This window comes from Quercus robur, chromosome 1 (genome assembly GCF_932294415.1).
Source record: "Quercus robur chromosome 1, dhQueRobu3.1, whole genome shotgun sequence".
Taxonomy (NCBI): Eukaryota; Viridiplantae; Streptophyta; class Magnoliopsida; order Fagales; family Fagaceae; genus Quercus; species Quercus robur.
The window spans coordinates 29,559,310-29,631,398 of NC_065534.1; the positions used below are offsets into that span (position 1 = coordinate 29,559,310).

The 72,089-nt window shown below is 37.0% G+C and overlaps 3 protein-coding genes and 1 pseudogene across 5 annotated transcripts; 2 read left to right on the top strand and 2 right to left on the bottom strand.

Moving 5' to 3' along the window:
* Positions 1 to 1,809: 1,809 nt before the first annotated feature.
* On the bottom strand, positions 1,810 to 5,840 carry LOC126728759 (tropinone reductase homolog At5g06060-like). 3 transcript variants are annotated; one of them, XM_050434550.1, is made up of 6 exons: positions 5,532 to 5,840; positions 4,772 to 4,860; positions 4,476 to 4,683; positions 2,986 to 3,202; positions 2,710 to 2,816; positions 1,810 to 2,233 (listed from the first exon to the last, which is right to left on the bottom strand). In XM_050434550.1, exons 2-6 carry the CDS (start codon positions 4,843 to 4,845, stop codon positions 2,045 to 2,047), a joined length of 795 nt encoding a protein of 264 aa, XP_050290507.1. In that variant the 5' UTR covers positions 4,846 to 4,860; positions 5,532 to 5,840; the 3' UTR covers positions 1,810 to 2,044. The 3 variants fall into 3 exon arrangements, with proteins under 3 accessions (XP_050290507.1, XP_050290501.1, XP_050290512.1); XM_050434544.1 differs by having other exon boundaries at positions 4,772 to 4,898; positions 5,532 to 5,697; XM_050434555.1 differs by having other exon boundaries at positions 4,772 to 4,867; positions 5,532 to 5,680.
* Positions 5,841 to 24,426: 18,586 nt separating this feature from the next.
* Positions 24,427 to 24,969, top strand: LOC126697573 (uncharacterized). The gene has a single exon (XM_050394669.1). It carries the CDS (start codon positions 24,427 to 24,429, stop codon positions 24,967 to 24,969), a length of 543 nt encoding a protein of 180 aa, XP_050250626.1.
* Positions 24,970 to 25,170: 201 nt separating this feature from the next.
* LOC126697657 (uncharacterized) lies at positions 25,171 to 25,659 on the top strand. The gene has a single exon (XM_050394769.1). The coding sequence runs from the start codon at positions 25,171 to 25,173 to the stop codon at positions 25,657 to 25,659; it is 489 nt and encodes a 162-aa protein (XP_050250726.1).
* Positions 25,660 to 56,340: 30,681 nt separating this feature from the next.
* LOC126728777 (tropinone reductase homolog At5g06060-like) lies at positions 56,341 to 58,255 on the bottom strand (annotated as a pseudogene).
* Between the last annotated feature and the right edge of the window lie 13,834 nt (positions 58,256 to 72,089).

Genomic DNA, 72,089 nt, shown 5'->3' on the forward strand with positions numbered 1-72,089 from the left:
CTGCAAACTGAGAAAAAGCTTGTATGGCCTAAAACAAGCTCCAAGACAATGGTATAAGAAATTTGACAATTTCATACATAGAATTGGGTTTAAGAGATGTGAAACTGATCACTGTTGCTATGTTAAGTTCTTTGACAATTCTTATATCATTTTACTGTTGTATGTGGATGATATACTCATTGCAGGATTTAGCATTAAGGAGATTAATAATCTAAAGAAGTAATTGTCAAAACAGTTTGCAATGAAGGATTTGGGAGCTGCAAAGCAAATCCTTGGTATGAAAATCTTTAGAGACAAGACTAATGGTACATTGAAGTTTCATAGTCAGAGTATGTGAAGAAAGTTCTCAGCAGGTTCAACATAAATGAAGCTAAACCAGTGAGTACACCCTTGGGAAGTCATTTCAAACTAAACAAAGAATAATCATCAAAGACAGAAGAAGAAATTGACCATATGAGCAAGGTGCTCTATGCCTTAGCTATTGGCAGCTTGATGTATGCTATGGTGTGTACAAGGTCAGACATTGCACAAACAGTGGGAGTTGTGAGCAAATTCATGAGTAGACCAGGAAATCAACATTGGGAGGCAGTCAAGTGGATTCTGAGATATCTGAATATTTCATCAAATACATGTTTTTGCTTCATAGGTGCAAGTTTGAAACTGTAGAGTTATGTAGATACTGATTTTGCTGGTGATATTGATAGTAGAAAGATTACTACTGAGTTTGTATTTACTTTGGGTGGTACAGCTATATCATGGGCCTCAAATCTACAAAAAATTGTTGCTTTGTCTATTACAGAAGCTGAGTATGTTGCAGTAACTGAAACTGGAAAGAAGATGATTTGGCTACATAGCTTCTTAGATGAATTGGATAAGAAGCAGGAGATGGGCATTTTATACAGTGACAGTTAGAGTGCAATCTTTCTTGTCAAAAATTCGATTTTTCATTCAAATTCGAAGCATATACAAACAAAATACCTCTTTATCTGTTACCTTGTTGAAAATAAGCTGGTAATACTTGAGAAAATTTGTGGATCTAAGAATCCAGCGGACATGTTGACTAAGGGTGTTGCTATTGAGAAGCTGAAACTGTGTGCAACTTCAGTTGGTCTTCTAGCTTGAGGACAAGAGGATGAGTTGTAGGGATGGGGGATTGTTTTTTAGAGGATTGCGGTTGATGTTGGTGATTGAACTTGTCTCCAAGTGAGAGATTTGTTGGGTTTTGTGGAGTCTAACTATGTTTGATTTGGTTGACGACTCAACCTAACCTAAATAATGTTGCGTGGTTTTTAATGGGAGATTTTTTGAAATTTAATCCATGGAGTACTCATGGACAAGCCTTTTGGGGGTTCGAGAGCAACGCCCCCAAGAAAAAAATTTGCACCATTTTGTAGCCCATTGTAAATCTTATATGTAGGATGTAAAAAACGCAGTTTTGGTGATTATGGTTTGTTGTTGTAGTTTTTGAGAGAGAAAAAAATTGTACTGCTGCACTTGTATTTTTCCCTGATAATAGTGAAATCTCTACAACTCCATGGACGTAGGCAATTTGCCGAACCACATAAATATTGTCTTGTGTGTGTGATTATTTTTCTTCAGCGTGTGTTTTCTCTATTTTTGTTTCTCACAGGCTTGGGAATTTTGGGTTAATTCCCTTCAGAACACACTAAAAACTAAGACTCAAATACATGTCAGATGTGTTTTGAACTCAAATATTTTAATACATAAAAATATGACCCTTACAAATTTCAACGTGACACCTAACATGGACTTTGAGAAACTCGCTCAATTGGTGTGAGTTCAACTATGTTATATTAACTACTCATTTCTCTCATCATTATTGATTAATGTAAAATTTCACTTACATATGTAAGTCCAACAACTTCATTGTGTTTTCAACATCAATTATTGCACTCAACATCAAGTATGAGCTCATATACGTTGTCCCATACATTCCCCCATTTGTGCTAAACAAAACACATTTGCAGAATATATATATATATATATATATATGTGTGTGTGTGTGGCATAAAATTGTTGCCCTTTAGTCACGACTTGGGTTAAAGCCGTTGACAGTCATTCCACCATCAACGCAAATAATCTGGCCAGTAATATAAGATGATGCTGGCATGCACAGGAATGCTACCAAAGATGAGACCTCCTCTGCTTCTCCTATGCGCTTCAATGGAGTGCGAGAAATGACCTCTTCCTTATATTCTGTATCCTCGAGCACCTGAGAAGAAAGAAGACATAAGTTGCCTAAAGGAGAATGTGGATCATATATAAGTGTGTTCCATAGGTGGAATCTCATAAGTTCCACAGATCACAGATGCAAAACTACCAATCTTAGGGGAAATTATTCCGTATACTATGTATTACACCGTCATCTCAAGTAAAGTGTGCGGTGTGCCGACACTCATATGAAAGGAGGGTACAATAAATTGGATGCACCGCATAATTTCATAACTGTAGTTGGAAATCACATCACATAATTGAGAGGAGCCACTTATATAATTTTATCTCAAAAAAATACAAGTTAGTGTATCGATCATGGAATAATTGAAGCAGAAAAAGTTAAAACTGCAACATGACAATTTGTGACCAGTGGACTAATCAGTTAACACCAGACAAATTGCTTGTTCTGGACCTGTTGATTAGAGACGTTAGTGCCAACTACAAAGCAAAGTGATTGAGGCAAAAGAAATTTACATTGTCCACTAGAGGTGTTTTGATGTACCATGGCGCCACAGAATTGGACCTGATATTGTCTTTTGCCCATTCACATGCCAAATTCTTTGTGAGCTGATTCATTGCTCCTGAAAAATATGAAGTGAGAAAACCGATCATAATTAGGAACACAGTACTCTCATCCCTACCCCATATATAGCTAGGGGACTAGCCAGTAATGAATGAATGAATATCAGATATCTGTAAGATGATTTTTCACTTTTTTTTTTTTTTTCTTTTTTGCTTTCTTAAACATACCTTTAGTTGCTGAATAAACAGACAAATTTTTTAACGAAACCACCCCAGCAACAGAGGAGATAAACACAATGCTTCCTGCTCCAGACGCCTTCAAAAGGGGGTGTGAAAGTTGGGAAAGGTGGTAAGCAGATTCAAAGTTGGTTCCGAAAATAGTAGAGAATTCTTCAGCTGTGTACTCAATTGCTGGTTTCAATATACCGGTCCCAACATTATTCACCTAAATCCAGAAATTGAAGCACAGTATTTCAATTACAAATTCAGTAGAGAATTGGAATATCTTATAACACTCAATAATATAGAAGAAATGCAATGGAGTACTCGAGTGCTTGTTCGGAAGCATTTATTTTCATTAATTTATTGTGCTTAGAAAAAAAGTTAGGCAATAGTATAATTGTACTTCAAAAAATAAAAAATAAAAATAATTTATACAATCCAAATAAAATAAAATAAATTTATATATATGACAAACGATCTTTCATGATAAGAATCATTGTGAAAATCAGATGAACAAAAATAATGGGTAAAGTGCAAAAATCAAATGATAAATTACTCTTTAAACCTTAGAGTTTTTGGTATATTTCATTTAAACCTTAAAATTTCTAAAAACATTTCATGTAAACCTACTATCACATTTTCTTTGTAAACGCTATTAAACATCACATGACTAGCTAGTTTAAATATAATTTATTTCAAACTTGAAGTTGAAATGAAACATTTAAAATTTTAAGGTATAAATAAGAGATACCCAAAACTTAAAGTTTAGAAAGTAATTTACCCAAAAAGGATTATCTGGTATAAGGAGTGTAGAGTTTAGAGAATGTATAGAAAATAAATCATATCATTATCACCTTGTTGTTTTAAGCAAAAAACCAACATGATCAAGTTAATCAAATTCACTATTATGTTGGGTGAAACTTAGATACACTTTCTTAGGTGTTGCAACTTAAGTTTCTCAATTAAATTCAACAATGGCATTCCAAAAAAAAAAAACAATAATATGAATGCATTGACCAATTAGTGCAGTAAAAATAATATTACACTTTCTTACGACAATTAAATTTGGCTATATGGTTCATTGTTTAATGCATCTAGATAGTCAAATTTAATTACAAAAATAAATTATATTACTTAAGGAATTCTACCTAAGTTTTGTCCTTATGTTATTACATTATTCAATAGACCATCTTGGGTATCACTAATTCAAGCAAAATATTCAAATCATAGTTTTAAAAACTGAACCAACTTGTTCAACTAAGAAGATTGAATTCCAGATCTCTCTTATTCGATGACAAGCAATATTTTACCAATTGAACTAACATGGTATAGTACTTAATAATGATAATAACAACAATAATAAGTTTATTGCACACAGGATGTGTGTGTTTTAAACCTATACCTTCAGTGATTCTCACAAAATAAAAATACAAAAGCTGAAAAACACTAATGAAGAAAATAGGTCTCCAAAGCTACATGGATGAAGGACAACTCACTAGGATGTTAAGCATTCCATTAAATACAGAGGAGACAGACTCCATTAGCTTCTCTCTTTGGGCTTTAGACGATACATCACAGACTGAACCAGAAACCAGAAACCCTTTATCTTCCCAAGCCTTTATGCATCCATTAAGCTCAGCTTCATTTCGAGAACAAGTATGTACTCTTGCGCCTAGTATGGCCAGCTCCTCCACAATAGCATACCTGAACAAAATCAAAAAGATTTTGATACTTGACTATTTAATTCAGACCCTTTGAAGTGGAACATGGAGAGAGAGAGAGAGAGAAGAACCCGATTCCTTTGGTTCCACCAGTTACAAGAGCGCTCAGTCCCTTAAGTGACCATCTGTTATCTGCCAAACCCATTGCTTTCCGAACACTCTTCCCTCTCCAACAGAAATAATAAGCAAAGAAACCAACTGATTCAATGATGACATTTAGAGAAGAATAAAAATAAAAAAATAAATCATGAAAGAAGGAAGCCAAAGCAAGTTTTGAGTGTGCGTATATATATATATATATATATATATATTCTTCCATCCAGTATATATGGTATTAATAGTAGATACTCTATTTTTGTCTATAATTTAAGAAGTTTTATCTTCATCTCTGAAAATTTTAAAACGACATCTCAATATTTCATCCTTTCATCCACTTTCATCAAATTTTTTGTCAATAGAATATATATTTTGACAAGAATAACAAAGAATAGAACATTTTAAATTTTCATGATGAAAATAAAATATTTTGATTCAAAGACGAAATAGAACATGTGCTATATTTTAAAGGTAAAAATAAAATTTTAGCCTACAAAATAAGAAGCTTCCTTATCAAAAAAATAAAGCTTCAAACATTTAAAATCTCAAAGAAATTGAGCTTCAAGCTTTAAGTATGTATTTAAATTGCCTTGTCAAATATAACCATAAATTTTGCACACAAGAAGGAGATTGTCTATCTCAAATATGCTTTAATTGATCTTACTTACTGCATCGAAATAAAGAAACCAAAAGAGTTTTCCATAAATTTTAAAAAAATAAATAAATAATTGATACCTGGAAAACTTCACTAGGCACTTCTCTAAATTAACTTACAGTTTCCACACTGATATGCTGTGGGGTGACCGATTTATATAGGCGAAAGAAAAACAAGCCTACTTCTATCACCTACATGCACCAAGGCCTCTCTCTCTCTCTGTAAAATAGAAAAAGCTCCACATTTTACCCAACCAATTAACCTCAAAATTTTCCTACATCAACCAATGTAAATTTGTGCAAAAATCAATTTTTGCTACAATAATTATGTATACACATGGTTACTATAGCTTTATAGTTCATTATTTTAATTCTCTCTCCGCAGATAATAGTTTAAAAAAATAAAAATAATTATTTAAATAAAATAGAATATAAAATAAATAACCTGTTGTTGATTTTTTTGAAAAGTGATTGATAAAGTTATATCCCTCCACATTTTTACCGTGAAATGGTTTGATTCATAGGTTTTCCTAAGTTATATATTATATGTATTTATGTTTTTGTTGTGCATAATATTGATAATTGCTAGATTAACCAAAGACTTACATAATTAATATATTAACAGTCTTAAAATTGTTTTTACTAGGGGTCTAAACCTAACAGATTGTTTTTTAGGCTTCCCCACATAGAGAGGTCAACCATCATCTATGATGATTTTCCTTCTTGTCTGGAGTTCCTTTGTTGCTAGGCTATCGTGCAAACTAAAAGCACCCACATCAACTTGTGGATAACTTTACAAAATAGAAAAAGTAACAAATTTTACACAATCTGAGCAAAAAAACACCCACATCAGTGGGTGTAAACTTGTGAAAAATCCAAAAATCTTCCAAAGAACAATATTTCTTTGATAGTAATAGGATTTTGACTTGAAGTTTATATGAGCTAAGTAGCTAACCCATGATTGGGGCTAGGTGAGTTTGGTCCTCATTGCATTTGCGTGGGTGTTTCTCCTTCCTTGACTGGTCCTTAATTGAAACCTTGAATAGTATATCCAACAACCTTGATTATACCTTCTAAAAATAAATAAAAAATAAAAAACCTTGATTATATAATTTTTGACATTCTTATTCAATTCAATCTTCTTTGCTTTTGACCAATCACACCTTGCCCCAAACTTGGGTTAGCTATTATAAACTTCAAGCAAAAATTAACAATTCTTTCTTCTTTTCCACTTATTTTAAACCACTGTTCAATTTCAATAGGAAAAAACCAACTTATTCCACACATAATTGCCAATAACCACAAAAACGCAAGAACTGATGGCCGTATTGACTAGAGTCAATCTATGCAAAGGGACCCATGTAATGGAAAATTTGCTTGCTTTGATCGGGTGATGATGACACAATGAAAAATCCAAAAATCTTCCAAAAAGCAATATTTCTTTGATAGTAATAGGATTTTGACTTGAAGTTTATATGAGCCAAGTAGCTAACCCATGATTGGGGCTAGGTGAGTTTGGTCCTCATTGCATTTGCATGGGTGTTTCCCCTTCCTTGACTGGTCCTTAATTGAATCGCCGCCCAGGCATATAGTAAATGGGCTTGTACAATTCCACAAATAAGGTTATTGCAGCTCGGTGTCACTATCTAGAAGCGAAGGCTAATGTTTCTTACCTAGTCATTGTAAGTGGGTTGGTATATTACATGCAATGATCGAGGAAGCGTCATTCCTTTGTTTCTCGTTGTTTTCGGGTTGAATGGGCTTGATCAGTGGTTTTCGGGTTGAATGGGCTTGATCAGTGGGTTTCGGGTTGAATGTCTCTCGCCATTGCCATTGCCACCGCTTGCCTTTGGAGGCGTCGATCTTGCTTGTCATTCTCGCCATCACCACCGGAGGCGTCAATGTGTAAAATAGAAAAAATAGGTTTTAGATGTGTAAAATGGAAAAATTTATGCACGAGCTGATGGGAATGCTCTAAACCATATAAAGGTAAAAGTCTGTGGGATTGTGGGGGAGAGAACAAATATATATATGATAGCAACTTTGTTTTCCGACTAGAGAGTCAGTGGATCATATGATTATCGGCTAAACTATTTATGTTTATTACTAATGGGGATTCCAATATATATATATATATATATATATAAACTGAAGCGTAGTATTAATTGTTGTTACGCTCTAGTTAAACCACATCAATGTCCAAGTCATTATCTTTTTTCTTTTCAATTTTCCTATAATTGTTTTTAATATTTACACTTCTCCAAATTTTCTCTCTTTCTTACCTTTTCATCTCCCCACTACTTTTCCAACTTTTCTCCTTCCTTTACTTTTTCATCTTCCTACTACCCTCTACATTAATATCATTTTTCCCCTTTCCCTTCATTTTCCTTTATTTTTGTCTCTTCTTATTCATATCATCTTACTATAAATTTGTTACTATCTCTTCCATTCTATACATAGTTTTTCCTTACAAAAAAAAAAAAGTTATCTCTCTCTCTCTCTCTCTCTCTCTCTCTCTCTCTCTCTCTCTCTCTTTTGGTGGATTTTTTTTTTGTTCTTGCATCTTTGCTTTAGGTTGATAATTTTTTATATTCTTTAAAACTCTACTTTGAGTTAATGCGATTTAGGTTTTTTTTTTTTTTTGTTCTCTTTGATTGTTAAATGTTATCCTATTACATTATAAAGAATCAAATATAGCATATAAAAATATAATATTATTTTATTACATAGCATGATTTGGATAATTTGGTATTTATTGTTGTGGGGTCCAGGAATTTAAATAAGGTATTTGTGCCACGTGTCATACCCATGGCTGAGGAGGCCATTACTACACCGAGAAGGTCACACGCTCGGACAATAAGGCCACGTCAGTGGCACGTTACCAAAGGAAGTCATATTGTAGAGAAAGAGTTTCAGGGAGGGGATTAGCCCTAACATGATTGAAGGGATGGTGGCTACTACCACATTTAATACATCCCACTAAACCTCCTAGCTGCATTTATGTGAAGAAGACCCCTGAATAGTACTACCTTGGCTGTCCCAACTCATAAGAGGTTGGAGAAGGTGTCTGATGGAACAAGTACTCAAGTAGTGGCCTGGACGATCAACAAATGGAGGGCCAAGATTATCTAAAGGGAACTATATAATGTAAGAAACCTTCCAGGGAGAGGAGATCAGAAATTTTATAGAGAAAACATTGTAGTAAGAAGAACTGAAATTGTATCCAAGTTTAAAGGAAAAATATATAAGGACAACTCTCCTCGGATTTGGCCAAGGAAGGATTTCTTTGTACAGAGCTTGTTTTATTATCTTTGGTTCACTATACGTGTTGTCTGATCCATTGAAGCCTAGTTTTTAAATTTACTCTCTACAAATTCATTGTGTTGAGCTCTTTGGGCCTAAATCCATTCATCTTTTGGGCTCAGGATCCAAAACCTACCCTTACAATTGTAATTTGATATTTATTCTATTACATAACATAATTTTTATAGTACTCAATTTATATATTAAACTATGAGACTTTACTAATTTTTGTTTACCTTTTTATCCTTTGTGGTGGACAAAGTACTCTTAATAGTTATATTATAAATACTCTATATTTTTTATTTTTTTTAAGTAAAGGTTAGCCAAACGAAAATAATCGAATGGGTGACAAATTTTAGCTTTTGCAATTTTATTTTTATTTTTATTTTTATTATTATTTTATAATAATACATATATAGAAATTTAATTCGTCTTAGATTTTGCTAATAATTGTTTATTTGATAATATGTTTTGGGTGAACAAAAATTACAATTTCTGCAAAGAAAATAACCTTAATAGATTATCAACAACAAATTGTTTTCCTAATTGGTCCAATTAATTATTGTTAAGTTTTATTAATTTTTTTAGTTATGTTTTTCAATGTATTGAATTGTAGGCCAAAAAAAAAAAAAAAAAAGGTTTGAAAAAGTTTGTTTAAAACTAAAAGAATAATTTCCAAATTTTATATTATTTTTAATGATTCACAAAATGTTATAAATAACTTTTAATAAAATGAATATTTTTGTTAACTTGCCTTTTGAATTTCTAAGAAAAATTATATTATTTTCATTTTGGTACGACAAAATTTATATTTATAATTTATGATTGTTCCTATAATAAATAAAAGTATGATTACAAAATACATTATTCATTATTATTTTAATTTAAATTATAAAAAAATTAATAAAATTACAATAAAAATAACTATTATGCACAAACACACGGATATATCTTCTCCCTTGGATTGGCCCTGAGAGAAAGAAATATTTATATCCTCTTATTCAAAAAGTATTGAATAATTATTAGTCACCTTTAACAAATATGTCGACTTGCTTTTATATTTTTTTTTTCTATGTGGGTTCAGGATGAAGACTTATTTAATGGCAAAGATATGACCCTTCTTCTGACTCTTCATCTTATTAATCTTTGAAATGAAATATATTAGGTGGTTCAAACGAAAGTAAAAGGAATTCTCTGTTTTACTAATTACTGATAGGGTTGTTAGAAAAGAGTATTGTGCGTAAATGCGACAGAGTCAAGAGTAATATATCCTAGGGATCTCATGCAGTCTTTGTGTGTGTGTATATATATATGTGCTGGATTAATTACAGTAATCTTTAACCATTACGGCCTGTGGAGTACACGGTCGGCTCCACAACTTTGAAGGCCTTTAAGGGTGTGTGTATATGTGCTGGATTACAGTAATCTTTAACAATTATTGCCTGTAGGGTACACGGTCGGCTCAATAACTCTGAGGGTTTTTAAAGACCTGGTAAAAGGTGTCAGATGAAGCTTTGGAGGAGGAAATTAAAGAGATTGATAAAGGAATAAAGAAATATGATAGAAACTTTATAGTGCCACCCGGATTGAAGTTAGCATAGAAAAGCAAAATGCTTTTGGTCAACCTTGCATTTATGAGCAACAGGTGCCGTGCCCAATAACACATGCAGCTAATGTGCTAGGCCCTGCAGTCTAGGCGGCTCAAATGTCTCCATCAACACGCATGCCACTTGCTGAGATTCCAAGCTCCCTTGTAAGTCACATGCATGCTGAAGGTACTTGGAAAAGGTTCAATAGAATAGGTGCAGCAACTGATGTGAATATGGCCGAAATATTGGGTGGAAAGAGAAGTGCAGAAAACACAACAAACCTATCTGAGTTACCAAAAAAAAAAAAAAGGGTTTCTCAGGGAGGTGCAACAAAAAATAAGATATTGATAGAGGCTGGTTACCAATCCTGCCAGAAGTAATGAGTCTCTTACTATGGAATTGTCGTGGGCTTGGGAACCCACGTACAGAGAATGAGCTTCTTAGATTGATACAGACAAAAGATCTCTCTGTCGTGTTTATAACCGAAATATGGACAGACGAAACAAGGCTAGATCGAATTTTGAGCAAGATTAATTTTGATCAGAAGTGGGTGGTTCCAAGATTGAATCATGGCGGTGGACTAGTATTATTTTGGAAAAATTCTATTAATATTGAGGTTGTTGATTCACATAGGTATTTTATTGATACGATCATCAATGGGAACACTGAGGATGCATGGCGTTTTACTGGTTTTTATGGAGAGCCCGAAACACACCGGAGGAGTGAAGCATGGAGTAAATTGAGTAGCTTAAATTCTAGATTAAGCATTCCATGGATTTGTGGTGGAGATTTTAATGAAATCGTTCGACAAGAGAAAAAGTGGGGTGGAGCTCCTAGAGATCATAATCAAATGCAATTATTTCGAGATGTGATCGATGAATGTAGTTTTATGGATTTGGGTTATGTGGGTCCGAAGTTCACGTGGACAAAACATTTTGTTGATGGGCATTCCATAAGAATAAGATTGGATCGATGCATGGCTACAAATTCTTGGTTCCAAAAATTTCCAGGAACTAGGATTCATCACCTTAGTTGTATGTCATCGGATCATTCTCCTCTATTGATTAATTTGTCGGGATTGCCTGATCCTAGGAGAAAGAGGTGCTTCAGATTTGAAGAAATGTGGTTATCGGACCCATCTTGTGGAGAAATGGTAGAGGAAGTGTGGAATAGTACGAGGATGTCAAATCCTAGTCTAGCCATTATGGAAAAAGTGGCTAAATGTGAGAAAGAATTAACTTGGTGGAACAGGCACAAATTTGGGCACATGAGGAGGGAGTTAGAGATTAAGAAGGGCCAATTAGCCTTGGCCGAGAGAGTGGCTATGATGAGCGGGGACAATACTCAGATTAGGAGATTAAGATCGGAGATTAATTTGTTACAAGACCGGGAGGCAAGGATGTGGTGTCAAAGATCTAGGGCGCTGTGGCTAAGCAAAGGTGACAATAATACAGCTTTCTTCCACAGTAAGGCTACAAAGAGACTTAGGAAGAATTTGATCCGAGGCATAAGAGATGGGAATGGAGCTTGGTTGACTGACCAAGATGACATTGGACACGTGATGGAGAGGTACTACAAAGAACTCTTCTCCTCCTCCAATCTGGATTTAGAAGTGGGTTCTCTTGAGAAAATCCCTTATATGGTGACCGATGAGATGAACGGTGATTTGATGAAGGATTTTATCGTGCTGGAAGTAAAGGATGCCTTGAACCAAATGGCACCTCTGAAAGCGCCGGGTCCAGATGACATGCCTCCATTGTTCTACCAACACTTCTGGGCGACGATGCAGCATGATGTTACTTCAGCCATCCTCTCATGGTTGAACTCAGGTATCCTACCCGAACCCATCAACCATACACTTATTACTCTTGTTCCTAAAATTGATAATCCTCAACATGTGTCTGATTTTCGACCCATTAGTCTTTGCAATGTTCTATATAAGATCTACTCTAAGGTTTTAGCTAATAGGTTGAAGAAACTTTTGCCTTCCTTAATCACGGAACATCAATCTGCCTTTGTGAAGGAAAGACTTATTTCTGATAATATTATGGTTGCTTTTGAGACCCTTCATCATATGAAGCAACACAATTCAGGAAAACATGGTTTTATGGCTAACAAATTAGACATGAATAAAGCTAATGATCGTGTGGAATGGGTGTATTTGGAGAAGCTCATGGAGAGAATGGGCTTTTGTGCTAGATGGGTTGCTTTTATGATGAGTTGTGTGAAATCGGTGTCATACTCCATCATGGTGAATGGGGAGCCCATTGGACTGATCCATCCTAAAAGAGGAATTAGACAAGGAGATCCCCTATCTCCTTTCCTTTTCCTTTTGTGTACGGAAGGTCTTCATGCTCTCATCAAGCATTCGGCGAGGAATGGAGATATTAAGGGCTTTTCCTTGTGTAAACGAGGCCCTAAACTAACCCATTTGTTTTTTGCAGATGATAGCTTACTTTTTTGCAGGTCAATCACTGATGACTGCAATAATGTTTTGAAGTTGTTAGGTGAATATGAATCTTGGTCGGGGCAAAAGATCAACAAAGATAAGACCGCAATATTCTTTAGCAAGTCCACATCGGATGAGGCAAAATCAAGCATAAAGAATCTTTTCCAAGTCCAAGAAGTGAAGTCTTATGAGAAATATTTGGAGCTTCCCTCTCTTGTGGGTAGGGGGAAAAAGGCTAGCTTCAACTATATAAAAGAGAGGGTTTGGCGAAAACTTCAAGGGTGGGAGGGGAAATTGCTTTCACAAGCCGGGAGAGAGGTCCTAATTAAATCTGTGATTCAAGCTATCCCTACCTATGCTATGGGGTGCTTTAAACTACCATTAGGGCTTTGTGATGACATCGAGGCAATGATAAAGAAGTTTTGGTGGGAACAAAGGGGAAATAAAAGGAAAATTCATTGGATCCAATGGAGTGAATTGACTAAGTCCAAAATGGTAGGTGGTATGGGTTTTCGCAACTTGGCTCATTTTAATGATGCTCTTTTAGCGAAACAAGCTTGGCGGCTCTTACATAATAAGGAAACTCTCTTTTATAAAGTCTTTAAGGCAAAAATTTTCCCAAACCATTCTTTCCTAGAAGCTAAGGATTCAAGTTCTGGGTCCTACTCGTGGAAGAGTCTTTTACAAGGCCGTGGTGTCATCTTAGATGGGGCGTGTTGGAGGGTGGGGGATGGAAAATCAATAAAAATTTGGCAACACCATTGGCTGCCCCGAAAACACCCAACTAAGGTTCTCTCCCCAATGGTGGAAACAATGAATGAAGCCACAGTGGATTGCTTAATTGACAAAGACACTAGAACGTGGAATGCGACAATGGTGGATGGTATTTTTGCTCCACAAGAAGCGGAGGTAATAAAAAATATTCTGTTGGCCAAAAAAGAAACAGAGGACAAGCTATATTGGCCATGGGAGCAAGATGGGAGATATAGTTGCAAAACAGGCTATCGGTTCTTGAAGGAAGAGGAAGTGGGTTTTCAAGTAGCAGAGCGTCAAGACCATGAGAAAGAGTTGTGGAAGAAAATTTGGGCTCTTGAATGTCCTAATAAGGTTAGAAATCTAATTTGGAGGACTTGCCGAAATTCACTCCCTTCAAAGTGCAATCTCATGCGTCGAACAATTATTACCGACCAAAAGTGTGATCGGTGTAAGGAAGAAAATGAAGACATCATCCATGCGATGTGGGGCTGTAAGGGGCTGGACGAAGTGTGGGGAGCAGAGACTATTTGGAGCTTTAGGAACCAAAGAAGATTTTCTAGCTTCAGTGAACTATTGAGCTGGGTTTTTGAGCTCCATAAGAATCCGGTTCTGTTTGCCTTCACTGTGTGGGCCGTTTGGCAGCAAAGGAACCAGATACGAACCTAGATTTCTCACCGTCCTTTAACTTTTCTCTCCCAGTGGGCTCATGACTACTATTTGGAATATAAAGCTCTGAAAATAGCTCCGGCTCCATGCAGGACAGTGAGGAGAACACGTTGGAAACCACCTGATCCGGGTACTTTCAAAGTTAACTTCGATGGAGCCACATTTGCTGATGAAAACTGCTCCGGCCTGGGTGTTGTAGTCCGTGATGAGGCAGGTTTGGTGATCGCAGCCATGGCTACTCGTGTTCCCCAACTTCTCCAGGCGATTGAAATTGAAGCTTTGGCTGCCAACAAAACTCTAAAGTTTGCACAAGAATTGGGCTTAACAGAGGTTGTCCTGGAAGGTGACTCCCTACTGGTGATGGCAGCTTTGAATTCCAAGATTCCTGTTTTGGCTCCTTATGGGTTAATGATTCAAGACTCTCTGTCTCTTTCTTCAGCTTTTTCAAAATTGTCTTACTCTCACACTAAGAGAGAGGGCAACACAGTTGCACACAATTTGGCGCAATTAGCAGTTAATTTATCAAATTGTGTAATTTGGATGGAAGATGTTCCTCCTGTTGTATTGTCTTGTTACCAAGCTGATTTAGCTGGTATTTCCTAATTAAATGCATCGCAATGTTGATTCTCAAAAAAAAAATAGTAATTAAATAATATTAATTATTTTTTATTTAAAATTTATTTTTATTTTTAATTTTTATTACATAATTTAATAAATTAATATTGTAGGGTCACGATTTATTTAACGGCCCAAGAATGACGTTGGGCTCGTATGCAAAGGGCCCCAACAATATGATTTGTAGAGAGTGGGCTTGAAAGGCATGACCTTGGGCACAGGTGGACGGTTTAATCGTGGCGTCTATGGAAGTTCTTATATGGGCGAGCTTGGCTTGACTAGCTAAGCCCTCCATTAGTACGGGTTGTAGGACTTAAGTCCTCGGACGCTGTCCAAGGAGCCTTATATCCTTCCCTTCCTCCCTTTTACCGGGGGAGCGAGTCCCCTTTTCTTCTGGGGGGTTTTTCCTTTTATACTAGTGTTTGTTTCCTTCTTTAGAGTCCACGTGTAAGTTTCACTTTTCTGGGGTGTAGACCTGTCCTGTCCTGTCAACCCATACCTAGAGTGGTTTGGGGTCGTTGGGAAAGTTAAAGGGTATGGTTTAGAGTATGAACTTGTCAGATACAGGGTTTTGTATTATGATGTTGGCAGTTTTTTCCCTTACCCTGCCTCTACACTCAGTTTGTCCATTTCTTCAGGCATTTCGTGAGGTGCCGAGTAAGAGGTCGTCCTCGACAATGGCTCTTCTCGGCTTGGACCCTGGACCCTAATGTAGAGTGGGTCTGGACCACGAGTTCTCTAGCCCCACAAATATCATTATAATATAAATGAGTTAATATAATATATATCAAATTATTAATTGATATAATAACAAATAATAATTGATGAAGTAAAATCTTGCATAAACAAATATATATATATATATATATATATAAATTTGAGTGGGTATACAGTATACAATGTGTGTGGCCCGTGTGGGTGGGCTAGGGAGTTTGTAGCTGTATGAGTGGGGCCTGAAATTGTTTTCCACTCTTTTAGATTATAAAATTTTATATACTCAACAACTGCATTGTGCCTGTGCAGTGCTAAGATCAAGCTTTGTGCAGTGTGCATCGTAACTGTGCAGTGGCAGCAGTGGTGTGGAGTGTGAGCAGATTGTGCAGGTGTACGAGCAAAACCAGTGTGCTGACCTTGTCCTTTCGATCAAGTAGATTAAAAAATATAACTTAAAATGAACGATTAAGCTTATTGAAAAAAATCAAAAACCAAGACGAAGAAAAGAAAGATAAAAATATAGATAAGAGGGGCAGAGTGATAGAAAGATGCAAAATTTTGAGTCAGGGATATGTATTTAAACACATATTTTTAGTTTTTAAATAATATTATATTTATTTTTATATATTTTTTATTTATATATATTTTTAAAAAAATTGAAAACTGTTATTTAAACACACTTACCCATTAGATCCTTTTTCTTTTGATTTAGAAATTTATTAACTCTGTTTTAGTATATTTTAAAATAATTACGTTGCATTATTAATGAATTTGTTTTATATTAATTTTGATTTTAGCATATTTTAAGAATAAGTTAATGAATTTGTCTCATAAAATTTAATTTTGTTAGCTGAATAATCTATTTGGGATCCACTTATTTTGTTGAAATTAAAAATTTTTTGTTGAAAGTATTGTAGATAAAAGTAAAAATTAATTGAAATAGTATAGTGGAACCCATAAATAGTACCAAAAAGTGCAGTAGAATCCATGAATAGTAACAAAAATAAGCTGAATAGTAAAATAAATTGGCAAAATTAATCATGCTAAACAGGCATGAAGTTTGGCTTTTTTTTGCTTTTTCCCTTTTTTAATCTTCTGTATTTTAGGATACAATGAGGTCTTTTTAATTCATTTTATTGACCAACAGAAGAATTAAAATATTTTTTTTTGTAATTAAAATATATAGATAAATATTATATATATATATATATATGTATATATATATATATATATATATTTTTTTTTCAAGTGGGGACCTTCTTTTATTTGGAGGCTTTAGGTGATTGCATCTATTGTTCAGCCAGCCCAAATAGGATACGTGATTTTAAGAATAAGTTAATGAATTTGTCTCATAAAATTTAATTTTGTTAGCTGAATAATCTATTTGGGATTCACTTATTTTGTTGAAATTAAAAATTTGTTGTTGAAAGTATTGTAGATAAAAGTAAAAATTAATTGAAATAGTATAGTGGAACCCATAAATAGTACCAAAAAGTGCAGTAGAATCCATGAATAGTAACAAAAATAAGCTGAATAGTAAAATAAATTGGCAAAATTAATCATGCTAAACAGGCATGAAGTTTGGCGTTTTTTTGCTTTTTCCCTTTTTTAATCTTCTGTATTTTAGGATACAATGAGGTCTTTTTAATTCATTTTATTGACCAACAGAAGAATTAAAATATTTTTTTTTGTAATTAAAATATATAGATAAATATTATTTATATATATATATATATGTATATATATATATATATATATTTTTTTTTTTTTCAAGTGGGGACCTTCTTTTATTTGGAGGCTTTAGGTGATTGCATCTATTGTTCAGCCAGCCCAAATAGGATACGTGATTCTAAACAACAGTTTTTAGTGTTTAATTATTGAAAATTGTGATTTTAAAAAAAATAAGAGAGCTTTTTTAAGAATGTTTGAGTGACGTTACTCATTTTAGGGTGTTTAAGTATTGAATTTGAAAAACTTCTCTTACTAGTTTTCAGATTTCAAATAATATTACTCAATGGCACTTTTGTCAATGGCCCACTTGTTAGTTTTTTTAAAAAACAAACACATACCCAACACATAATTATGCTTTTTCATACATTGAAACATCTTACTTGAAGCACACCACCAAACTCATTTTTTGTTTCATGAATACTATAAACAAGTATTTTCATAATATTTTTTAAACCATAATTTTCACATTATTTTAAATAATGATATTAGAAATCTCCATGTTGTTAAAAAATATTTTCACATCATTTTAAACCACTTGTTGTTCAAAAATGTTTCCTATTTAGTCCTACAGCACTACTGCAATATTGACAAATGTTACCTATAAGGAGAACGCATCTCGAAAAAGGTGTGTATATTATTACAAAATGAGATTTCATGGTTATCTACTTACAGTTTTCGCATCCGAAAACTTACTATTATTATATTTTACTGTTTTAAAATTTACTTTATTATTTATATCATATTATTTTACAATACATTTAATATCTTAATTTTTATTATACAATACAATATATTAAAATAATGTAAATTAATCTAAGAGGCTCTTTTATTTTTTTGGATAAAAATTAATAATTTATATTTATTATAATTTAAAATTTCTATTTTTTTTGCATCTGAAAATTTCTATTTTTTTCTATCAAAAAAAATTGTGAGATAAATTTTGTAGATTGAAAGAGTTTTAAAACTAATAAAATAGTAATCCTATTTTGTAAGGAATTAAAATTAGTAAATATGAAATAGGAATTTTTTTTTTTTTTTTGAGAAACTTATGAAATAAAAATTTAAACCAACGTAATAAAGACATTTCAACATAGAAGAAGTAAAAATTTATTATTTTTGTTAATTTATTATTTTAACTCTATTTTTAAGTTTTAAGTGGAGATATTTTTTTACAGTAAAACAATAACTAACTTTTTTCTTCTTTTTTTTTTACCTATTTATTATTTTAACCCATAATTAAGTGGTTGATTAATTAATTTAGAGATACTTTTTAACTGGAAAAAAACAATACCTATATTTCTGATTCCTCTTAGAGCATTAGCATTGGGAAATGCTAATGTTATCCTATTTTATCATTCTAAAATACCACTTTATCATTATACCATACCATTTTATCATTTCTCCTACATCCCAAAACTTTATTTTTATTAAAATATTATTTTTTAACCATTTTTTATTATTTATTTCCAACCGCTATATAATTTCAGATTGCTGGAAGCTTCTTCAATTTTTTCAACTTTTTTTCACTCTCTCTCCCATGCTCTCTGTCTCTTTCTCGCTATATTTTTTTCAGATTGCTGGAACTTCTTCCCTTTTTTCATCTTTTTTTCACTCTCTCTCCCATGCTCTCTGTCACTTGCTCGCTATATTTTTTCAGATTGCTGGAGTTCTTCATTTTTTTCATCTTTTTTTCACTTTCTCTCCCATGCTCTCTATCACTTTCTCTCTGTCCCTCCATTTCCCTTTCTCTATGCCTGACTGCCTCTCGAGTTTGTGGGTCTCTTTGGTGCTGGGTGTGGCTGGGCGGTGGACCGTGGATCGTGGGTCTCTGCGGTGGATCGTGGATCGTTTTTTGGTGAGTTTTAATTTTGTTGGGTTTTGATTGATTTTGGTGGGATTTGATTTTTGTGGTTGGGTTTGTGGGTTGATCGGAGTGGCTTTGGGTGCTGGTTGTGGGTTGATCGGATTGATTATAGGTTGGGGTTTGATTTTTGTGGTTGGGTTCGTGGATTGATCGGAGTGATTTTGGGTTGGGGCTGTGGATGGGTATGGGTTACGGTGTTGGTGGCGGATTGATTTTGGGTTGGGGTTTGATTTTTGTGGTTGGGTTCGTGGGTTGATCGGAGTGATTTTGGGTTGGGGTTGTTGATGGGTATGGGTTACGGTGTTGGTGGCGGATTGATTTTGGGTTGGGGTTCACGATGATGGAAGGTAGGTGGGTAAGTGGGTTTTGGTTGATGGTGGGTATGGTTTGTGGTGGTGGTGGCTAGTGGTGGGTTGAGGTTTACAGTGGTGGCAGGTGGGTGGGCGAGTGGGTTTTGGTTTATGGTGGTTGGGGTTGAGGTTGTGGGTGGTGGTGGTGGCTGTGGCGGCTATGGCTGTGGTCGTGGCTGTGGTTGTGGTGACAGTGGGTGTGGGTAGTGATGCTTCAGCGATGGAGATGGATGAGAGGCTTGGTGAAGCTTCAGCGATGGTGTTTGGGTCTGAAGAGAGGAGAGCAAACGGAGAAACAGAGAAGGAAGAGAGAAGATTTCGCGGGGAAAAGCATAATAAAATATTATTATTTTTTTACAATAATGTGAACAGTACAATTCTAAGTTTAGAATTGTACTGTAACAGTATTGCAAAAAAATTTGCAATAGTGCTGTATACCATTCTCTGATGCAGAGGGGTTTGGGGATAAAAATGCTAAATTTCCTTTAAATTTGGCATTAGCATTCCCCAATGCTAATGCTCTTACTATATACAGATTTTACAATAAAATAATAAACAAATTATCTATCCCTCCCTTCTCCAGCTCTCCCTTCTCTCGTTTCTGTCCCTGCCTCTATTTCCCTCTCTCAACAACCCAATCACCACCACCGTGCCCACCACTGCCTACTGCCCACCAAAATCCCACCGGAACCAAAAACCCAAATTAAAAACAGAACAACAGACACATCCAACACATAATAATCAGATTTCTCAAACAAATCCACAAAAGTTTCATTGTTTATTCTAAATCTTTCTAACAAAAAATACAAACTAAAGAAAAAAAAAAAAACCTTGAATCCTATGGTTGAAGAAAACAACATTAAATTATAGGTTGGAAAGTTAAGGAATTTAAGGAAGAGAATGGAGATTCAAAATCACAGCCCATCACAGCCACAACACCCAAAACCATAGGAATCCATAGCCCTCAAACCACCCACACACCACAACCCACCACCGGACCCACAGCAGAAAAATCATACGTTGTCGCCAGACCATGCCGCCGAACCACCAAACCCACGCCAGACAGTGGTACCCAGACCACCCAAACACCACAACCCACCACCGGACCCACGCCAGAAAAATCACAGCCCATCATTGGAGGCGAGGTTGAGCGCCATCTGAGGACCACGCTGCCAGACCCACGCCGAACAATGGTACCCAATGGAACTTCACAGCTTAAACACCGATTAGTATAAGCCACCGTGAGAGAGGCCAGGACAGAGATGTGATGAGAGAGAGGCCAGAACGTTGTGGAGAAAGAGAGATGAGTAATAGAGAAAATGAAGAGAGACAAAATGGCAAATACATTAAATACACGGGAATAAAAAAATATATTATTTTGTTCTAAAATAGTTCAACACTACCTTCATATATTTACGATGGCACTGAAGCACAATGGCAAAATTTTTTACAATTTTTACAAGAACAGATGTTGCTCACTTTTAATACCTTAATCCTAAAATATGTTTACATATGGCATTTATTATTCCGGATGCAAATGCTCATGTGAAAATTTTCTTTATCAACTTTCCACGTACGGTTTAGCAAGTGAATCTATTATCACAAACCTAGTCCGCATCCTCTATGCATGCAGTGGCGGCTCCACTTGAATTTGAGGGTGGTTACATGACCACCCTCACTTATCAAATTTTTTTTTTTTTTTTTTTTAATTTAGCAAAGAAATATTTATATAAATAATTAATTTAAATTAATAAAAAAAATGTAAATATATATACACACTTACAAAAAAAAATATTATATACTATATTAATTTATTTTGACTACCCTAATAAAAATGTTAAATAACATGAAATGTTAAATAACATGACCTGTGAATCATAAGAATTTGAATTCAACAAAAATAATAGTAATGCTTCGTTCACAATATTTTTATAATAAATCTATGTGGTAAGCTATTACTAATTCTAATTTGGGCTCAATATTGACATGTTTTACCCACCAATAACAAGTTGTTGCATAAGATTTGTTAAGAAATTGTTGTGATCACTTTATTATTCTCATATCAGCATTTTCAATTTCCACCTTATCTCTTATATTAGTCTTTTTTTTTTCTCTCTTTTCTAATACAAAAAATTGTAATAATTCATGTATTTGCATTTTTTTTTGTGACATTGATATATTCAAATTGTCTCACTATTAAATTTTGTATAATTTAAGTTTCTTAGCGACCGCCCTAAAAAAAATTCCTAGAGCCACGCCACTATGCATGTGAGTGAAACTTTCTTTGCCAAATGTGAAACTTAAGTTAGTATATCTTAAATGTGAGAAATATGGGCCAAAATGGGCATTTATCCCTTTCGCCCAAAAGATGTAGCAAAATGCTCTTATTTTGAAACTATCTAGCAAAATGCCCCTATTTTGAAACTTGATTTTTAGAAAATCGAGTAATGTGATAAATTTTACATGGAACTCAAGTTCCATGTTTTTTTTTTTTTAGTTTGATTTCACATAACTCGATTTTCTAAAAATCGAGTTTTTCATTGAAACTCGATTTTCTAAACGTGAAAGAAATGTGAAATTTTCTGCTGACTTTCACCTACTAAGCATAACTATGCATTTGAGGTCTATGTCCAAAACTAAATTGAGATCTTTTATATATTTAAATATGTATTTTTTAATAAAATATTTAAATATTAAATCAACTTTGTTCTCTTGTTTTATTAGAAGCAAAATTATTTATTGCATTCTTGTTCTACTAACATTTTTTTTAATTGGTAATATAATAAGACTAATCCACTTATTTAAAATGAAAAAGAAGAAAATCATCATCCACAAAACCAAGCATGATATATTTACAATGTTCCTCTTTTGTTTCCACGGCCTTTCCTTTATTGACTTGTTGTACCCAAATTTATCTTTATAGAATGAAACTTATTTCACTTTAAAAAAATTATGGTTATATTGTACTTGAGAAGTGTTACATTTATAAAATTTTCACAACTCCTAGGTGTGAATTTGTTACTGACTTATTGGTTCTAATTTGAATTCACCACTGAAATTACTTTTTTATTTTTTTTATTTCTTTTTATCAATAACAGTCAGTTACAACCTGCCACTTAAGATTTGTTTTGAAATGTTGTGGATGTAGCATTTCTCTCTCTTTTTTCATACTTTTCATTTGATAAAAAAATATTACTTTATTCATTAGCTAATATTTGGGCTTAATTGATACTATTATGATAAATAAAAAATAACATATTAGTTATGTGGGGGCCAGCCAATCAACAGGCCCATTAAGGTCAGGATCGTTGGGCCTGTGGCCCATCCGAGGATGCACATCCGTCCGAGGAGGCCAAGTCAGGTCATAAGGGTAATTACCGAGGGAGGGTGGTAGTCAATATCACGAGAGTAGAGTTCCGTGTTCGTCCGCGGACGCCATACTCCTCGGCAGTATGCGTCCGAGGACGATCAGGACGCGGTCTTGTTTCAACCGGACCTCGGAATTACGTCACCACTGAAGATGGGATAACGGACCAAGGGTAAGAAAGAAAAGACAAACAAATATCTACAACTACAGCTGCCTCCGCATTAATTATCTTTCAACCAACTCTCTGGCCGCATTAATGTGGAGGTGATACCTGAACAGTAAGGAGGCAGCATTACAGCTGCCCATAGGAAGTTCCAGGAGGTGCTAGATGGGATAGAAAGAAATCCCCCGAACCCAACCTACACGTGTGTGGTGAGGATGGAACACAGAGGGTGGTATATAAACTGAAAGAAGAACATGCAAAAGGGGGATCGGAATAGAAAAGAAAGAAAGAAAGAACTGATTGAGCAGGAAGAACGTAAAAAAGAAAAAGAACTGTATCGATTACGAAAACAAAACGATCGCTGTGCCAGCTCTGAGCCTTCAATATACGTAAGGGTGAATCTTTTCATTCCACAAAAGTTAATCTAGTTCTTAACACCCACGCTCTACAAATTATATTGTTTGGGCCTATTTACGTGCGAACCCAGTATCGTTTTGGGTCGTTCCAAATCGTGTCCTTACAATTGACGCCGTCTGTGGGAAGAGTTTGTGTTAACTTAAAGGACTTTCGGTGCAGCGTTTCTGATGGAGGAAGAGGGTCTACATCACCACGCAGCGGGACCGCATCAGGAGGATGCCAACCTGCACCCGGCAGAGCCAAGGGGCTCCCAGCATGGTGATCCCCGGAGGAGTCCCGAACGGAGGGAAGGCCATGAGGGGAGTGTACGTACAACTTATACCACCAGAAGCCACTCTCGTGGGAAGAGTCACGTCTCCCACGCGAAACATGATGGGAATCTGCAACGTGAGATTGCAGATTTGAAGAGAGAGTTGTGCCATGCACGGCGGGAGCGCTCCCCACCTTGCTCCCAACCATCATCTGAGGAGTCGGACGGAGCTAATTATAGGCGGAGATCGAGAACTTTGCCAAGCGAAACTTTCTCCTATGAAGAGGAGCATCGCCATCGACGTAAGCGTAGAAGTCCACTTAGCAGGGGCTTGGGAAACGATGCCATGAACAAAGCCTTGAGTCAAATTTCCAAGTCGCCCTTTACGAGAAACATAGACGATGCGATTCATCCTCGGCGTTTCCATCAGCCTACGTTCTCTCTGTATGATGGCCATTCAGATCCGATGGAACATGTAAGCTATTTCAGCCAGAAGATGGCTATCTATTCCAAGGACGAGGCTTTGATGTGCAAAGTTTTTCCATCGAGTTTGGGTCTGACGGCGATGAGGTGGTTCAACGGCTTAAGGGCCAATTCTGTTGGATCTTTCAAAACACTGACTCGGGCTTTTGGTGCTCGCTTTATTACATGTAGCAGGACTCCTCGGCCTTTGGGATCTTTGCTGACTCTGTCTATGCGAGAGGGAGAGACTCTCAAGAACTACTCGGATAGGTACTAGGAAATGTTTAATGAAATAGAGGGAAAGAACGATGCTGTGGCTATAACCACTTTCAAAGCTGGCCTCCCAGCTGATCACGATTTGAAGAAATCATTGACGGGTAAACCTGTTATCAGTGTGCGCCAACTGATGGACAGAATAGATAAGTACAGAAGGGTAGAGGAAGATCAACTTCAGGGAAAAGGAAATGCCAAGGTGATCCCTCAGGAGAGGAGGGATTTTAGGTCGGATCGTTATAATAGCAGCCAACCCCGGAGGGATTTTGTTGGGCAGTCGGGTTCGATAGACGCACAGGTGGTTAATGCAATATTTCGAGAGCCAGTGCAGCAGGTTTTAGAGAAGATAAAGAACGAGCCATTCTTTAAATGGCCGAACAAGATGGCGGGAGAGCCTAGGAAACGCAACCCGAACTTATACTGCCACTATCATCAGGATCATGGGCACACGACGGATAATTGCAGGAATTTATGGGATCACTTGGAGCAATTGGTCCGTGAAGGGAAATTAAAACAACTCTTGCATCACTCCAGTGGAAGGGCGAGCTAGGCAGGTTCAGAGGTGCGTGGGGACGCTTCATCAAGACTTCCTCTAGGTACGATTAATGTTATCTTTGCGGCCCCGGGAAGGACTGGATCTTGCCCCTCCAGAGTATTGTCGGTGTCCCGATCCCCGGTCGAGGAACATTCCCAAGCAGCGAAGAGAGCCAAGGTGCGTGTACCCCTGATTCTAGGCTTTTCAGATAAGGATATGGTTGGGACCATACAGCCCCATGAGGATGCTTTGGTGGTAACGTTGAGAATTGGCGGGTACGATGTCAGAAGAGTGATGGTTGATCAGGGTAGCGCTGTGGATGTGATGTATCTAGACTTGTACAAGGGGCTAGGTTTGAAGCCAGAGGACTTAACAACCTATAACTCTCCTCTAGTAAGTTTTGAGGGAAGGTTGGTCACTCCCAAAGGATTGATCAGGCTGCCCGTGCAGTCAGGTACGGATGCAGTAGAGGTGGACTTTATCATCGTAGATGTTTTTTCTCCGTACACGGCTATTATGGGCAGACCTTGGCTTCACACCCTTAAAGCGGTCTCGTCTACTCTATATCAGAAGGTGAAGTACCCATCCGGAGACCAAGTGTTGGAAATAGTAGGGAATCAGGCAGCTGCTCGGCAATGCCTAGTAGCGACTATACAACATCGGCCAGAAGCTGAAATCTCAGCTATGGCCGACAATGAGTTATAGCAATTAAAGTCCCCAGTATCAGGCTTGGACATACCAGTCGATGGGGTAAAGTGTGAAGATCTGGAGAAGATAGTTATTACTGGCGATCTGGAAAAATTCTTCTAGGTTGGGGCTAAATTGCCTTCGCCAGAGAAGGCGAGGTTGCTGGAATTCCTCCGAGCCAATGTGGACGTTTTTGCATGGAACCCGTATGAAGCCCCAAGGGTGGACCCGAATTTCATTTGTCATCGACTCAATGTGAATCCCACTGTTATGCCCAGGAGGCAACCTCCTCGGCGACCATCGAAGGAACACGCCAAGGCGGTCAGGAGTGAAGTTGCCAAGCTCAAACAGGCTGGGGCTATCAAGGAAGTTTTTTATCCTCAATGGTTGGCCAATACGGTAGTAGTAAAAAAGAAGACGGGAAAATGGCGGGTGTGCGTCAACTTCACGGATCTCAATAAGGCTTGCCTTAAGGATCCATTTCCCATGCCGAAGATCGACCAGTTGGTGGATGCGACCGTGGGACATCCTAGGATGAGTTTCTTGGATGCCTTCCAAGGGTATCACCAAATACCGCTGGCCGCTGACGATCAGGAAAAGACTGCTTTTGTGACCCCGTTTGGGAATTACCATTACAAGGTGATGCCCTTCGGCTTGAAAAACGCTGGATCTACCTACCAATGCATGATGACGAAGATGTTTGAGCCGCAACTGGGTAGAAATATTGAAGTTTACATCGATGATATGGTTGTGAAAAGTAAAGTGGCGTCCGAACATGTGGAAGACCTCACGAGTATCTTCGGGATTCAGAGAAAGCATAAGTTATGCTTGAATGCTTCAAAGTGCTCATTTGGTGTCGGTTCCGGGAAGTTCTTGGGGTACATGGTGACTCATAGAGGAATTGAGGTGAACCCAGACCAGATTAAGGCCATTAACGATTTGCAAGCACCTCGGAATCCAAAAGAAGTGCAGAAACTGACTGGGATGACTACCGTGTTGAATCGATTCATCTCCAGGTCGGCTAAGAGGTGTCGTCCTTTTTTCCGCCTATTACATAAATGGTAAGGATTTGAATGGATCGAGGAGTGTGCGGTAGCGTTCCTGCAGTTGAAAGAATACCTGTCCAGGCCATCTATTATGTCTAGCCCTGAGGTGGATGAGGTGTTGTTTGCTTATCTGGCAGTTGCCCCTCATGCAGTTAGTTTCGTCTTGATACTAGAAGACAATGGCGTCCAAAGGCCAGTTTATTATGTAAGTAAATCCCTCCATGAGGCCGAGGTGAGGTATTTGTCATTAGAAAAAGCCATATTAGCGGTGGTCCATGCAACCCACAAACTTCCGCATTACTTTCAGGCCCATACCGTGGTTATCTTGACCCAACTGCCTCTTAAGTCCATACTCAGAAGTGCTGACTACACCGGGAGAATTGCTAAGTGGGGCACAATTCTGGGTGCTTTCGATATCAAATACATGCCTCACACCTCTGTGAAAGGTTAAGTCCTTGCTGATCTGGTGGCTGAGTTCGCCGAATGCACAGAAGAAGTTAATGTGAATCAAGGTCACATGGATGAAAAATCGGTTGGCCTGATATCCGAACATGGGGGGTCATTTTGGAGGGTGTACGTGGATGGGGCCACAAACCAACGGGGAGCAGGATTGGGATTGGTGTTGATATCCCCCGAGGAGGTCACCATCGAGAAGTTATTAAGATTAGGGTTCTCGGCTACTAACAACGAATTAGAATACAAAACTTTGATAATGGGAATGAGTATGGTTCGAAAAATGGGTGGAACTGCAGTGAAATTATTCTCAGACTTGAGATTGGTAGTCGGCCAGGTGAAAGGAGAGCTGGAGGCCCGAGACACAAGGATGCAAGGGTATCTGGACCGGGTTAGGCATATACAAGCGAAGTTTGAGTCCTTCGACTTGTTGCATATTCCTCGAGGTGAAAATACACACGCTGATTCTTTGGCAACCCTTGCCACGTCCTCAGTACGGAATTTTCCCCGGGTGATAATCGTTAAAGACCTGTGTACCCCCACCTCACCAAAAAAGGAGGTTTGCCAAATCAATAAAAACAGTCTGTCACCAAACTGGATGGATCCCATATTAAAATTTCTTGAAAGTGACATATTGCCTGAAGATAAGGTGAAATCTGAGAAAATATGAAGGAGAGCTCCTCGGTACTGGTTATCTAGAGATAAAAAGTTATACAAACGATCCTTCTCTGGGCCATACCTGCTCTGTGTGCCTCCTGAGATAGCAGAGTCGATCTTGGAAGAATTGCATGAGGGCATTTGTGGAAGCCATACAAGAGGACGGTCTCTATCATGTCGAGCCCTCACACAAGGATATTGGTGGCCAAATATGCGGAAGGAAGCGCAGGAGTACGTTAAGAAATGCGATCAGTGTCAAAGATATGCTCCAAATATCCATCAATCGGGAGGAGTTCTTAACCCTCTCTCTAGCCCTTGGCCTTTTGCCCAATGGGGGCTGGACATTGTTGGCCCTTTTCCCAAAACCATAGGAAACAAGAAGTACCTGCTGGTCGGCACGGACTACTTCACTAAATGGGTCGAAGCTGAGCCCTTGGCGAACATCAGAGACGTAGATGTGAAGAAGTTTGTTTGGAGGAACATTGTTACGCGATTTGGAATTCCCCGCACTCTTGTCTCAGACAATGAACTCCAATTTGATAGTAATGCCTTTAGGGAATATTGTTCAGAACTGGGTATAAGAAACAGATATTCCACTCCGGCTTATCCACAAGGCAATGGGCAGGCTGAAGCTGTTAACAAAATAATAATCAGTGGGCTTAAGAAGAGACTGGATGACGCAAAAGGAAAGTGGGTGGAAGAACTGCCACATGTGCTTTGGACGTATCGAACAACACACCGATGTTCAACGGGGGAAACTCCCTTTTCCATGACCTATGGGGCCGAGGTCGTCATTCCCCTGGAAACTGGATTCCCAACATTAAGGACCAGTACATTCTCTTCGGATAGTAATGATGCGATGTTGGAGAAAAGTTTGGACTTGATTGAAGAGCGGAGGGAGAGCGCGATGGTTCAACTAGCTTACTACCAACATAAGCTCCAGCAAGGCTATGATAGTAATGTGAAGATGAGGCCACTAGCTGTAGGAGATTTGGTGCTGAGGAAAGTTCTGGGGGCCACCAAGAATCCAAATTGGGGAAAATTGGGACCTAATTGGGAGGGCCCATATCGAATCACTTCTGTAGCGGGAATAGGAGCCTATTATCTGGAAGACCTAGATGAAAAAGCCGTACTTCATCCTTGGAATGTAAATAATGTCAAGAGGTATTATTATTAATAAAAGTATTTCAATTCAAATATTTCTTTTAATTTACGTCAACCATACATCTTGTACTCCTGCGTCGTATGATGTATATTGAAATGTTAAACAGAAACTAAGTTATGCCAGGTCCTCGGATCGCAAACTTGGTGGAAATTAACGTCCTATGATGTATATTGAAATGTTAAACAGAAACTAAGTTATGCCAGGCCCTCGGATCGCAAACCTGGTGGAAATTAACGTCCTATGATGTATATTGAAATGTTAAACAGAAACTAAGTTATGCCAGGTCCTCGGATCGCAAACCTGGTGGAAATTAACGTCCTATGATGTATATTGAAATGTTAAACAGAAACTAAGTTATGTCAGGTCCTCGGATCGCAAACTTGGTGGAAATTAACGTCCTATGATGTATATTGAAATGTTAAACAGAAACTAAGTTATGCCGGGTCCTCGGATCGCAAACTTAGTGGAAATTAATGTCCTATGATGTATATTGAAATGTTAAACAGAAACTAAGTTATGCCGGGTCCTCGGATTGCAAACTTGGTGGAAATTAACGTCCTATGATGTATATTGAAATGTTAAACAAAAACTAAGTTATGCCAGGTCCTCGGATTGCAAACTTGGTGGAAATTAACGTCCTATGTTGTGTATTGAAGTATTGAACAGTAATTGAGTTGTGATAAATCTTCTAATCACAAACTTAACGGGAAATAACGCCCTGTAACACTCATTGGGGAGTCAGAGAGAGATCTTTAGACGTAAGTTGGCGTACAATCAAGGTACTGAAGGCATGATATTATTTAGTTTATGAACTTTCGTAAAGAATTGCAATTGATTGGAAAGAATACGCGCATATCAAAAACGTCTCCCTAAGACCCTGTTGTATTAATACTTATTGCCTATTGCTGATTATCGATTGACGATATGTGTGAGTAAAATTGTCCCATGCAAGCAAAAGGTAGTTGAAATGAACCTATCCAAATTACAATAACAAAGTGAACGAGTACAAAAATCACATAAAATAGTAAAAGCGGTAAGAAAATGAGTAAGGAAGTTCCCTACTAAATGTCTAGTTAGGCTACAAAACAAGTTCTACTTTTTCAATTTCAATTGCATCTTTGGGTTCTGGTTGGCGGGTATGTCTGCCTCCGAAGTGGTGATTCCCTCTTTGGCTTTGGTAACGCCCCCAGTTGGTAGAACTGTGGAGTCCAAATCCCGTTGAAAACCTTGAGAGGCTGTCTCTGCCTCCGAAGCGGTGGTGGTCTTATCTGGGGAAGCTCTAGGAGGGGCAAGTCCCTCTTTAGCTAATTCCGGCTGGCTACAGGGAGGAAAAATGTGAGGTGAAACCTCCTCGTTGAGGTTAATAACTAAAGAGGGAGCATCAGCTTGATGGGGTAGAAGAACTGAGGGGCGGATCGCCTCGGGATAGAATACGTTCTCTGGTTTACGTAACTCAGATGTGGCTTCAACCCCAACACGGTTAAGAGCCTCGCTCCAAGTTCTTGCGCAGTAGATACGGCATACCTCCGGAACCTCGGCTCTCAAAGCCTTCTCAGTTTCAGCTATACCAACCTCGTAGCCTCTCTGCTCAGCTTCGTTCATTGCCTGTTCGACATCGATTTTTGCTTTCTCGGCTTGCTCCTTGGACTTCTCAACTCACTCCCTTAGCTTTTGAGTTTCCTCCAGGTGCTTCCTAAGAACTAGAGCTTGCTCCTGAGTATTCTTTAGCTCGGCATTCGCCTCACGCAGAAGTTTCCCTTGGTCCTCGACCTGCTTTTGGTAGCCTTCTAATGCCGACTCGGCACTCTTGCGAGCTTGCTCTTCGACTTGTAGCTTTTCCCTTGCATCGGCCAAGTCCTGTTCAAATTTGGACAAGGTCTGTACAGCCGTTGCCCGTTTTTTTCTTTCATCATCTAGCTGATAGGAATAGGCGTTGAGATCCTCATCTAGCTTGAAAGTATTTTGGATGATCTATAGGAAAAAGGTTAACACTATAGTCAATGAAAAGTGCATATTGGTGAGCAACAGTCACAGAATGAAAAAGATAAATGTTAGCTCCTTACCATGCCCAAATATCGTTTGTTGTCGAGGACGAGTTCATTCTTGCTCATATTCTTTATTTCGGCCATATCTTTTGGGAGCAATAAGGCTTCCTCTATGGCCGAGGCTATGTGACACCCTATGCCGCCGTTAAAGTCCCTTATAGATGCATCATCTCGCAGGGGCTTCCCACCGTGCATAGGTGCTGGCAACCATGCTTGTGGTTCAGGATGTTGGGAATCAGATTTCTCTTGGCCCCGCGTGGCTTGATGCTTGGTTTTCTGCTGCCTTGCAGCTCGTTGGACATCCTCCTCTCGAGTTGGACGAGACTTGCTCGTGTCTGCCACCTCCTTGCCTTTCTGTTCCCTACGCCTTTTCTGCTCGGCAGCGTTAGGAAGCGCTGGCTGTGGTGATGGCCGAGGAGGTTGACGAGGAGCAGGAGGAGGGGACCTAGCGTGAAGAGATGAAGCCTAGGATGGTATTGATTTTGCAGGCGCACTCTTTCCCGGCTGACCTTCCATCAGCTCCAGCAAGATTTTCTGGGGTTTTCTTTGTATCCCCATCTCATCAAGATCTTCCTCGGGGCTTATGGGTTGATCAAAAATCTCGAAATCATCCGAGGACTCAGATACTGCTACAACCGTTTCCTCGCCTTTCTCCTTTTTCTTTCTCCCTTTTATTTCCTTTTCCCTGAGGGAAGGTAGGGATGAAGAAGTTCCCGCCGAGGCGCTGGCTACGAAAAGAGGCTCTGTGCGAGGTGTGTACTGGGGAAGCAGAATACCCTCTGGAACAATGAACCCTTCGTAGGCAACACTAATACGGTGAAGCCGAGGATCGCGGGCTCTAATCATGCACTTCGGCGCCTGAAAAGCAAAAGAAAGGGGGGTATAGTCGAGAATTAAGTGTGCTGCCCGGAGCTGACTGTCAGCCTCGTTCACGTATATTTCGGCTTTCAATAACTTATCCAGGCTCACCTTATTGACTAACCTAAGATTGGGTTTTGTGTAGCGTCTATCTGCAAAACCGTTGAGTCGAGAGTGAAAATTGTAGGAGGCAAAAATAATTAAAAAGAAAAAAGTAAACGAAATGTGTTCGCGAACTAAATATTATAGATCTATGACTACGCGCCCACCTGGTGTTCCCTCTACTGTCGGGCAAGGCAGACCATCGTGCCATTCCCCAGAGAGAATAAGGAAATCCTCCTTTAGGTTCTTGTTTGAAGTGGGAAGGCACTGAATTAGCCTTACCTCAGGATATCTCGACTTGAGATAATACCCCTGGCCGGTTAAGTGATGGAGGTTGTACACCCAATTCACATCATGATGGGTTAACTTTAGGTCCATTCTCTTATTCAGAGCGTCTATACTTCCCAGGACCCTAAACATGTTTGGAGCACACTGGGTGGGGGATAGCCTAAAGAAATTGAGGTAACTCCTAGTGATACTACCCATGGGGATAGTCATCCCGCCCTCTATAAAGGCAATCATGGGAATAACTACTTCCCTAATTTGTCTGGCATCAGCCCATTCCCCTTGGGCTGCGTACCTCATCCCTATCGTTGAGGGGATTTTATACTTAGAACGAAAGTTTCTAATACCTTCCTCAGATTCAACGAGACATCGAAATGGATTCTTTTGTTTCCCCATTTTTCTAAAAGACTTAGCAGAAATGACTGTTGGGTTTGAAATAAAAGTGGTAAAAACTTCGAGAAGACCTACAGGTTCAAAGGGAGGACCTTGGACAAAGTACGATTATTTGTAGTCGCCAGGAAAATAACGAAAATAGAGAAAGGCAGGTTCAATATATGAACTCTGGAACCACATAATCATCGAAGGTAAGGTACAGGGTTAATTTGAGAACGCTCTTATAGTCATATGAGGATTGTGAGCGGTAAAGTTCCCACTCATAAAACAAGGGAAGCTCTCTACCGTTTGATTTAATTCTCACCGTCGAACGTGGGAGACAAGGGCGTTGCCAAAATTTAATGCTGCCAAAATCGGGATGTTGAAGTCTCAGGGGCATGCCCCAAAACGCGCATAGGTACGGGCTTATGACGTCAAAATCCACCTTCTCTCTTGAGAGGTCGAAAAGTAGGATTTTGAGGGGCTATTGTGGGGGCCAGCCAATCAACAGGCCCATTAAGGTCAGGATCGTTGGGCCTATGGCCCATCCGAGGATGCACATCCGTTTGAGGAGACCAAGTCAAGTCATAAAGGTAATTACCGAGGGAGGGTGGTAGTCAATATCACGAGAGTAGAGTTTCGTGTTCGTCTGAGGACGCCATACTCCTCAGCAGTATGCGTCCGAGGACGATCAGGACGCGGTCTTTTTACAACCGGACCTTGGAATTACGTCACCACTAAAGATGGGATAACGGACCAAGGGTAAGAAAGAAAAGGCAAACAAATATCTACAACTACAGTTGCCTCCGCATTAATTATCTTTCAACCAACTCTCTGGCCACATTAATGTGGAGGTGATACCTGAACAGTAAGGAGGCAGCCTTACAGCTGCCCATAGGAAGTTCCAGGAGGTGCTAGATGGGACAGAAAGAAATCCCCGAACCCAACCTACACGTGTGTGGTGAGGATGGAACACAGAGGGTGGTATATAAACTGAAAGAAGAACATGCAAAAGGGGGATCGGAACAGAAAAGAAAGAAAGAAAGAACTGACTGAGCAGGAAGAACGTAAAAAAGAAAAAGAACTGTATTGATTACGAAAACAAAACAATCGCTGTACCAGCTTTGAGCCTTCAATATACGTGAGGGTGAATCTTTTCATTCCACAAAAGTTAATCTAGTTCTTAACACCCACACTCTACAAATTATATTGTTTGGGCCTATTTACATGCGAATCCAGTATCGTTTTGGGTCGTTCCAAATTGTGTCCTTACAAGTTAAAATTTGGAAATTTTTTTCTACTTTGAGGTCTTAGGCTACTGACTCATTTGCCTATACTATAAAGCCATCCCTATTACCTATGGCCTCGTTTGATATTCTTTTGCATGGAGTTCTTTTTTTTTTTTTTTTTTTTTTTTTTTTTTTTAAATTAACTCTTTTGCATGTAGTTTGTTGAGGAAAATGAGTAGGAAACAAAGGTAAAAAGAGATAATGCAACTTTAAGGTATGTATTAAATACATATTTTAGGTGTTAATTTTCCCCACTCAAAAGAGTTTGTTATTACGTTAAGAGCAATTCACCTTGAGATACGTCAAAATCTCAAAAGCATGCAACAATTTTGACGTATCTAGTAAGGATAACTTCTTTTAAAAAATTGTGTATTTGATTTTTTTTTTTTTTTTGATGTGGTGTGTATTTGAATTTGATTCAAGCCTTAATACATAGATAATGAAGATTTATGACTTAAACATTTGAATTGGTACTTCTTTTTTTTTAACATCATTACATTTTAGATAAATTCATAATTTTTCAAAAAATATTTATCTTTTAAAAATAAGTTATTTCTATATTAGAAAATAGCTTACATGGGTTATAATCTAATGTATATCATATTATATCAATAAAATAAAATCATGGTTTGAAAATTGATCTTAATCACATGTGAACATGCCACATGTCTAATTAAGTGCCAAGTATACCATGCAAGCGCCACCATGCAAGCGCCACACACCAGACACGTGTGTTCTGGGGCCACATGTCCATATATAGATTCTCTAAATTATTTTATTTGTCAGTGTTTGTGTTACTTTCAATCCCTAAAAATTTTGTAGACTTTCAACTTGGGAGAAGTCTTAAAATACAAACCCACGCCCTTCATTCCATATCACAATCTACCCAAACTTTTTAACAAGCCTATGCTTAGATTATTATATTAATTGTTTAGTCCAAATATTGATGTCATCATGCATACGAGAGGAATCTTTCAACTTTTTATTTTTTATTTTATTTTAAGGAATCTTTCAACTTAAACCATCAATTAATGTAAACATTTTAAAGTCATTAGTGGCCTAATTAAGCTTAAACCAGGACTTTAGATATTAGAAACGAAAGTAACACACACTTGATTCCATCTAATTTCAGCAAAAAAAGACTCACAAATTTAATTGCAGTTATCCAAGTGCTCCATCATGGTTTTCTTGAACATTTGCAAAAGTAAACCTTAAACGTTTGCTAGAAGCAGTCCAACTTCTTATGTTCCTATGGTCAAGATCCTTAGATGTCTCTTTCAATTAGACATTTGGAGAATTTCTTGAACTCCATTATTAAGAGTATAACACTTATCCTTGATTTAACCTAACAGTCCACACCTACCTATAAGTTATTATTACCCTTTTTAAACTAATTTGTAAATAGTTTCGTTATTTTTTGGGTTTTGAGGGTATTTTGGTCATTTTTTGGGTTTTAGGTTATTTTGGTCATTTTTTGGGTTTTGGGATATTTTGGTCATTTTAAGGTTTCAAGAGTATTTTGGTAATTTTCAAGGTTTTGGGGGTATTTTGGTAATTTTTAGGTTTTGGGGTATTTTGGTAGTTTTTTAGGTTTCGGGGTTATTTTGGTCATTTTTTGGATATCGAGTGTATTTCGGTCATTTTTTGGGTTTCAGAAGGTATTTTGGTAATTTTTAGGTTTTGGGTATTTTGGTCATTTTTTAAGATTTTTGAGTATTTTGGTCATTTTCACTTTAGGAGCATTTTGGTTTTGATAATTGGGTAATTTGGTGGGTTGGGGTTTACCCATAATAATTGGGTTTGGGTTAGAAACAATTAGTTAAATGGGTTTTAATGAGTAAATGGGTTTTATATATCCAATCAATTATGCCCACCCTAAACCCATTCATTTGACACTCCTAATTGGGATCCATATATTACAGCCAACTTTTGGAGAAACATGTTTCAAATTCAATCCATTAGTTTTACTTTTTTCACAAAATCTCTTGAGAGTGTCTCTTAAATTGAGCGTACATACATAATCTATATATATATATAAAACCGAAGCCTCTGCTGGCACCACAATTTTCCACGTCAGCACAATATTTAAAAAATAAAAAATAAAAATAAAAACATTATAACACCTCAAAATCCTAGCAACCTTACCCTCAAAACCCTAGCAACCTTACCCCTCTTTCAAGTTAAGAAATATAAAGCCACAGTTTCTGCAAACTCTCTCTCTCCAAACGTAAATATCAAATTCAACCCCTTTAATTTCTCTTTATATTTTTGAGGCTTCTATAGAGTTATAGTGAGTTATGCTGATTTTGTTTTTTGTGTGTGTGTATAGATGGTCATAATACTCCGGTATTCCAAGAAAAGTTTGTGTTTTCGTTAATTGAAGGCCTTAGAGAGATAAGTGTTGCAGCTTGGAACAGCAATACAAAAGACGATTTCATTGGTAGCGAAAAGTAATTACTTTGTCTCATATTTTTGTTTTTTGAATTGATTTTGTGTGCTTTTTAGACCCTTTTGGATCAATTTTGTTAATTGGGTGTTTTTTTTTTTTTTGATAGGGTCCAATTGGGGAAGGTTCTTTCAAAGGGTTACGACGACCGCACTTGGTATCTGTATACTAATAGTGGGAGGTAAGTGCTATAAATTACTAACCCTTTTAAGTGTATAATCTGTTTCTAAAACTATCTATAATATTTTCTCCTCCGAAAATTTTATCTCTTTAATTTTATTATATTGTGTTTCTTAAGCTATAGACAGATTTTCTTTGTTTCTTATTTTCAATAATAAATCATTTTATTGCAATACCGGTAATTGTTTGAGAAATCTAATATGTTCATATCTCTATAGAATAGAGAATAGTAGAAGCCAATTTTATTACAACTACTTAAATTGAGTTGACTTAATTCCGTACAATTACAAAATAAAAATAAAAACATTATAACACCTCAAAACCCTAGCAACCTCACCCTCAAAACCCTAGCAACCTTACCCCTCTCTCAAGTTAAGAAATATAAAGCCACAGTTTCTGCAAACTCTCTCTCTCCAAACGTAAATATCAAATTCAACCCCTTTAATTTCTCTTTATATTTTTGAGGCTTCTATAGAGTTATAGTGAGTTATGCTGATTTTGTTTTTTGTGTGTGTGTATAGATGGTCATAATACTCCGGTATTCCAAGAAAAGTTTGTGTTTTCGTTAATTGAAGGCCTTAGAGAGATAAGTGTTGCAGCTTGGAACAGCAATACAAAAGACGATTTCATTGGTAGCGAAAAGTAATTACTTTGTCTCATATTTTTGTTTTTTGAATTGATTTTGTGTGCTTTTTAGACCCTTTTGGATCAATTTTGTTAATTGGGTGTTTTTTTTTTTTTTTTTTTTTTTGATAGGGTCCAATTGGGGAAGGTTCTTTCAAAGGGTTACGACGACCGCACTTGGTATCTGTATACTAATAGTGGGAGGTAAGTGCTATAAATTACTAACCCTTTTAAGTGTATAATCTGTTTCTAAAACTATCTATAATATTTTCTCCTCCGAAAATTTTATCTCTTTAATTTTATTATATTGTGTTTCTTAAGCTATAGACAGATTTTCTTTGTTTCTTATTTTCAATAATAAATCATTTTATTGCAATACCGGTAATTGTTTGAGAAATCCAATATGTTCATATCTCTATAGAATAGAGAATAGTAGAAGCCAATTTTATTACAACTACTTAAATTGAGTTGACTTAATTCCGTACAATTACAAAGTCTAGCATGAAAGATAATGGAATTAATTGTTGTAATTTTTATTTTCAGTTGCACAATATGTGTAAATTCTTCATAAAGCTACTTTAAATAGTAAGTCAATATGTCTCTTACATTTGGATATTAGTTAGAATTATTTTCAAATGATTGTACCAATAAAAGTGAATGTGTATAAATTTTGTTTAACTATCCCGTGCATCGCACGGGTTAGCGACTAATGGTAATAAATAACAATACTATATAATTATCAATTGTTGGAAGAAAACTTGGCTCAGCATAAAACGATGTCGTCTTCAACAGATTACAAGTGCAGCAAGACGACGTCGTTACAAATAAAACAGCAACCAAGACAAATAGATAAGACAATGCAATAATACGCTGTCGTTTCACTTAAGTGAGTTAAAAGACGTAAAGAACTCACACGCTTACCATGCACGTGCCATTTAGCTTCAGTTTGTTAGATTATTAGTTTGTTGTTTTATGCCACGTGTAAAGCTTCTATTGGTTGTTGCTGATGACGGTTACTATAATTCAATTGGTTAGTTTTTAGAGATTTTTTTCTTTTTTAGAATTCTTTTTTTTTTATAGAAATGTTTGTACATAATATTTTACAACAAATCATTTACTGTTATTGTTGGGTAAAAAATTAATTTTAATAATGGGTTCAAATTAGAACCAATAACAATTTATTACTTAAGATTTGTCATGAATATGTTATGGATGTAGCATTTTTTTTTTATGCTCTATTTTATTCAAATATATATAAGCAGAACACAATTATGTAATTATTCATACTCTCAATTTCTCTAATTTATCAATAAAGCACTCCATTTTATTTAGATGAGGGGTGAGAGGGAAGAGGAATTTCGTCACATTCTGAATTTTGAAAATAGATATTTCTTAGTTTTAGATACTCTCTCCAATTTTCCCAAATAGGCAGAAATTAGGTACAATACTTAAGTGTTGTTCCTTAAATTCTTATCTTAAAACTTAGTCATGTGATAGTATCTAACTAGAAATACACTTCCGTCACATGAGAAAAAAGCTACAAGGCTGAATTTTAAAAATGAGAATCTAAGAAATAGCATCTAAGTACTGTACCTAAATTTTATCCTTCCCAAATAGGACTGTAAACGAACCAAGCTGTTGATGAACAACTCAGGCTCGATTTGATAAAAAGCTCATTCATGTTCGTTTATTTATAAATAAACCAAACTTGAGCCTTAGTTTTATGCTTGTTTGATAAACAAGCCAAGCCTAACCAAAAAAAAAAATTGCTTTTGAACAATAGGGTTTGATACAAAACACGCCGAGCATAGGCTCGTTTATAGCTTGATATATGTTTATCAAATAATCTCATTATTATGACATTACACATATCTTAATAATAACATAGTCCACATGAGACCACTTACCACTATCCATTAAATTTTCTTCTTTCCTCTAATTTTTTTTAACACTCCCTCTAATTGACCATGGAACACTTTTAGACTTTAGTTATATTTTTTTTTAATTACTCGAGCTATAAACAATGAATGATGAATGGATGGATTTAATTATGTAAAATTGTAATTTGAACAATTTCTAATCATGGGTTGAATTAGAAGCATGATAAAATGAGTATATTATTTTCTTTTCTTTTCTTTTTTGTTTACTTGATTTTTGGTGATATAAGCATTTGATAATGCATTTGTTTTGGATCCTAAGCTAAAAAACTTGACTTAAGATCGAGTTTGAGCTTGATATTAAGTTTGAGCTTGGCTTGACTAATTAATCAAGCCAAGCCAAGCCAAACTCAAGCTTTTTGGCATACTTTTGAGCTCAAGTTCAAACATTGTTTTTAAGCTTGTCTCAAGCTCAAACCAAGCTTGAGTATTTGATTTTTATTAACAAACCAAGCTTAAACACGCACTACTTGACAAAACTTGGCTCGTTTATAACCCTATTCCCAAATATATGGTAGTCATCCGCATAGACATATAATAGCACCATAAGAGCATTCATATCAATTTGTCTATAATAAAAAAATGCTCAAATTTACACATTTTTGTCCTAAAACTACCCATATAATGGGTGTATAACTATATATACTTACACATCTACTAAAGCAACCATGTAAATATATACTATTGCTGTAGCTGTGTTAATCAATATTTCATTTTATTCTCTCTCTCTCTCTCTCTCTCTCTCTCAAGAGCACAGTTGATCAACCATCCACCCATGCACCACCACAACCCAGCACCACCCAACCACCACCACCATTACAACACATAACAATCCATACACAAGATCAATGCAAAATAAAACCCAAAACCAACAGAAAATCAAACCTAAAATCAATAGAAAATCAACGAAAAATCAACTCAAACCAATCTACGAAAGACCCGAAATAAACCATCAATGGAAAAATATCAACCCAAACTCAAATCATCACAGTCCCACATATTCTGTTGCCAGCGAATATGGACCAAACTCAGTTGCCATTGCCACGTATAGAGATTAGTGAAGGTATGAGAACGAGCTTAGAGGAAATTTTTGTGTGAGTGTGTGGGTTTTGGATGAAAGAAAATCGAGAGAGAGAGAGAGAGAGAGAGAGAGAGAGAGAGAGAGAGAGAGATGAGGGATCTGAGAGACTAAAAAGAGAAAGACCTAAGAGGGGAGAGAGAGATGAGGGATTTGAGAGGTGAGAGAGATGCAAAGAGTTGAGTTTATGGGCTTGGGATGAGAGAAAGGCGAAGAGTTTGAGATGGGTTTTTGGGTTTGGGATAAGAGAGAGGCGAGAGTTTGAGATGAGTTTGTGGATTTGGGATGAGAGAGAGGCTGAGAGTTTGAGGGAGAAGAGATATGTGAGTTGAGAGATATAATAATAATAATAATATGGGTTGGGTTCAAGTTACACCTGGTGTAACTCTAAACAATACTACACCACTCAATATTTTTTAATTGGATGTGAATATTGACAAATCCACCGTTAGATTACATTATTTTTGTATATTCTTCGTACTTGCAAAATTTCAAGGTGATTAAAGATTAATATTCATGTCATCAATCAATTATTAAAATTCAAATTTTTGTAGTCTATATATAAAATAATAGGTGAAGCAGAGAGAAACTCAAATTAGAATTCCTAATTAGAGTTCTAATTTTGTGCCATGTGTCTAGATTTATCCTTCTAATTGTTCAATTCAAATCTAAAATTATAGTCTAATTTTGCTCCATCTCTTATGAAACGCTGCCGTCTACTTTTTTTTCCTGAATAAAACGCTTGGTTCACCTCCCCCTTCTAGAAATCTGCATTTTACATTAAATGTTTTGCTATTTTTTTTTTTTTTTTTGGGGGGCTAAATAAAACCTTTTGATATCAGACACGCCTACTTACAGGTTCACCTCCCCTTCTACAATAATCAAACGCAAATTAGAAATACAGCTCCCCACAGATTCAAAACTCTCAAATTCAACACCTCCAGAACTCACACTTCGACCCCAACAACACCCATGATGACTTCTTGGAGCAAATGTTCTCTACCATCCCTTCGTGTTCTTGGCCTAACCTTAACCCCAAAACCCCGTGGGACCTCAAGCCCAGAGACCTCTCCGACGAAACGCCACCGTCTAACCCTGACAACAATGTTCCATACCAATTCAACCATGACTCTTCCACCCTCGCTTCCAAGTTCCGTAACCACCAGATTTCCAGCGCTACTAAGCCCTCCGCCGCAGCTACCATCATGCTCCAGTAGCAACTCGTCATGTCTCGCGGTGCCAGCGATGGAGTCGGCGAGTCTGGTCTGATACAGATGCCGCTTTCTTTGGGTGCCTCCGACGATGTCGTTGATGGGTCATCGTCTTTCAAGTCTCCCAATACGGTGAGTTTTCGAGTTTTGAGTTTGACTTTACAGTAACCGTTTGTGCTTTGAGTGGTATTAATGTAAATAGTGGTGAATTGTGAGGGTGTTTTTGTTTAATTTATCAGGGATCAATGATGAATGCTTCTCAACTGTGACTATTCTTATTTAATATTTTATGGTTATTCGGATTTTTTGATTTCGAGTATTTTGGATTTATATTTGTCAATTCCTTTCTCTACAGAGATGAGGTGGGTTCTTTCTAAAATCCTTGACAACTCTTTCTCTCTGTGTCAATGGCAGACAAGAAATTAGGGTTCTTTACTATAAAAGAAGAGGATTATGGAGGCATAAAGAGAGGGGAGGCACGTACTACTACAGAAAGAAGGAGCACCAAAGGGTAAGACCTTTCTTTTATTTAGTTGCTTTTCTGAAATTTAATAATTTGTTAAGATAGAGAGAGGCTGGAACCACTACTGGTGAGTTTTAATCTTCGATTTAAGTTTGTTTATTAATTGTGATTAGGTTTTGATATTTTGTTTGGATTGGTTTCGATTTTGGTATTCAAATTAAGTTTTTCTCTTCGCTTTTCAGTTTGACATTTTGATCAACACGCCCTCAAGTTCAGCCAGGTACCAATTTCGAATCGATCAGATTCCAGATCGCTTAGATCTATTTTGATTCTTTTGTTTTTGTTTTTGTCGGATCTATTGTTTATCATCTGCTTTTTGGATGAATATATTACTTTTGTTTATTCGTGGTGTTAGTTCTCTACTTTGAATGTTCCGATTTCAATGTATTTCTCCCTCAATTGTTCACATTCTAGATTTCGGAATTGGAATGATTGTGTTACTCGCTAATGGTGAAATAAGCCACATCACTTCCCAATGAAAACTTCAAAGTCACTGTAACTGATTATATGCTTTCAATTTTTTCAATTTGGTTCTAGATTTGGATTCAAAAATTAGGGCTAAGGAAATCAAGTTTTAATATGTGACTATTCTTTTTTTAATTTTTTCGGTAATAGATTTTTTTCAATCCGTCTATTTTGGAATTAAATCATTCAAATTCTGATATGTGACTATTTTATTAGATATTTTTAGTAATGGGTTTGTTTAAATTAGTCTCTTTTGGATGTAAAACGTTCAATTTCTTTCTTTGCAGAGATGAAGTGGAATCTTTCTTCAATCTGGAGTCTCTAATTTCATCAAAGCAAAGGTACCAATTTTTTTTCCTAATATTCTCCTAACTATACCTCTCTTACATGTTCTGTTATTAGTAAGGGGGATTGAAATTGTGGGATTTTGAAATCTGAAAATATTTTGTTATTTTGTTTATACATTGTAGATTTTAGACGATATTTTTTTAAAAGATACTTTTAAGTCATGATTTTGTTATTTTTGATGTTGGGTTTTTCTAGGTTTTGCATGTTTTAAATTATTAAATCTGAAAGAATGATGTTCTTTGTACAAAATTAATTGCTTTGTATGTTATGGTAGAGAATAATTTTCTCAGAGATTTACTTATCAAAAAAAGATAATTTTTTCAAGGATAGTATGATTTATGTTTGGGTATTTGGTTGGATTTAGGCATTTGGGTTAGATTTGGTTTTGATTTAGGTATTTGGGTTAGAAAATTAGAATTTGTTTAGTATTTGTTTTTGTTTTGGATATTAGGAATTGAATTGGTTTTGGGGCTGTTCTGTAACTAAGTTTACAATCTGCATAGTGAGGGGACGAAAGAATTCAAAGTGTGGCCAATGTTGCCAATCATATCTTCTTTGCTGGATACTGCTTCTCTGTCTACAATAATTTGTCACTAAACATGTATTTATACTTTTATGTCTTTCTTATAAGAGTTAATCTGTACTTTTTCCTATTTATTTATAGGACATTTATTGGATGTTTCTTTACATATATCTTTTTTTTAAAATATAGTTGCTTAAGTTTATATTGCCATGATCAACACAAAGATTAATTAATCTTTCAGATGACTCTTGGAAGTAGTGAATCCAACTCTTAATATTTGTGTTTCTCCTCAAGAAATCTAAACATGTGCACATTCTCAAGGATTGATTCATTTATCTACAACTTTGCCCAGTTTTGAAACTCACAGATATATGACAAAAATAAGGATAAAGTAGAGTCTTTGGTGATAGATGATTTTATATAGTTCTTGACAATTTTTTTTTAGTTCCATTGAGTTGAGTCTTTTAATAGGATGAAAAATGAAATAGTTGGGTATATTTCTAATCAATTAGCTATAGGAAAGCAAATTTGATTAATTCTTTCCAGTTTAATTCTTTCATATAACTTTTAATTTTACTTCCATTGCTTCAACCTTTCCCAAGAATTAAGATTGTGATGACATGTAAGGAAAATTGCCCACTTAAAAACCTGCCACGCTTACAATTTGAAAGTTACAAAACACCGCATGTTGCACCATTTGAGGCTTTAAGTTTTAAGTGTTTATTGTGCAACCTACAAAGTTTAAAACAGAAAACACAGATTAAAAGAGAGAGAGAGAGAGAGAGATAGAGAGAGAGAGAGAGAGAAAGAATGAGTCTATTAGGCACAGAGAGTGGAGAGAGAAAAAAAACTGAGAAATCTGCCCCTAACTGTTACAAGCGACAGTCCACGCCTCTGCCATCGTCAAACCCATTCCCTCCACCAGTATAGTCTCTGTTTTTTGGTTTTTTACTTTTATTTTTATTTTTTAATTTGGGGTCAAATCTGAATTAGGTCGGGGTATTTTGACTGGATTGGATTGCATTAAGTTTTTTGGCTTAGATTTGGTTTTGAATAAGGAATTTGGGTTATGAATGGTTTTTAATATCCGTTATTTGTGTTGGATTTGGTTTTCCTTACGGATAATTGGGTTCAATTTGTTTTGAGTATATCTCTACACTTTAAAGTTTTCATTTTACTTATTCTGTTTTAAATTTTTTGTTGAAACATTTTTTCCCTTTATAATTTCGTTTCCCACGTTTCTTTTCTAGCGTTGTTATCAAGTTTTTCCAGCATATACTTCTGTGTATTAGATTTTTTCCCCATATAGTTCCCATATCACAATGATTGTGTCAATTTTATTTTTAAATTGTATTTCATTGGTATACACACACTTTGTAATGTAGAATGAGATTGGCCATATTTGATCAATAGGGCTAAGATTGCAGACTTTGCATTTGAATTAAATTTTCATTCCTATTTATTGATAACAGATGAAAACAAATACATATAAGACAGCCCTGAAATCCAAATATAGAGGAAACATGAAGCTGAAAACAGAAAGAACAAGAAGCTGAATACAGTAGAGAAGTACAGAGCAATAGGTACGCGCAGAGAAATTCAGAGCAACAAGTATGCAGATTGCAAAAAATGCAGACCAACAGGTGCAGAGAAATACAAACTGTGACAAATATTGTAGATTTCAAATATTTGAGCTTCAAGTCCCAATATTTATTTATTTCAAATATTTGTTTAATGATGTGCTCCACCTGTTTTTTAAAAGAATAGAATCAGTAAATTTTTCAGAAATTGTTGTTTCTTTTGAGATACGAGTTTAACAATATGAACAATTTGAAGAACCCTTTACTCTTTCGCTATGGAATTGTTGTTTTAAATTTTAACGTGTTATCCTTTCTTATTTATCCATTCATATGCATTTAGTTCCTTGCTCTTTTCATGTTTGATGTATCTTAATTTGTTATAATATTTTGCTATCTTGGAGGGTTAGTCATGTTGTTCAAGTGTTTTCCACTAGAGTCACTAAAGTACATTCTCATGTTTGTAAGATTTCAATTTAATTTTTCAAAAGAATTTTAAAAATCTTTCACTGGGTGAATTTCTAAATGCTGCTCAATGACACTTTGTGTTTGTAAGGGCATTCAAAAATCAAACAAAGAGGTACTTAAGAAGATTTTTGAAAGCGTGAGAAGGATAGAAAAAAATTAGGTAATTTTAAATGTAACTAATTCACATTGACAGAATTAGAAATTTCTTCTGTACTCATTTCTTCTGTCTTTGAATTATTTTAATTTATGCATTTATTATATTTGAATTTGGTGATTATTCCTCTACAAAATTAATTCTAATATAGATATTTTTTTGATCAATTAGTGTTAGGATGTGAACGTTTTTTGGGTAAAATGGGTTATCCAGATTTAATATTGATCATCTTTGCTTTCTAATTTATAAATGTTGAATTATCAGTTTGAATTGGTACTAAATTCTTTCTAAGTGTGTCGAATTATTTTGACCGACATTGTGATTTTATGTAGCACTTAAGAGAACTTGAATACTTTCACACTAAGTATCACCAAAGTACCGACCTATGATTTCATGGTACTTTGGAAAGCTGTGGTATTATGCAACAACCTGATTTAGCTATTCATGGGTCATTTTTTTCTTATTTTACAGTTTTCTTTTCATATTGAATAGTAAATCTAATTGGTATTAAATTTGACACGCGTGTTAAGAACATAAAGAATATGCAATGCAACAGTTCAATTTTCAAATATGTAATTATGTTAATTTTTTAGTGGGAGTTGTAGACATTGGTTATAAGCGAGTTTGTATTCAAACTTTTTGCTTTGTACTATATTTATTTTAAAATATTATGAAAAAGGTTCTTGCAAACGTGAAGATGATTTTACACTTTGGTTTATGGTGGCCTATTGTTTCATCAATTACATGTTGGTGCACACACATGTTTAAAAAAAATTGACTTATGTGGGTGTGTAACCATTAACCAATGTATATTGAAGACTGAATTATATAATTGATTGAAGCATGTGATTATCAAAGGCAATTGCAAATATTCTAAACTAATTTTTGTTACTAATTTTTTTTGCTTTATAATTTACATGTATAAATATAACCAGGCTAAAATATTACTTTTACTTTTGTGTGTATAAATATAACCAAGCTATCTTAGAATTTTTATCATATCATGTTTATTTTTACTTTGTTTTTCTTATTTATTGGATTTTCCTTGGTCAAGATTGAACTTGCATAATGTAAGCTTATCTAGGTTTAGGAATATTTTTTACATTGGCTGATGATATTTAATTTATGTTTAGCCGATGAAGAAATTATGAGATTAAACGCAATGTTCAAAGGCATGGTTGTTAACAACTTTGGACCTACAAGATTTAGAGATGAAGCAGGAAGTCATTAAGCAAGGAATAAAGTATTTGAAAGATTTTAATAAGTAGAACTTCCTTTTTATTTTAATTAATTATTATTTTTGAACAAATGCATTTCTTTATTTCTATTAATTATATGTATTGTTGTATTATGAGCAAGTCCAAGGACGAGGCTTTAGGCCTTATTCTCTTGGAGTAACCGAATTTCATAATTAATTGTTTTGTTTTGATGCTAAGCAAAAAAGTGAATGCCATGTCAGCTTTTCTGCTTATATAAATTGATAGTTTTGTTTGATTGAACTTGGATCATTTGAAAGGGTTTTTTTTTTTTTTTTTTTTTTTTTTTTACAGTTTTCTTTATTGGGATGTGTTATAATTCAAACTTAAAGTATATTTCCCATTATCTCCGTTTTTATTTTTCACTATTTCAGTGCTGTGTATGTGCTATACTCAATTTATGAGGATTGAAAAAATTAACTTAGGGAAAACAGTTTGTTTCCCATTGCTTTAAGTATTACATTTAGTTTGCTTTAAAAAGGTCCAATAGCATCACTTAAATAATAAAATGCAATATATATTTTTATTGTTTTATCTAATTCTATCCTCCTTGTGATAAACCCAAAAAGACAAAAAAGAAATTGACCAATAGTATCACTATAATTAATCATTCCCATGTGGTAATACCAAAATACAATATATACGAGTTTATTAATATAAAATATATATACTGCTAAGTTTTGTTAATGAAATTTTTTGGTTAATAATATGAATTTAGACTTAACTGCGCCTTTTAAACATGAATAAACTCATGATTAAGAATATATCCATTCCCGTGCGATAGCACGGGCTACATACTAGTTTAAAATAATGCATAAAAGATGAGTTTATAGATCAAATAGTAAATAACATCCGATTGATATGAAAATTGACATGCATGTTAAGAACATATAGAACATATAATTCAACGGTTGGATTTTCAAAATATTAATTTTATAATAAGTTATTGTGTGATGTAACATTACTTAGAGTTACACCAGGTGTAACTTAAACCTAACCCTAAAAATATATATTATTTTAATAAAATATAGTGTATAATAGATAATTTGATATAGGTGTTTTTGAAAAATGATTGTGTGAAATAGAAAGTAGGTTCTTATATTAAAATAGGCAAAATATTTTAGATAAGACTAATGCGAATGGTCTAACTAGTAGTGAATTTAGAATTTATGAATTTATCAACACTATTATGCTTAGTTCCATGAAGTAGAATCACATAATAAAACTTTTCATTATATTGTTTTGGTACTTAACTTTAATCCATAGAATAAGTTGACTAATTTGAAAGCTTTCTTTCATGTCCACGCATAATAAACCCTTTTGGATGATCCATGTATACGTCTTCTTTTAGATCACCATTCAAAAATATGATCTTGACATTCTTTTGCTATATATATAAATAAAAAATCGAAGCTAGTGCCATAAACACTTTAATCAATGTTGTTCTAGCTACTGCTGTATAAGTATCAAAATCATATTTGCCTTCTTTTTGTTTAAATTCTTTGGCTACCAACTTAACTGTAAAAGTTTTGAAGAAACCCATTTACTATTGAAGTAAGGAACACGAAGTCTGAAAAGAAGTAGGTTGAAGAGGAAGCCTAAAATGACTGCGTATTGATTAAACTAAACGCATCGTTTCATTTAAGAGCATACGCACCAAACACACCGTTTTACTTAAGTGAATGACGTCATCAAAAACATAATAAAACGGTGCACTTCGCTTTGCTCAGGTGTCCGCTTTGTCTGGGCACAAAATTCAGTTAGTTAGCTTTAACAGAATTCCTAATTTCCAGGGACTTAGTTACAAATATTTTTCGGGTTTAGTCATAGATATTTTGGGTTGTTAACTTAAGCAATTTAGGCAAATTCTTGTTCTATATAAATAGCTCTATGAGCACGAGTGTATCATTATGTAGAAAATATTGAGATTGAATACAAGTCTTCCATTCATGCTCTCTCTCTCTCATTTTGTCTTTCTCTTACTTTCTTTCTCTTTCCTTCATTTTCTCAGGCTTTTCTTTCTCTAAGATTTGTATTTCTTTGTTGGTTCAATTGGTGACAGTCTTCAGAACTCAGTTTACTAGTTTCTGAGTTTTTCATCATGGTATCAAAGCACACTACTGCTACTGCTACTCAATCTTCAACTATGGCTGCCTCAAGCTCAATAATGGCATCGTCTTCATCCACTTCCTCAATGTCATTAAGTCTGGTAAATCAACCTCTTCTGCTTCTCTCTAATATGTCCAATATGATGACAGTAAAACTAGATAATACAAATTATATTGTATGGAAGCATCAAATTTCCATGGTTCTTGAAACCTATTCCTTGTATGAGTTGCTTGAAGAGCCTCAACTTGTTCCTGATAAGTTTCTCAAGGATTTATCTGGATCATACACTACAATTGTAAATCCAGATTTCTTGATTTGGAAATCAAAGGAAAATGCCTTACTTACCTTTATAAGTTCAACTTTGTCTCCATCTGTGCTTGCACTCACTGTTGGTTTTGCAACTGCCATAGAAGTCTGGAAGGTACTGGAAAATGGGTTTTCTTCAGTCTCAAGGTCTCACATCATGAACCTTAAGAGTGAACTTCATAATTTGAGGAAAGGAAATGAGTCTGTGGATGTGTATCTGCAGAAAATTAAAGTTGTAAGAGACAAACTATTGGCTGTTGGAGTTATTGTGGATGATGAGGAATTGCTCCATATTGCAATTAAGGGACTTCCAAAAGAATTCAATGCATTCAGATCAACAATCAGGACCACAAGTACTCAGCTTGGTTTTGATGAGCTCTCAACCTTGTTAAATGCAGAAGAAGAATCCCTCAATGATGGATTAGAGGTTAAAGACTCTATCTTTGCTATGGCTACATCAGCTAATCAGAGGTCAAATGGCAATGGTTATAATCACAACCAAAATAGAGGTAGAGGCCGAGGGAACTTTAATAATAGAGGAGGAACAGGTGGTAGAGGCTCAAATGGTTAGTCTTCTTAGTTTAATCCTTTCAACCACTTCCAACAAGGTCAACCCAGTTTAGGTGGTCCTAGATCAGATAGGCCTATATGCCAAATTTGTGGAAAGCTTGGTCATTTGGCTGTAGATTGTTATCACAGGATGGATTATGCCTATCAAGGCAAGCATGCACCTGCAAAGCTTGCAGCAATGGCCACAACCTTAAATGCTTGCTTCAAATAGGATCAACCCTGGCTTGCTGATAGTGGAGCAACTAATCATGTCACAACTAGTCTTAATCAGCTCAGCTTCCCTAAGCCATACACCACTCAGGATCACCTTACTGTTGGTAATGGACAAAACCTACCTATTACTTATACTGGTACTATTCTTATTCCATCTTCTTTCTCTGATATTCAACTTAATAATGTCCTTAGAGTACCCTCAATTGCTTCTAACTTTGCTTCTGTTCATAAACTTTGTCATGACAATCATTGTTGGTGCTATTTTGATGAAAATATTATTTCCATCCAAGCCTTGGGACACAGGGAAAATTCTCTACCAAGGCAAGAGTGAAGGTGGAGTTTACTCCATCAATACTCATCATGCTTCTTAGCTTCTCCCATTACATAGAATCTGTAATAATGTTTCTAGGTACCCTGATTTCAATAAGACACTCTAGCATATGAGACTTGGCCATCCTAATGATCAAGCCCTCAATTGTTTGTTTCCAAATGTCAAGTCTGTACAAAATAATGTCAATCTTGTGACTCCAACTTGTACTTATTGCTTATATGGTAAAATGCACAATATTTCTTTTCCAAACTTTCAATTTAAAGCTTCTGCTCCTTTTGAACTTATTCATTCTGACTTGTGGGGTCCTACTCCTACTTTATCTGTCAATGGTTTTAAGTATTACATCTTATTTGTTGATCACTACTCTAGCTTTAGTTGGATTTATCTGCTAAAGTCCAAATCTGAAGCTTTTGATAAGCTTGTTCAGTTCAATGCTATGGTTGCCACTCAATTTTCTTTGAAAATTAAAACTTTTAGATCTAATGGAAGGGGTGAATTTACTTCCAATGAATTCAAATATTATTTGTCCAATCATGGTATTTCTCATCAGATTTCTTGCCCTCATACCCCTCAACAAAATGGAGTTGTTGAGAGGAAACACAGGCATATCATAGAAACTGTTATTGCTCTTCTATCTCAGTCTTCTTTGGATTACTCCTTTTGGTCTTTTGCAGCTCAGACTGTTGTTACCTTGATTAATTTGCTTCCTACTTCTGTGCTTTATTGGAAATTTCCTTGGTTTACCCTTTACTCTTCCTTCCTTGACCTTACTCATCTTAAAATCTTTGGGTGTGCCTATTATCCAAATCTGAGACCTTGCACAGCTCATAAACTTGAACCTAGGACTAGGGAGTGTATCTTCATTGGCTATCCTTCTCAATCTAAGGGTTACCTTTGTCTTGATCTTCACACAAACCGTGTTTACACTTCTAGACATGTGGCTTTTGATGAATCCAAGTTCCCTTTTGCATTACCTGTTCAATCTGTGTCCACCAATACTTATACTCCCACTGTTCCTACTTGGTTGTCCAATCAACTGTACCTCCACTCTACCAATCAATCCTCATTACTAGGTCCATATCCATCTCACTCCCTTAGTCTATCACATTCCAATTCTAGCACATCTTCATCTACTACAGATTCCTCCCTCTTACCTGATATCACTCCTACTCCTCTTCCTTCTCCATCCACTTCTCTACATTCTTCATTACCTTCCACTGGCACTAACACTGTCCCTTTACCTGTTTCCACCCTCACTAATCCTGTTTCTTTACCTCTCTCTCACCATGACTCACCTCCACCTGTCCCTTTACCTCTTCCTACCTTTAATTCCCATCCTATGCAAACTAGGTCCAAGAGTGGCATTACCAAACCTAATCCCAAACTTTGCTATAAGGCTACCATTGACTATACCTATACAGAACCCCTTTCTTATAAAATTGCTTCTATCCTAGGTGGTGTGAGGCAATGGCTACTGAGTTTCAAGCTCTTCAAAGACAGTAGACCTGGTCTCTTGTTCCTGCTCCTCCACATGTTAACTTGGTTGGCTGCAAATGGGTGTTCAAGCTTAAATTGAATAGTGATGGTTCCATCTCTAGGTACAAGTCCAGACTTGTAGCTAAAGGATTCCATCAACAAGCTGGTGTGGACTTTCATGAAACCTTTAGTCTTGTTGTTAAGCCTGCAATAGTGAGATTGGTTTTGGCTATTGCTATGAGTTGTAGATGGGAGTTGAGACAACTGGATGTGTCTAATGCGTTTCTTCATGGCTATCTCAAAGAAGAGGTATATATGCATCAACCCTCTGGATATGTGGATCCTGTTCATCCAAATTATGTATGCAAGCTTCACAAATCTCTCTATGGTCTCAAACAAGCACCAAGGGCTTGGTTTGAACAATTTGCCTTCACTTGCTTCATCTAGGCTTCACTACCTCCATGGCTAACAGCTCCTTGTTTGTGTTTTGCTCAGCTCACACCATCATTTATCTCCTTTATATGTGGATGACATCATTGTTACTGGAAATGACTCCACCCAAATTCATAATTTGATTGCAACTCTTGGTCAAGTATTTGAACTCAAGGATTTAAGGCCTCTTAACTATTTCTTGGGCATTCAAATTACTAAATCCACTCATGATCTCACTCTAACACAGACTAAGTATGCTTTTAATGTGCTTCATAGGTTTCATATGGAGAATTCCAAGCCAACCAAGACTCCCTCATGTCCTTCAACTCGTTTAGTTCCTCATGATGGTGTTCTTCTTTCTAATCCAACTCAGTACAGGAGCATGGTTGGTGCTCTTCAATATTTGACCTTTACTTGTCCAAATATTGCCTTCAGTTTCCATCAATTCTGTCAGTTCATGAGTCACCCTACCACTACTCACTTTAAAGCTACTCAGAGGGTCCTTCTTTATATCAGAGGCACTCTCCATTTTGGGCTTTCTTTTACCCTAAGGCCTTTGACTCTTTCTGTGTTCTCAGACGCAGATTGGGCTGGGTATCCTACAGATAGTCAGTCTACAACAAGGTTGCTTATGTTTCTTGGGCCCAATCCCATTTCCTGGTCTGCTAAGAAACAGAGCACTATGTCTCGTTCTTCCACAAACCTTAGCAACTACTGCAGCTGAACTGGCTTGGCTTCGTACTTTGTTCAAGGAACTTCACATTTTTCTCACTCACATTCTTGTCATTTGGTGGGATAATGTCTCGGCTATAGCTCTTTCTGCTAATCCAGTTTTTCATTCTTGCACCGAACATCTAGAGGTTGATTACCACTTCACTCGTGAGAAAGTTCTTCGGAAGCAATTACGGATTGGTTTTGTTTCAGGTCGTGACAATTTTGCAGACATCTTTACTAAGTCCCTTCTTGCTCCTTCGTTTCTTCTTCATCGGTCCAAACTTCTAGTTGATTCTTCCCCCATCAGTTTGAGGGGGGATGTTGAAGTAAGGAAGACGAAGTCTGAAAAGAAGAAGGTTGAAGAAGAAGCCTAAAACGACTGCGTATTGATTAAACTAAATGCATCGTTTCATTTAAGAGCATACGCACCAAACACACCGTTTTACTTAAGTGATGACTTCATCAGAAACTTAATAAAACAGTGTCTTAAGTGTCCGTTTAGTTTGGGCACAAAATTCAGTTAGTTAGCCTTAACATAATTCCTAATTTCCAGGGACATAGTTACAGATATTTTTGAGGTTTAGTTATAGATATTTTGGGTTGTTAACTTAAGCAATTTAGGCAGATTCTTGTTGTATATAAATAGCTCTATGAGCACGAGTGTATCATTATGTAGAAAATATTGAAATTGAATACAAGTCTTCCATTCATTCTCCCTCTCTCTCTCATTCTGTCTTTCTCTTACTTTCTTGCTCTTTCCTTCATTTTCTCATGCTTTTCTTTCTTTGTGATTTGTATTTCTTTGTTGGTTCAATTGGTGATAGTCTTCAGAACTCAGTTTACTAGTTTCTGAGTTTTTAATCATTTACACCCAATAGGCATAGATCTAAGAGGCAAGTCAACTAAAATTCAAGTATTGTTTGACAATATTGAGCCTGTTTTATCTATGAATACATCTTTCTAAAATGCAGCATCTCTAGGATCCGTAACTTCTAATAAGATAGGATTCTTGAGAGCAAAGTATCATTGTAACCATCAGACCTCTTGACCTTGTGTTTAATTATAATCTTTTTTTTTTTATTATTATTATACTTACACAATTTATAATTTCTCAACATATTATATTACTTCTCTCTCAATATATTAAATATTACTAAATTTGTTTTCTTTGATAAATTTACTTGTGATTTAATAAATTAATTAAAAGTGATTTTTTTTTTAATTTAATCAAAATGATTTATACTTGAAGGATAATTATACAAGTTTATTTTCATGCTTATTTATGTCTTATTATTTTCTATTAACCTTATCATGAAAATTTATTTGAAAGTTTGTTTCAATTTCTTTATAGATATTTTTAGTCAATCTTGTTAATATTTACAAATTTAATACAATTATTTTTATTTTTATTCATTACTAAATTAATTATGACATCATCATAGTTCAACCTTGATCGAACATCAGTCCTACCTTAAAAATCTTGAACCTCTCCCTTTACTGATTCTTTGAACAGTTCGGGTCTGAAAACCATATTTTCAATTTCTTTTTAGCATGAAAACAATAGCCTAAAACAACACAAATTTAGAATCCAAGTTATTCTCTTTCCTAGCTCTTCAACTCCTCATGGCTCATAGGTTAAGTTCATGCATCATGAATTTCTTTTTTATTTTCCAAAGCATAGACATCCCATTTTTCACTTGATAACAAAAATTTCAAGATTGAGGCAAAATGGTAATTTCATAAGGTTGGGGTAAAATGGTCATTTCATACATCCAAGGGTAAAATTATCATTTTACATGCTTATAAAATTGTCAGTGGTTCAATTGAAACATTATCATAGTCATGTATGCATTGGAAGTTTATATACAAGATAATTTTGGAATTTCTAATTATCAAAATTAACTATATTTTTTCAAGAATAAATAATTAAATTGTTAACTTGGAATACCTAGTCCCAATTGGAATCATCCCCATCCAAAATCCAAAATAGACCCTATTCTAATAAATAAATAAAAAAATCATGGATTTATCCTTTTAAAATACCAAAACACGAAATAAAATAATAAAACCCTTAAAAAAATCTAAAAATCTAAAAGTTAGTGTTGCAGAGTGCTTATCGGAACCTAAATTTGTGCTTGAAGTGCCAATTTGGCTCCTTTGTATGTCGATCAGCACTTGAAGGAGTCAGATTGATTGACACTCTGATTTTCACTTTTTGAATATTTTTCATTTGTTCAATTTTTCCTCGGAGATTTTTTCCTAATATTTTTCTAAGGATATATGCATCATTTTATCTCCTAAAAATGAAATTCCACAAGTTTTTATAACTCAGAAAAATTATTTTTATAAATTAATGTACTTATTCAAGGAGAAAAGGGACTCTTTCTTTAGGTTAATTTGAAATTTTTGAAAAGTACTGATTAGAGAGTCCATCTTCCACCTCTGTAAATACCTCTAAAAGCCACAAAATTTAGAGGAAAAAAAAGGGCATAATTTTTCCTCATTAAAAAAAACCTCCTTTTAACCGTGAAATAATCTACTATCCATCTATTGAAAACTTCCATGCAATTCCGAACCCAAAAACACTAAAAATTATCAACCGTAATGCATTTTATGCACCATAATTAAACACCATGAAATTCATCACTCTTAATATCCGTTTGGCAAAGATTATTTTTGCCAACTAATTTTACTATTCAACTTATTTTTTCTACTATTCACACTATTTATGAGTCTCATTACATTTTTTGATATTATCGTGGATTCTACTTACTATTTCAGCTAAATTTTACCTTTATTTACAATAATTTTAGCAAAAAAATTTCAGTTTCAGTAAAATAAGCAGATCCCAAACGGATCCTTAAACCAGTCATCCCATCCTTATAATAACTTGACCCAAAGGCTTTTTAACCATTCTTCGATCAATTTTCAAGGCCTAGTCTCATTAGGCAAATCTGGAAAAACAGTCACCCATTGTCCTCAACAACAACAACAACAGCTAGCCGCCAAGGCACCAACAACACATTTACTACATTACACCTAAGGAGAAGGTTTATAGATCCTCAGATGAAAACGGAGATATGATCATTGCCATGAGTAGCAATTCTGAAGAAGATGCTAGACTCCTCATCAAGAGGTACTGCATGCATGTACGTAGTATCTCTAAGTCGGTTTTTGTTTTGGTTTTAATTTTGGTATGAATGAAATTTCTCTTTTTTATATCATGAGATGGGATTGCATGTTATGATTAAATTTTGCATTCAATTGTAAATCTTCACAGGAGGGATGAACATGAAAATTATGATTTTTGAAAGTATGATCATATGAATTGATGAACATCAATATTAAATCTTGTCATATTACAAAAAATTCAGTATCATCTTCATGCATGATTGACCAGAATTCAGTATCCCACAAATTCAATTTGTCTTGAAATTCAGAAGTCACATTTTTTAAGCTGGAATCACCGATTATTGCACCCAACATCAAGCATGAACGCATTTACAATGTCCCATATATTGCCCAGTTAATTAGTGCTGAACAAGGCACAGTTGGGTAATATTGTTACTTTCTTGGTACATATACCAATTGTAAATGAGTAAATATGTAATAGAAAGATATCATTATTACAAAATTGGGGGTTTCTAATTGAAAGCAAAAGTAGGGACCATGATAAGTTTAAGACCAGGTTAAAAAATATCCAGTGAAGTTAAGCATAGCAGTAGTGTCACAAAATTGTTGCCTCTAGTCACGACTTGGGTTGAAGCCGTTGACAGACAGACCGACCATCAACGCAAATAATCTGGCCAGTGATATAAGATGATGCTGGCATGCACAGGATGCTACCAAAGATGAGACCTCCTCTAGATCTCCTAAGCGCTTCAATGGAGTGCGGGAAATTACCTCTTCCAAAGGAAATCACATCACGATGTTGATCATGGACATATATATGTACTTCTTCCTCTCAAAAAGTACATTTGATAATGACCATATGTGACCAGTGGACTAATCACCAAACAAGCTGGTTGGTTTGATTAGAGATTGAAATTGGGGTTCCTTCAATTCAAAGCAAATTGATTGAGGTAAAAGAAAATTACATTTTCCACAAGAGATGTTTTGATGTACCATGGTGCAACAGCATTGGTCCTGATATTGTCTTTCACCCACTCGCATGCCAAATTCTTCGTGAGCTGATTCATTGCTCCTGAAAAATGTAAAGTGAGACAATTATCACAAACTGTGAAGTAGACACAATAATACTTTTTTCCTTAGGAAATTAGTAATAGAGGCTCAGATAATTATAAGAGCTTGTACTTTTTTCAATTTTTCTTTCATTCCCTGAAGATTAGATCGTATGTTTACATACCTTTAGTTGCTCCAAAAACAGACATGTTTTTTAGTGACACCACTCCAGCAACAGAGAAAATAATTACAATGCTTCCTGCTCCAGAGGTCTTCAATAGGGGGTGTGCTAGTTGGCAAAGGTGGTAAACAGATTCAAAGTTGATTCCGAATATAGTATTCTTCAGCTGAGTACTCAACTGTTGGTTTCCTTATATTCGTCCCAGCATGATTAATCTACTCCAAAAATTGAAGTACCTTAATTACAAATTTGGTAGAGAATAAGTGAACTTCACAATGATCCATTCAAATTTTGAAGCACAAAAATCAGTATTTATAACTTTGTAAGAATAGTTGTAATGGAGTTCCTGAGTACTTCAAATATCATATTATTGAAAAACTAACATCTAAGATTACTCAAATTGGGTTCTCTAATACATTAAGGAAATGAATCTTTTCTTTTTGTTCACCATATTATAATGTTAATTCTTAGTTGGACCAACAGGGTCACACGGTAAATCAATCAGTATATCAACATCTAGGAGATCAGTAATAATTATAATAATCATAAATCAAAGTTATCAAACAGAAAAATTTTGTAAAAAGAAAAACTGAAAAACACTAATGAAGAACAGTGTCTCCAGATTAAGCTACATGGATGGGATGAGGGGCAACTCACGAGGATGTTGAGCTTGCCATTAAATATTGAGGAGACAGCAGTGTCCATTAGCCTCTCTCGTTGAGCTTTAGACAATACGTCACAGACTGAACCAGTTACTACAAAGCCTTTACCTTCCCAATCCTTTAAACATCCACTATGCTCGGCTTCATTATGAGAACAAGTATGCACCGTTACTCCTAGTTTGGCCATCTCCTCCACAATAGCATAACTGAAACAAACAAATAAAGAAACAGAAAAATGAGATAGAAAATAACCCGATGATTCCTCTAGTTCCACCAGTTACAAGAGCGCTCATTCCCTTTAGAGACCATCTACTATCTGCCAGAGCCATGCTTTTCCACTTCAACACTCTTCCCTCTCTATCAGGAACATCAAACAAACAAAAGAACCAACTGTGTTGGAATGAATGGTGTGGTTAGTTAACAAATGAAGAATAATATAATAAAACTTAGTCTAAATCCATTAACGTAAGCTTTTGAATTTAGTGGCATTTCTATATGTTATCTCACGACATCAAGGTATTTTCATTCTTTAGCGTAAGACAAAGGTCAAGAAGACAATACCCAACTCACACGAAACATGAACATCTAAATTTTTTTTTTTTTTTTGTTCTGTCATCTACCTTAACATAAATGTCTAATTTTCATTTGGATGGACTACAAAAACATTTGAACAAGAATCCGAAGCAAATTGCCTACGTAGGAAAGCGCGTTTGACAAGAACAGCATATGATTCCTTCTTGTTTTCTTTTTCTTTTTCTTTTTTTTTTGGTTAAAAGGTCCAAACAAGTTAAATTAACTTACAATTCCTTGTTGTTTTCTCTTTGTCCTTATTTTGGTTTAACAAGACTTATTTAATTGCAATGACATAACCTTTAATTTGGCTCTTCATCTTCTTGTTCTTTACAATGGAATATATTATTACCGAGGAGAATAGAAGGAAATTAAATGTTATGTAGTTCGTTCATGGTGATGCCGAAAAATAAACAGTAAGCCACACAGTCCTCACGTGCTTGAAACAACACATGCACAACACAAAGAGAGAAGACCTCACAGAAAGCACCTGTGTGGTGCTGGCCAAATATCCTCCGAATATCAAGTTAGAACTTTTCACAATTCTAAAGTACCAGAGCTGGGGTGAATTATGCGTATCTTGGTTAGTGAGGGTATTGGGGCTTTTATAGTAGAAAAAGGTTGACATCTCTTTCCTTGGTTTAGAAGTCTTTTCCTTATAGGAGTCCTCATGAATGTATTTTTCAGAATCCTTTCCTTATAGGAGTCCTTTTGACCAATATTAGGCGTGGGGCACAAGAAATTTCCTTATACGTATGTGTGGAGACCAAGTTAGGGTTACGTCAGAACCGTCAGTCTCGCTCATCCCTTCATCATTGGCAGCGTCAACTTTCGATCCCCATTCTAAGTTAATTCCATCAGCTTTGTAGACTTTCTGTTTGTCATGTGTTGATAGACGCAAGACTGATGGATTGGTTTGGAACGTCGCTCTATGCCTTGTCATGGGTAAGTTCCAATATTACAAAATTATCCTTATCAGTTGCCCCCTACTTCATAACCTCGTCAGCTAAAGTTGACGGGTTGCGGAGTTCAGTTTTTTGTGACTTCCATTTATTTAATTTCATTTATTCAGGAATAAGGAAGAAGCATTTATGGGTGTTTCCTCGAGCAGCCTGCATTAATTGCTTGAACACGTGTCGCATTCCAACTAGTTCCGCTTATGGATGAGGGTGTCGCTTCATCTTCCGCGCACCCTTTAATTCTATATATATCTTAGTTTTTTCCCATTCTTCCCATTTTATTGTCGATCCAGAGAGAGAACTTATTGTTTGGAGAACCTTGCTCCCGTCGTCTTTTTACACTCTTCATCCGTTTGTTAAGACCGTCACTTCTCCTAGAGATCGTTTACTTGGTAAGTCTTCTCTTCTTTTCTCCTATCTATCATTTTCTGCGTTTTAGTTGATAGTGTAGATTTTTAGTGAGGCCGTCAACTTAGGTACTTAGAATAACTCTGTCGCTTATAGGTAAAAAATGTCTAGGGGAGCAATTAATGAGCAGTCGTCAGTCCGTAAAGGAGTAAGCTACAACGAAGTCTACCAAACAGGACAGGAGCCTAAGGAGGGCCATTCTTGGTCGTCAGAAAGAGAGACGTCAGCCCGTTCTCCTGACAAGGACGAGGAAAATTACATGGGAGATGAAGACGAGGAAGAGATAGACGAGGGAGAAGTTGATGGTGAGGGAGAGATTAAAGATGACAGGGTAATGGACGAAAATGACGCGGATGATAGGACCCCCGAGGTTGGGAGTTGGAGAAACCCTGGAAGTGGGCACACTCATCCATTCATTCTTCCTCAAATGTGGACTGTCAATGACTTCCTACCAAAGATGATGACCAACATTTTTAAGAACTTAAGAGACCGTTTCCAAATCCCTGATCACATACCAATCCATCTTCCTGGGAAGTTCGAGAAGTGCTACTCTGGAGAGACGGCGGATACTGGTATGTATGACGCCACACTCATAGCAAGATTGAGGCTGCCACTGACGGCGTTACACCATCAGCTGGCTAACTTCCTTGGTCCGTCCGTCAACCAGATCGCTCCTAATGCCTGGAGGATCTTTATAGGGGCGGAGATCTTGTGGGGTCGTCTAAGTGGAGGGAACCATCAGCTTATGCTAGACGAGTTCTTCTGGTGTTACTGACCCCAACACATTGTCTCATCACAAGGGATTTATCACTTTGCTGCTCGGAAAAAAGTGCTGAGGCTTATTAGACATGCCGGACTCCAACAGGGATTGGAAAGGCAGATATTGTTTTTGTCAAAGGGACAGATTTGGTATGTTGTCCAGAGGAATGAGATACAATGCCCCATGGTTTTGATAACACTTGGAGCATTGTTAAGGATTCAGGTTTAATGTCGTCATCTTTTTTCTAACTTTTTAGTCTTCTTGCAAGTGTTCTAATGTCATCATTTTTCTATTTCAACTAGTGTCCGCCCATCCATTACCGACGAGCAGGAGGCCTTCATCCAACGAGTTCTTGAAATTCCATTCGAAAAGCGCAAGTGCAGGGATTTAATTACCCTTAATACACTACACGCGTGCTGTGGTGGTCCAGAGCCAACCCTGATAGCTCGTAGGCTAAACACTTACTCTCATCATCGTGAGTATTTCTTATTTCCTTCGTCGCTTTATTCTTCTTTCTTTTACTTCTTAGGCGTCACTTAAGTTTATGCTCGTCACATATCCTTTGCAGAAATGGAGGCTGCTAGGTTGAGGGTGCAGGTGTGCACATCCGCTACTCAGCAGAAGAAGAAAGAAGAAAATAAGACAAAGGGAGATGGGGTGTCCTCGTCAGCTCTAAAAGCCGTCGAGAAGGGTGCGCACAAGAGAAAAGTCGATAGGAAGGACGATCGTCCACCCAAGAAGCCTTCTGTTACTATTAGGGACAAATCCCTAAAAAAGCCGACACCCTTCAAGACTGGCCTCGGCGTAAGTAAGGGTTTGATGACGTCATTGGGCCCTGCTGCTCAGGGACCAGACAGTCGCCTTTTCACGCACAAAGACTACGCCATCAAGATGGTGGGATCCATCATCAGAGATAAGGATGTAGACCCTTATGCTGAGCAAGGGACTGACGAGTTAGGGGTGTCAGGCCTCTTTGATCTTACTCGGGTACGTTTTTCTTTGCGTTCAACTTTCTTACTTACTCATTTGTCTAGTAGCTGACGGCTATTGTGCCTTGTAGGTGTTGGTGCGTATGAAAGCTTTGCAAGATAGGGGCGTCGCCAAAGAAGGAGTGATTGCCCACTTGCATAAGCGCATAGAGCTCTTGACGGACGAGGAAGAACAATACAAGGGTGCCATTCGCTCTCTTAATAAGGAGGTAAAAAATCTGAAGGGTAAGCTGGAGGAGGAGGGTCGTCAAAGAATGAGTGAGCAAGATGCGAAGGAGAAAGTAGAGAAAGAGCTGGCGACCCCTCTTGAGTAGGTAGAGATGGCTAGAGCGGACGCTGTAAATGACTACAAGGCCTCTCAGCCATTCATAGATTTTTGTGGTGGATATTATGGTGAAGGGTTTGAGGACTGCCTTAAGCAGGTTAAGTCCCTCTACCCTCACATGGATTTTTCCACGGTTACTATAGACGAGCCCCTATCATTAACTCCTACTAGCGACACTGTCTAGGAGGAAACTGACGACTCCACGGAGTCTAATCCAAAAGATGGTAATGTCGTCCTCGCCCAGCCAGCCACAGATGCCCCCGTCACCTCTCTGGTCCCGTCCACTAGGCCCGTGAACGTCGAAGACCCTGTTGCCGAGGAGAAGATTGATGGGAACTCTCCAATCCTTCCAGCCTCATAGTTTTATGTATTTTTCCTTTTGATTTGCTCTGTTTTTAAGACTCTGTAAAATGCCCTGCTACTTTTTGGGCTTGATTTGTAGAGATTAAACTTTATGTTGATTTATATCCATCGCTTTGGGTGTTTGTTTATTGGCACGTGTATGTACCTCATGGACTTGTCTATTTTAAATTTTGATTCATCCATCTTGAACTAATGTTTGAGAGTTAATAAACCTTACAATGGACTCATCCACTTCGCGGACCCGTCCATAGGTCTATTCTATTGGTCTTGTCAATTTTAATAAGATGAATTCGTAATCTGTTTGATTAACTTGACAGCTTTGTTGACTATGTTATGAGCCCTTCTTTGTTGCCCACCTTAATTATTGATTAAAACGCCATCGTGGAATAACTTGGGCTTTATAAGTCCGTTTATATCAACTATTAATCCATCAACCTTATGGGTCATCTTATGAACTTGCCTGTGAACTCGTTCACTTGCAAGTTTATATACTAGTGGATTTTATGATAACAATGGATGAGCTTGCCCATTCCTCGGACTTTTTGGTGAACTTGTCCTTTTTGGACTAGCATTAATTCTTTTGGGCTGAACTCGTCTATTTTATGAGCTTACAAATAAACTCGTCTGCTTTTAGGGACAACCAAGCTCGTCAAATTTATGGACTAAGCAATAAACTCGTTCATTTTGTGGACTAGGTAATGAACTTGTCTTGATGATAAACTCGTCCACTCTGTGGACATGATGATTTTTCATCCTCCTAGGATGAGGTCGTCCACTTTGTATTAAAAACTCGTCCATTTCATAGACTCGTCCACTTTATGGACTTAACAAAGTCGTCCACTTTATGGACTTAACAAAATTGTCCACTTTATGGACTTGTAGAAAAACACATTAGTCATGTCTGAATAACCTCCTCTTATTATGATAACCCATTCGTAGAAAAGTAGTTCTCTAAAAAAACCTGCCCTTTGGGCTTAAAGAAAGTATTGTAGCAAAACAAAAGTAAATGAAAAAACTGAGGAATATTACTGAAATTAACTAAGGTAAACTAGAAATAAAAAGGGGTTGTTCTTCATGCCCTCATCATTACTGGTAGTACTTCCGTAGGTGCTCGGTGTTCCATGAATGTTGCAGTTTTTGTCCGTCCAACATCTCCAAGTGGTAGGTGTCCTTCCTCTGCCATAACATGATTCGGTAGGGTCCTTCCCAGTTGGGGCCGAGCTTCCCCTGGGTGGGGTCTTTAGCGACGCCTATGACCCTCTGTAAAACGAGATCTCCGACCTGAAAGTCTCTGTGTTGGACCCAGGAGTTGTAATGCTTAGCCATGCAGTCCTGGTACCGTGCGAATCTTTGTTTGGCTGTCGCTCTAACTTCGTCAACTAAGTCATGCTGTAGGCGAATAGCCTCGTCATTCTTGCTTTCATCATGACTGTCCACCCTGTAGCTTGTAAGTCCGACTTCGGCTGGAATGACTGCTCCGCTCCCATAGGTTAACCGAAATGGAGTCTCTCCTGTAGGCGTTCTCGCTGTTGTCCTATACGCCCATAATATGCTTGGCAGCTCTTCAAGCCATATACCCTTTGCCCCCTCAAGCCGAGTCTTAATAATTTTTAGCAAGGATCGGTTGGTGACTTCAACCTGCTCATTAGCTTAAGGGTGAGCAGGGGAGGAGTAGTAATTCTTGATCCCCAACTGCGAACAAAAATCTCGGAAGGCGTTATTGTCAAATTGTTTCCCGTTGTCTGAAACTAAGACTCTAGGGATCCCAAACCTGCATACGATGTTTTTCCAAATGAAACTTCACATGTTCTTCTCCGTAATGGTGGCCAAGGCTTCAGCTTCCACCCATTTTGTAAAGTAGTCTATACCCACTATCAGGAACTTTAGCTGTTGTACCGCTATGGGGAATGGCCCCATAATGTCTAATCCCCACTGAGCAAATGGCCATGGGGCTGTCATGAGGGTTAATTCTTCGGATGGCTATCTGATGATATTGCTGAACTTTTGGCACTTGTCACAAGCTTTGACATAAGTCTGGGCATCCTTTTGCATGGTGGGCCAATAGTATCCTACTCGCACCAGTTTGTGCACCAACGACCTCGACCCCAAATGGTTTCTGCAAATCCCTTCGTGTACCTCTCTCATGACGTAGTTTACTTCTTCAGGTCCCAAGCACCTTAAATATGGGCAGGAGAAGCCTCTCTTGTACAAGACGTTCTTTATTAAGACAAATCACGTTGCTTGTACAAGACGTCCTTTATTAAGACGAATCGCGTTGCTTGTACCTTTAAGTATAAGGCTAATGGTGTGGTCCAGTCATTTTTAGAACCTATCTCCTGCACATCATTCGAATCTATTAGTGGAGAAAGTTGAACAAAAGAGAGTACATTATCAAGGGCGATCATATATTCTGCTGACACGGCTTTGGCAAGGTGGTCGGCTTGTTCATTCTCTCCTTTGGGAATTCAGATAATTTTGGCATTTTGGTCTTCTACCCTTTTTCTTACTTGCTCCAAGTATTTCTTCATTCTTTCACCCTTGCACTCATAATCCCCGTTTACTTGGTTGGTGACGACCTAAAAGTCGCAGTAAAGAACTACGTTTGTGGCTCCAACCGCTTTGGCGAGGTCAAGCCCTGCCACTAAAGTTTCGTACTCCGTTTCATTATTGGTGGTAGGGAAATTGAGGCGGATCATACATTCAATCTTGTCTCCTTTAGGAGAAAGAAGCACAATACCTGCACCCCCCGCTTGCTTGTTGGACGACCCGTCTGTATGAGTACTCCACTGAGGGTCCTTAATTGCCCCTTTGTCTTCACCATTGGTGAACTCCGCTATGAAGTCAACGACGACCTGTCCCTTGATAGCGGTACGCGGGCGGTATTGGATGTCAAACTTACTCAACTCTATTGCCCATAGCGCTAGTCGACCAGTAGCTTCAGGATTACTCATCGCCCGTCGTAAAGGCTTGTCGGTTAGGACAATCACTGTGTAGGCTTGAAAGTATGGTTTGAGTTTGCGGGCTGCCATAATCAAAGCGAAGGCGAGTTTCTCCATGGGTGGGTACCTTTCCTCTGCATCGCGAAGCGCCCGGTTGGCGTAGTACACGGGCTTCTGAACCTTGTCTTCTTCTCTGACTAAGGCCGCACTGACGGCTGCAGGGGAGACAGGTAAGTAAAGAAAAAGCTCTTCCCCGGGTTGTGAAGGACTCAACAGCGGTGGGAAAGAGAGGTAAACCTTTAAGTCTTCGAATGCCTATTGGCACTCGCCAGTCCACTTGAAGGACTTCTTCAGCATGCAGAAGAAAGGTAGACATTTGTCTGTTGCCCTCGATACGAACCTGTTTAGCGCTGCTATTTTGCCGTTGAGGCTTTGCACTTCTTTCATGTTTCTTGGGGGTGCCATCTTCATTATGGCCCAGATCTTGTCTAGGTTGGCCTCGATACCTCTCTAAGACACCATGAATGAATCCTAGGAACTTTCCTGCCGTTACTCTGAAGGTGCACTTGCCTGGATTGAGCTTTATTTTGTAGGAGCGAAGGGTGTCGAATGTTTCCTTGAGGTCTTCCAAGTGATCTTCCTCCCTTCGAATTTTCACCAGCATGTCATCAACATAGACTTGGACATTTCTACCAATCTGCTGTGTGAACATCTTGTTCATGAGCCTCTGATACGTCGCGCCCGCATTCTTGAGGCCGAATGGCATTACTTTATAACAGAAGAGACCTTGGCTAGTCACGAACGAAGTTTTCTCCTGGTCTGCTTCGTGCATTCGGATTTGGTTGTAATCCAAAAAGGCGTCCATGAAACTTAACAACTGGTGTTGAGCCGTAAAGTCAACTAGAACATCAACCCGCAAGAGGGGGTAGCTGTCTTTGGGGCATGCTTTATTTAGGTCGGTGAAATCTACGCACATCCTCCACTTTCTGCTAGCTTTCTTAACTATTACTACGTTTGCCAACTAGTCGGGGTAGTAAACCTCCCTAATGAAGTTCGCTTCTTGCATCTTGCAAACCTCTTCTGCTATGGCTTGATCTCGCTCTGGGGCGAACACTCGCTTCTTCTAACTGATGGGTGAAAAGGAAGGCGACACATTCAACCTATGCACCATGACCGAAAGGTCTATTCTTGGCATGTCTTCGTGGCTCCAAGCGAATACATCCCGATTATTTCTAAGAAAAGTCATAAGTGCTTGGCGGATAGTTAGGCTGGCGAGGGTTCCAATCTTGGTTGTTTGGCCAAGCTTGGAGTCGTCAAGAAGTATCTCCTCAAGCTTTTCAACGAGCTCTATCACCGTCCGGTGTTCTTCTATGTTCATAGCTTGGAGGTGGTTGTCCATTTTCATCATGGCTACGTAGCATTCACGTGCAGCCACCTAATTTTCGCACAGTTCTCCTACTCCGTAGTCGGTAGGGAATTTGATCATTGGGTGGTAGGTTGAGGTTACGACCTTCCATGAATTGAGGGTGGGTCATCCAAGGATGGTATTGTAAGTAGACGAGCAGTCGACCATGAGGAATGTTACGTCCTTAGTGATCTACTGAGGGTAGTCACCTACCGTTACTGATAATGTGAGCGCACCCAAGAGGAATACCCTTGTTCCTCCAAAACCAACGAGCGGAGCATTCGTCGGAATCAATTGCTCTCTATCAATCCTCATCTGCTAGAATGCTTGGTAGTATAGGATGTCCGCCGAGCTACCATTGTCGACCAACACCCGGTGCATGTTATATTCCCCTACTCGTATGCTAACAACAAAGGCATTGTTGTGCGGGTGGTGAAGACGTCGGGCATCTTCTTCCGAGAATATGATGACGGGGTTGTCTATCCACGCCATCTTAGGTACTAAACCCGTCAGCTGGACGTTTTGAACCATCCTGAGGTAAATCTTATGGGATTTTTTGGACGACCCCGTAGTTGTTGTGCCTTTTATGATCATTCTTATATCTCCTACGGGTGGTCTAGGATGCCCATTATCCCATCGGGGGGCCTGCTCTTGGGGAGGTGGATCCGTTCTCTCCCTATTGACGAACTTCTGTAATTTCCCTTGCCTGATGAGGGCTTCGATCTACAATTTCAAGTTGTAGCAATCGGCTGTGTCATGACCGTGGTCAAGGTGGTAGCGACAATATTTATCTTTAGATCGCTTATTGGGATCTCCCTTCAGCTTTTCGAGGAAGGTTAGAGCCCCTTCGTCCTTGATTTGCATCAGGACCTGGTCGATCAAGGTAGTCAATGGGGTGAAGCTCGTGAACCTACCTGCCGGGGGCCTAGAGCGCTTGTCATCCCTTCGTTCTCCCGTTCTTGCCATCTTCCATCCTCTGTCTTGCCGTGTGTCTTCCTGTCTTTCCCTCTTCTTAGGTCTTTCCTCACAAGATAACAGTGCATCTTTAGCATTCATGTACTTGGTGGCCCTGTAAAGTACGTCCGACATGGTTTTCGGGTCGTTCTTGTATAAAGAGAACAGGAACTTACCCTTCTGTAACCCATTTCTGAAGGCTGCTACAAGTATCTTGTCTTCGGCCTCATCAATCGAGAACACTTCCTTGTTAAAACGGGCTATGTAGGATCTCAGTGTCTCGACCTCTCGCTACCTAATGCTCATTAAGCATGCAGTAGACTTCTTATACCTATGCCCCCCCCCCCCAATGAAGTGCGAAGTGAACTGGGCGCTCAGCTCCTTAAAAGTACTGATGGAGTTAGGCATCAATCGGCTGAACCAAATTCTTGTAGGACCCTTCAGCGTTGTAAGGACGGCCCTACACATGATCTCGTCTGCTACTCCTTAAAGGTGCATCAAGGTCTTGAAAGTCTCTAGATGATTTAGATTGTCCTTGGCTCCGTCGTAGCTTTCTATTTGCGACATATGAAACTTCTGCGGTAGGAGGAAGGATTGACGACCATGGTGAACGGCGAATTGGTTCGGTGGACTAGATCATCAAGGCCGTTGGACACCCGTCCTTTGAGGGTGTTCATCATAAAGTCCATCCGTTCTTTCATCATCTACATCTCCACGACAATGTGGGGTGGAGCCGTATCAGTGACGGATGGACGGCTCATGTCTTGTCGTTCTGGTCTGCTTGGGGCGTTACTACCTTTCAGCCCTTCTTGATCTCTTCTCTCAGCACTGGTACCTTCTTGGTCTTCCTCTTGGGTATCAATCGCTGCGTTCTTCTGCCGTAGCTGTTCTTCTAGGTCCTGATTCTGTTTGGTGACACGTTCCACTACTGCAGTGAGGGTTTAAACCTGCCTTTCCATGGCAGTGGGTCACGGCTCGTCTCTCTAAACGTTGCTAGTTATTGCCATCGAGCAAGTAAGTACCATGCAACTCTTTGTCTGGGAAGCGATAGTATGGCTTACAAGTTGCTAAAGTTCTTTCCCACAGACGGCGCCAACTGATGATGCCGAAAAATCAACAGTAAGCCCCACGGTCCTCACGTGCTTGAAACAACACCTGCACAACACAAAGAGAGAAGATCTCACAGAGAGCACCGGTGTGGTGTCGGCCAAATATCCTCCGAAGATCAAGTTAGAACTTCTCACAACTCTAGAGTGCCAGAATTGGGGTGAATTATGCGTACCTTGGTTAGTGAAGGTATTGGGGCTTTTATAGTAGAAAAAAGTTGACATCTCTTTCCTTGGTTTAGAAGTCTTTTCCTTGTATGAGTCCTTATGAATGTATTTTTCGGAATCCTTTCCTTGTAGGAGTCTTTTTGACCAACATTGGGCGTGGGGCACAAGAAATTTCCTTATACGTATGTGTGGAGACCAAGTTAGGGTTACGTTAGAACCATCAATCTCGCTCATCCCTTCATCATTGGCGGCATCAACTTTCAATCCCCATCCTAAGTTAATTATGTCAGCTTTGTAGACTTACTATTTGTCACGTGTTGATAGACGCAAGACTGACGGATTGGTTTGGAACGTCGCTCTATGCCTTGTCATGGGTAAGTTCCAATATTACAAAATTATTCTTATCAGTTCATACTGTTTAGTTTTCTATAAAGAGAATCAGGGTTTGAATATCTTTTTATCACTTGTAACAATTAAATTCATAAAAATAATAATAAAATAGTTGAATATGTTTATTTTACTAAAATAATTATGTGCTTAGGCCATAATTATGTGCATGCGCTTTTTTTTAATCTTTTGCAATCAAACATGTCCCATGATTTGTCTATGTAACTGTAGGGAATTCATGTTGGTGAAAGCTATCATTATCATTTATTTTATTTATTTATTTTGAGATTTAAGTTTCTTAACTAACATATTATCATTAGCATCACCAGGAAAGTGGTTGACAATGAGAATTCCTTAGAATCATCCACCGTGATTTGGCACAATTAGAATACACACAAAAGTATCTTTTTTATCTTTAACTAGTCGCTAACCCGTGCGATGCACGGGATTGTTTTAAATCAAATGTTAACATGTTCAAGTTTAAACATTTCTCTAATTTCAATTATTGAAAGCTAAATTGGCTCTAATATAAGATGAAACATGTAATTGTGATGAAACTATCAAAATATTACACATAAAATCATTAAAAATGAGATAAATACAAATATTATGAAGTAATATATTACAATAATCATAATGTGCTCTTACATTTGGTTTAATAAGTATTACAAAAGAACTGGTAAATAGAATAAATATACAATTGTGCTTACATCTTCAAGCTTTATCCAATGCTTTTCAAGAATCTATTTCCTCCCTTTCTTAGGCTCTTCTCTTTTCTCAACTTCTTCAAGCTACTTAATTTTTCACCAAATTAGTATCAAGTATAACACCAAATTATACCAATTCATCAAAGATTTATAATTTAAACCAAACACTCTTAATGTCAATAAATTTCATAATAACCCCACCCCAACTATTGAATTATTAAAAAAGTTCAATATGTTTATAATCTTCATGAAAATAAGTATTCCATTGGATTTGAAAACTAACACAAGAGTCCACCTCTTGTACTTGGTGAAAATGTGAAAATGTGAATTTGGTGCGCCAATAAAAAAATTGACACTTAAGATTGTTGTGTATTTAGGTGTGAGTGTATGTGCCTCGCTAGAGTTTCCTGCTACTAAAAACCTCAAACTTTTTAACACTTTGAAATCACTATTCCCAAATAAGTCATTTTAATTTTTGTTTTAAGTAAATTTACAAAAAAAAAAAGTGTTTTTGTTTTTGTTTTCTTAACTCCAAAAAACAACGTAAGAGGCACAATGGGTTTTGGCCTTTCCAACCTCCCTCATGTACCCTTTAGTATGTATGATTTGCCGTATTCAGTCACTAGCTCCTCCTGTGAGAACCGCCACCACTACCACCTTTGTTCTTTCCAAAGAAGGCATTCTTGGGTTTTGGGATCTCATGGATGTCCATCACCTGAATTGTTCTTTGCCTTTGGCTTCACCAAAGTAAAACACACAAACACAAACAGCTTCAGCATAAGCCCAAATTGATGAATCCAGTAAAATTACAGTAGAGAAGAAAAGAAAATAAGTGAACCATTTTCAACTTCTTTGTAATTCTCTTGAAGCCTTTTTCTTGCTGAAGCCAGTTTTTCAGAGTCAACATCCTTTTGTTGATGTTCTCTTTGTATCTGTAAAATCCCAATGAAGTGATTCAAATTCAGTTAAATAACATTCACAATCCATTTGGTTGGCAAGAAATTAAAAATATCTTGAACTTCAGACTATTAGGGAGCATCATGGGAAAACTTACACCTCCCATTCAATTGAGCTAAACTAAACTATTTGATGCAATTGAGTTTAGTTTCGCATATTTTGGAATCAATTCCTTCAAAAACTAATTTTCTTACTCAAAATGATAATCAACAAGACATTGGAGCTAGAGACTCTTAATTTGGTATTCATACATTTTGATGTGTCGAGGCAGAGACAGGTGCTGTTCTAGGAGGAGGAGCTTCTTTCTGAGGAATAACTTTCTACTTTGGCTCGGATTCTAAATTATTCTTATCTAACCCAGAACTCCCATCTATGCCAGCAAGTTGGATCATTCAAACTCCGAACAAAAACACACTCACACAAAGCTCAAAAGTCGAAATTGGAATTTGATTCTATTGCTCACTGTATGGATTTGGAGAGTAAGCAAAATCAGGAACCTACAAAAGAATAGAATATTAGAAACCGAATATTAGAAACCTCTAAAACAAAACCCATTTTCCAAGAGTTTTTTTCTCCCAGACAAAGAAAATTAGTTCGCTCAAAAATCACAAAAATAAAGAACAAAACTTAAATACAGTTCCTTAGATGCTATATGTTACATTCCCCAATTAATTGTCCTTCAAAATATAACAATGTTTGAACTGCAATGACAAATGCAATAAGTGTTTGAATTTAACTAGGAAACCGTACAACACCTAAACAAACTATTCCTACAAAAAATAAAGGATTTCTACAACCTGGTGTTAACCATTTTGAGTAACTTTCTGCTGAGGTGAGTCTCCATCAGCTACCAACAACAACAATTACCAATTTTAACTTACTTTCTATAATGCAATCTACACTTAGTTACTTACTCAAAAGAGAAACTGAAATTAAATTCATTCTAGAGGATGTGTGTTCCCAAGGTTGATTCAACTTCACCCATTTATCCACAATATCCTTCCACTTCCTAACAGCACAAACAAAAATAAAAGAATTCAACAAAAACCCCTTTATTCTTCACATCTCAGTATCCAATGACTTAAAAAGCATACCAGTACGAACACCAAAAAAAAAAATTCAATAATTATCAAAACAATTAAACAACCAAAAAAGAAAACAATTTCTTTCAAACTGAATAAACAGCCCCTTTGGAAATGTAGTAAATGAAGAA

Excerpts from the sequence above, each read along its gene's own strand:
- LOC126728759 (XM_050434550.1), bottom strand. The coding sequence starts at position 4,845 with ATGGGTTTGGCAGATAACAGATGGTCACTTAAGGGACTGAGCGCTCTT. Across the intron at positions 4,684-4,771 it reads GGTGGAACCAAAGGAATCGG|GTATGCTATTGTGGAGGAGC; the intron begins GTTCTTCTCTCT and ends GATTTTGTTCAG. Across the intron at positions 3,203-4,475 it reads ATGGAATGCTTAACATCCTA|GTGAATAATGTTGGGACCGG; the intron begins GTGAGTTGTCCT and ends TTCTGGATTTAG.
- LOC126697657 (XM_050394769.1), top strand. The coding sequence starts at position 25,171 with ATGGTTGGGACCATACAGCCCCATGAGGATGCTTTGGTGGTAACGTTG.
- LOC126697573 (XM_050394669.1), top strand. The coding sequence starts at position 24,427 with ATGTTTAATGAAATAGAGGGAAAGAACGATGCTGTGGCTATAACCACT.